Source organism: Budorcas taxicolor, chromosome 22 (genome assembly GCF_023091745.1).
Source record: "Budorcas taxicolor isolate Tak-1 chromosome 22, Takin1.1, whole genome shotgun sequence".
Lineage (NCBI taxonomy): Eukaryota > Metazoa > Chordata > Mammalia > Artiodactyla > Bovidae > Budorcas > Budorcas taxicolor.
Genome location: NC_068931.1, coordinates 54279122 through 54351210, shown reverse-complemented (window position 1 = coordinate 54351210; position 72089 = coordinate 54279122). Strand labels below are relative to the sequence as shown.

At 41.8% G+C, this 72089-nt stretch overlaps 1 protein-coding gene across 1 annotated transcript; it reads right to left on the bottom strand.

The window, feature by feature from the left end:
- Positions 1-47091: 47091 nt before the first annotated feature.
- Positions 47092-60932, bottom strand: LOC128067266 (uncharacterized). The gene is made up of 9 exons (XM_052660219.1): positions 60849-60932; positions 57986-58207; positions 56984-57190; positions 55503-55733; positions 54163-54316; positions 52061-52170; positions 51386-51499; positions 49980-50126; positions 47092-47226 (listed from the first exon to the last, which is right to left on the bottom strand). The coding sequence occupies exons 1-9, from the start codon at positions 60930-60932 to the stop codon at positions 47092-47094; spliced, it is 1404 nt and encodes a 467-aa protein (XP_052516179.1).
- Between the last annotated feature and the right edge of the window lie 11157 nt (positions 60933-72089).

Sequence of the window (72089 nt, the reverse complement as noted above, 5' to 3'; positions counted from 1 at the left end):
CCACTTCTCTTCTCTACCCAACTCTGAATCTCTGTGTGTTCCAGATGGTGGAGAACACTTAGGGAACTGTTTACTGGCTGGATCTGTCTCTCTCCTTTTCATTTCCTTCTTTTACCCTCCTGGCCATCTCTGTCTCCTTCCTCCCTCTCCTCTTCTCTGTATAACTCCGTGAACATCTCTGAGCGGTCCAGAGAGTAGAGCACACATAAGGAAGTGATTACTGGCTAGCTTGCTTTCTCCTCTTCTGATCCCACCTCATCTCATTCCAGTCACCTCTAACTTCCCCCTCCCTCTTCTCTTCTTCATGTAATTCAGTGAACCTCTCTGGGTGTCCCTCAATGTGGAGAAACTTTTCATTTCTAACCTAGATGTTTTATCATTGGTGCTGTATAGATGGAGAAGTCTTGAGGCTACAGTAAAAATTAAACTGAAAACCAGAAGCAGGAGGCTTAAGTCCAAATCCTGAGAACATCAGAGAACTCCTGACTCCAGGGAACATTAATCGATAGGAGCTCATCAAATGCCTTCATACCCACACTGAAACCAAGCACCACCCAAGGGCCAACAAGTTCCAGAGCAAGACATACTATGCAAATTCTCCAGCAACACAGAAACAGACCCCTGAGCTTCAATATACAGGCAGCTCAAGTTACTCCAAAACCATTGACATCTCATAACTCATTATTGGACACTTCATTGCACTCCAGAGAGAAGAAATCCAGCTCCAGCCACCAGAACTCTGACACAAGCTTCCCTAACCAAGAAACCTTGACAAGCCACTTATACAATCCCATCCACAGTGAGGAAACTCCATAATAAAGAGAACTCCACAAACTGCCAGAATACAGAAAGGCCACCCCAAACGCAGTAATATAACCAAGATGAAGAGACAGAGAAATACCTAGCAGGTAAAGGAACAGGATAAATGCCCACCAAACCAAACAAAAGAGGAAGAGATAGGGAATCTACCTGATAAAGAATTCCAAATAATGATAGTGAAAATGATCCAAAATTTTGAAATCAAAATGGAATCACAGATAAATAGTCTGGAGACAAGGATTGAGAATGGTTTAACAAGGACCTAGAAGAAATAAAAAAGAGTCAATATATAGCAATAAATGAGATCAGAAACACTCTGGAGGCAACAAATAGTAGAATATCGGAGGCAGAAGATAGGATTAGTGAAACAGAAGATAGAATGGTAGAAACAAATGAATCAGAGAGGAAAAAAGAAAAATGAATTAAAAGAAATGAGGACAATCTCAGAGACCTCCAGGACAATATGAAACACTCCAACATTCGAATTATAGGAGTCCCAGAAGAAGAAGACAAAAAGAAAGACCATGAGAAAATACTTGAGGAGATAATGGATGAAAACTTCCCTAAAATGGGGAAGGAAATAATCACCCAAGTCCAAGAAACCCAGAGAGTCCCAAACAGGATAAACCCAAGGCGAAACACCCCAAGACACATATTAATCAAATTAACAAAGCTCAAACACAAAGAACAAATATTAAAAGCAGCAAGGGGAAAACAACAAATAACACACAAGGGGATTCCCATGAGGATAACAGCTGATCTTTCAATAGAAACTCTTCAGGCCAGGAGGGAATGGCAAGACATACTTAAAGTGATGAAATAAAATAACCTACAGCCCAGATTACTGTACCCAGCAAGGATCTCATTCAAATATGAAGGAGAAATCAAAAGCTTTACAGACAAGCAAAAGCTGACAGAATTCAGCACCACCAAACCAGCTCTCCAATGATTGCTAAAAGATATTCTCTAGACAGGAAACACAAAAAGAGTGTATAAACCCAAAACCAAAACAATAAAGTAAATGGCAACGGGATCATACTTATCAATAATTACCTTAAACATAAATAGGTTGAATGCCCCAACCAAAAGACAAAGACTGGCTGAATGGATACAAAAACAAGACCCCTATATGTGTTGTCTACAAGAGACCCACCTCAAAACAAGGGACATGTACGACTGAAAGTGAAGGGCTGGAAAAAGATATTCCATGCAAATAGAGACCAAAAGAAAGCAGGAGCAGCTATACTCATATCAGATAAAATAGACTTTAAAACAAAGGCTGAGAAAAGAGACAAAGAAGGCCACTACATAATGATCAAAGGATCAATCCATGAAGAAGATATAACAATTATAAATATATATGCACCCAACATAGGAGCACCGCAATATGTAAGACAAATGCTAACAAGTATGAAAGGGGAAATTAACAATAACACAATAATCATGGGAGACTTTAATACCCCACTCACACCTATGGACAGATCAACTAAACAGAAAATTAACAAAGAAATAAAGTTTAAATGATACAACATACCAGATGGACCTAATTGATATCTATAGGACATTTCACCCTAAAACAATGAATTTCACCTTTTTCTCAAGTGCTCATGGAACCTTCTACAGGATAGATCACATCCTGGGCCATAAATCTAACCTTTATAAATTCAAAAAAATTGAAATAATTCCAAGCATCTTTTCTGACCATAATGCATTAAGATTAGATCTCAATTACAGGAGAAAAACTATTAAAAATTCCAACATATGGAGGCTGAACAACACACTTCTGAATAACCAACAAATCACAAAAGAAATCAAAATATGTACAGAAACGAATGAAAATGAAAACACAACAACCCAAAACCTGTGGGACACTATAAAAGCCGTGTTAAGGGGAAAGTTCATAGCAATACAGGCATACCTCAAGAAACAAGAAAAAAGTCAAATAAATAACCTAACTCTACACCTAAAGCAACTAGAAAAGGAAGAAATGGAGAACCCCAGGGTTAGTAGAAGGAAATAAATCTCAAAAATTAGGGCAGAAATAAATGCAAAAGACACAAAAGAGACCATAGCAAAAATCAACAAAGCTAAAAGCTGGTTCTTTGAAAGGGTAAATAAAATTGACAAACCATTAGCCAGACTCATCAAGAAGCAAAAAGAGAAAAATCAAATCAATAAAATTAGAAATGAAAATGGAGAGATCACAACGGACAACACAGAAATACAAAGGATCATAAGAGACTACTATCAGCAATTATATGCCAACAAAATGGACAACATGGAAGAAATGGACAAATTCTTAGAAAAGTACAACTTTCCAAAACTGAATCAGGAAGAAATAGAAAATCTTAACAGACCCATCACAAGCATGGAAATTGAAACTGTTATCAGAAATCTTCCAGCAAACAAAAGCCCAGGTCCAGACGGATTCACAGCTGAATTCTACCAAAAAATTTGAGAAGAGCTAACACCTATCCTACTCAAACCCTTCCAGAAATTTGCAGAGGAAGGTAAACTTCCAAACTCATTCTATGAGGCCACCATCACCCTAATACCAAAACCTGACAAAGATGCCACAAGGAAAGAAAACTACAGGCCGATATCACTGATGAACATAGATGCAAAATCCTTAACAAAATTCTAGCAATCAGAATCCAACAACACATTAAAAAGATCATACACCATGACCAAGTGGGCTTTATCCCAGGGATGCAAGGATTCTTCAATATCCGCAAATCAATCAATGTAATTCACCACATTAACAAATTGAAAAATAAAAGCCATATGATTATCTCAATAGATGCAGAGAAAGCCTTTGATAAAATTCAACATCCATTTATGATAAAAACTCTCCAGAAAGCAGGAATAGAAGGAACATACCTCAACATAATAAAAGCTATATATGACAAACCCACAGCAAACATTATCCTCAATGGTGAAAAATTGAAAGCATTTCCCCTAAAGTCAGGAACAAGACAAGGGTGCCCACTTTCACTGCTACTATTCAACATAGTTCTGGAAGTCTTGGCCACAGCAATCAGAGCAGAAAAAGAAATAAAAGGAATCCAAATTGGAAAAGAAGAAGTAAAACTCTCACTGTTTGCAGATGACATGATCCTTTACATAGAAAACCCTAAAGACTCCAACAGAAAATTATTAGAGCTAATCAATGAATATAGTAAAGTTGCAGGATATAAAATCAACACACAGAAATCCCTTGCATTCCTATACACTAATAACGAGAAAGCAGAAAAAGAAATTAAGGAAACAATTCCATTCACCATTGCAACGAAAAGAATAAAATACTTGGGAATATATCTACCTAAAGAAACTAAAGACCTATATATAGAAAACTATAAAACACTGATGAAAGAAATCAAAGAGGACACTAATAGACGGAGAAATATACCATGTTCATGGATCAGAAGAATCAATATAGTGAAAATGAGCATACTACCCAAAGCAATCTACAGATTCAATGCAATCCCTATCAAGCTACCAGCGGTATTTTTCAAAGAGCTAGAACAAATAATTTCACAATTTGTATGAAAATACAAAAAAAAAAACTCAAATAGCCAAAGCAATCTTGAGAAAGAAGAATGGAACTGGAGGAATCAACCTGCCTGACTTCAGGCTCTACTACAAAGCCACAGTCATCAAGACAGTATGGTACTGGCACAAGACAGAAATATAGATCAATGGAACAAAATAGAAAGCCCAGAGATAAATCCACACACCTATGGACACCTTATCTTTGACAAAGGAGGCAAGAATATACAATGGATTAAAGACAATGTCTTTAGCAAGTGGTGCTGGGAAAACTGGTCAACCACATGTAAAAGAATGAAACTAGAACACTTTCTAACACCATTCACAAAAATAAACTCAAAGTGGATTAAAGATCTAAATGTAAGACCAGAAACTATAAAACTCCTAGAGGAGAACATAGGCAAAACACTCTCCAACATAAATCACAGCAGAATCTTCTATGATCCACCTCCCAAAATACTGGAAATAAAAGCAAAAATAAACAAATGGAATCTAATTAAAATTAAAAGCTTCTGCACAACAAAGGAAACTGTAAGCAAGGTGACAAGACAGCCTTCGGAATGGGAGAAAATAACAGCAAATGAAGCAACTGACAAACAACTAATCTCAAAAATATACAAGCAACTTATGCAGCTCAATTCCAGAAAAATAAATGACCCAATCAAAAAATGGGCCAAAGAACTAAATAGACATTTCTCCAAAGAAGACATACAGATGGCTAACAAACACATGAAAATATGCTCAACATCACTCATTATCAGAGAAATGCAAATCAAGACCACAATGAGGTACCATTTCACACCAGTCAGAATGGCTGCAGTCCAAAAGTCTACAAGCAATAATGTTGGAGAGGGTGTGGACAAAAGGGAACCCTCTTACACTGTTGGTGGGAATGCAAACTAATACAGCCACTATGGAGAACAGTGTGGAGATTCCTTAAAAAACTACAAAAAGAACTGCCTTATGACCCAGCAATCCCACTACTGGGCATACATACTGAGGAAACCAGAACTGAAAGAGACACGTGTACCCCAATGTTTATCGCAGCATTGTTTATAATAGCCAGGACATGGAAGCAACCTAGATGTCCATCAGCAGATGAATGGATAAGAAAGCTGTGGTACATATACACAATGGAGTATTACTCAGCCATTAAAAAGGATACATTTGAATCAGTTCTAATGAGGTGGATGAAACTGGAGCTGATTATACAGAGTGAAGTAAGCCAGAAAGAAAAACACCAAAACACTATACTAACACATATATATGGAAAGTAGAAAGGTGGCAATGATAACCCTGTATGCGAGACAGCAAAAGAGACACAGATGTAAAGAACAGACTTTTGGACTCAGAGGGAGAGGGAGAGGGTGGGATGATTTGGGAGAATGGCATTGAAACATGTATACTATCATGTAAGAAACAAATCGCTAGTCTATGTTCGATACAGGATACAGGATGCTTGGGGCTGGTGCACTGGGATGACCCAGAGAGATGATATGGGGAGGGTGGTGGGAGGGGGGTTCAGAGTCGCGAACTCATGTACACCTGTGGTGGATTCACATCAATGTATGGCAAAACCAATACAGTATTGTAAAGTAAAAAAAATAAAATTAAAAAAAAAAGAAAAGAAAGTAGTCCTGAGACCCAAGGCAACCACAGGTCTTACGGTAAGAGCATAGATACTGCTCTTTTGTATAAATTAACATTAGTATTTAACATTCAGTTGATTCCACACTTCTCATACTAGTATTGAAGGTGCAACATATTCACAAACTTTTTCACATCTTGTTATGTCACCAGTAAGCTTTTCTCATCGAGCTTTTCTGGAACTTTCTTGATCTTAAGACTGGGAGTCCTGATCTTCAGAAACTCCTTAGGCTCAGGCAAACAAAGATGGTTGGTCACCCAAGTCACTGTGCTGTTCAGGGATCAGTGAGCTATATAGGGTGACCATTTATTTTGAAAACACAGGCAAATATATATTTATTTGATGATATTGCATGGAAGTACATGAGGTGCTCAATGCATACATGAAAGTGCAATGCATATTTCACTACAGTAGGCAAAACAGCAGTGAAAGTAGTACATTAAATGCAGCATCTCCATCTATCCCTACATACAAAAACACACATCTGTAATGTGCTGCCTCAGGTGATCTGTATCGCTAGTGTTCACTATATAAAGCTGTGCTTTTAGCCTACCTGGGAAGGTATAAGCATGGGCTTCCTGTCTGAGATGCATGTATCCCACTCCACACAGTCACACAGTCCAGTACAGTTTGATAGACTTCCTCTCACCAGTGCCTTAAGCACTCCAGGGAACTTCCCCCAACAGGTCAATGCAGTCATTACTGGGTGTCTTGCCAGAGTCCATCATGAAGTGTTTCTAAACTTCATAGCTACACTAAAAAGCTTACCATTGGCAGGTAAAGTTTTTGTTTGTTTTTATATTAAGAGCCAACTCATTGGAAAAGACCCTGATGCTGGGAAAGATTGAAGACAGGAGGAGAAGGGGATGACAAAGGATAAGATGGTTGGATGGCATCACCAACTTGATGGACATGAGTTTGAGTAAGTTCCAGGATTTGGTGATGGAGGCCTGGCATGCTGCCATCCATGGGGTCACAAAGAGTGACCGAACAACAACAGGAGAGAACAAAGTTAAAGGTTCAAACCTGATATACATTTAATTCATGATTCTCTGCTTTGTTCAATTTTACCAATACAAAAAGCTGCAAAAATGTTAAATACCAAGGCCAAATTGTTATATTAGTGGACCTCTACAGCTTTGACAAATTGATAATCACATTATCAGTTTCTTCCAGAGCAAAAAATGTATTTAATTATGGCATCAGGAGCTCTAAATGACAAAAAGGCATGTATATGACTACATGTAGTTGTGCTATAGTTCACCATCTGAGTCAGCATCTATTTTCCAACAGGCACAATTTCCAGATTCAACTGGGGTATTATGTTATGGGCAAAATTCAGCCTTTTGGAATCTAAGCACACCTCTAAGGTAATCAACAGAAATTGTATGCAATTAACCAAAAACAGATTTGGGGCAAAAGTAAATAATAATTTCAGGGTGTTACAGGAAATAAGCCTATGGCCTGAAAAACATGTTCATCACGATTATTAAGATATTAAGATATTTTTTCTCTTCCTTATAAAAATCTATAGCTATGCCAATAACACAATGTCATTTTCTTAATGTTAACTTGCTTTTGATGCTTGATATAAGCAAAAAACAATACTTAATAACTCTTGCTATTAAAAATAGAATTCAGTCCCCATAATTACAGCCAACTTCATCAAGAAGAGAAAAAGTCAGTCAACCAAGAATCACCTTAGAAGAAAGAGCCAGCCTGGTTTGCTGTCAGTATTACTCTGCTTGCTCAACGCAGTTTACCAAAGTCATTTGAGGATTCATGTTCTGCACACTTTTAGGCTAGCAGAGGCATATATTATTGGTTTTGCTATTAATACAATGGCCACCATTTATGGGCTATTTAATGGGTCCCAGATTTTGTCTCAGGCTAGCTGCATACTGTCATAAATCTTTACAACTATGTATGGTAGGTTTCTTTTTTTTTAATTTTACAGACAGGAAAGAGGCACAGAGGGTTGATTAACTCTGCAAAGATCACCCAGCAGGAAGCAGCAGCAACTGGATGAGAGCACAATTGTGTGGGATCCTGTCCACATATCCATGTACAAAGCACGATGCTTTAAAGCATGATAACACAGAATAAATTAATATTTTCTTCTCTCAGAATTCTCTTTAGAAAATAGACAAGTTCTAAATTTTATAAAACACCAGTTTTTGTTTTATTTTTAAGTGGGGCATGAATCAGTTATCCAGGCTATTTTTCCTGTGATATTTTAAATATTCAACACTACAATAAAAAACAGAAAGTATACCTATTATTGGCATCTAGTCTGATTTTATTTTTATGACATGAAAATAAAGTGACTTTGTTTGGATGCATTCTAATCTCAGGAGTTGAAGGCTTACAGCATTCTTTCTTGTTTTGTTTTTATTATCCTCATCTCCTTCTAAAAACCACTTGAAGGTGATCAGAATGCTAAAACCCAAATAAAGCAAGACATCTAATTTTTCACCATTATAAAATGACTGGAAATAGGTGTGTTAAGTATCTAGAATAAGATGATTATTGAAGTTAAGCACTAAATTCAGCTTTGAGTTTCTATCCGTTATATACAACAAGTAAAAAAGTGAGAATATGTAATTCTCATCATTCATTAAAAAGCAACAAGTTTCCTAGAAGAGTCAAATATTTTTTTGACAATAAATCTTAGAAGAGATTGTTTTAATTACTACCATTTAGTTACTGTTCACTCTATGCTAGGCCCTGAACTTGGCAGAATACATATATTTCCTTTTAAGAAGAACAAACATTATTTCAACCCTTAATAGGCTTATGGCATAAAATAAAATATCTTTTACTAAAGTTTTGTAATTCTGAGTCATTCTTCAAATGAGTATTTTTTATCTGCCTTCCTTTAAGAAAAAAAAGAGAGAGAGACAATATTGCACTAACTATTTATTAATGCAGGAACAGTGTTTCTGGAAATTGAGACAAAAGGTTCTGATTTTTTATTTCAGAGGAGCTGGCCTAGTGCAGGAATAGACTGAAGGAAATGAGAGAAAGGAAGAAAACTCATCCTTTCTCCAGCTCTGTGAAATATCAAACACCTTAAGTTAGCGTTTGACATTTGCAAGACTACAGTCAGTTTATAAATGAATTCCTTAATATGTTCCTATCTCATGGTGCTCTTTGTTGCCAAAAAAATCTTTGATATGCAAAAAGTAGTGTTAGAATTCTGTGGTATTGCTAAAAATTCTCATGAGTAGAATCTGTCATCCTGCTTTTGTTTTAAATAAGTTGATGCATATTTTATAACTTCAAATAGGTAACATTCACTTTAGAAATTGAAAATATATACTGACTGACCTAAAATGGGAGAGTGGATTACTCAGGATGCAATTCACATCATTGCTGTAGGTAAACTTGAAATTTGCTTTTGCATTTTATACTCCCCTTCAGTTTTCTCTTTTCAGTATTTAAAAAGCCTACTTTTGGTGATTTCTTTTCCTTTGTGCTTTTTAAAATAAAGTGAAGTAATTATTAATAAGGCATTTTTACTTCTGTATTTTTTGTATTACATCATTTTTATTTTAACTCACTCAATCCTTCAAATACTTGAAGGAACTCAAACTCAAAGTTTCTGAGGACCACAAACGATTATATAGAAATAATTAGAAAATATACTATTCTAGAACACTAAATACACACATTTACAAAGTAGTGCACATACTAGACATATGTATATTATTAAAGTGATTCAGAGTGTCGAGTTTCTGGTGAGAACTAAGACATTTTTGCTTCTGGGCCTCTGGACCCCTCCTTTCCTTGGTTCTGTAAACGTTTTCCTGCTGTGTGGCTCAGTTCTGAACGTGGGCATTTTGATCTTGTATTGGAATGCTTCTTACAACAGGCAAAAACCACTTAGCTTTTCATGAATTTGCTCAAAGCTCATTTGGAGTCACTATTTGTAATTGATTTGGGGAAAAGTTTACATCCTCCAGGAATCACACTCAGATACCTCCCACTGGTTATTCAGAGCCAAGGTAGACCATTCTCTCTTTAAACAGAAAACAATGAATCCTCCCTGTGTGGGCGTCTTTTGCGGACCAGGGAAACAGTCCCTCCCAGATCTCCTGCAGGTGGGGTCTGGGCTGACAATGGGTTCTCTCTTGGCAGGAACGTGGAACCCTAACATATCTAGGTAACCCAGTTAAGTCCACTTCTCAACTGCTCTTCAGCTCAGGACACTCTCTTATAATCATTTCAAGCCCTCTTTATTGTGAGCTATCCCTTATCTGCCCACTTGAGAAGTGAGTTCTTCACTTGGCAATTAACTCCTCTTGGTGAGGCCCGTAACTGATTTCTATACACACATATGTGAGTATACACACTCACATATCCTATCAGTTCTATACCTCTGGAGAATCCTGACAAGTATAGAAGCCTTAAGTAATAGGCCAGATCACAGAACTTTTCTTTGTAGGTGACGGGAAGACTTTGAAGAATTCTGAGCCAGGTGTGGCATGACCAGGGCCAAACTGAACTGTAGGATTCTGACAGTAGAAAACAGGATCCTTTAGAAAGAAGAGACCAGAAAAGAATGGTCAGTTAGGAAGTTACTATGAGAGTTTTGAGTGGTGACATTAAAAGATAGATAGAAATTTTCAAAAATCGAGTCAACAATGTTGGCCACTCAGTCGTGTCTGCCTCTTGGTGACCTCATGGACTGTAGCCTACCAGGCTCCTCTGTCCATAGGACTCTCTAGGCAAGAATACTGGAATGGGTTGCCATTTCCTTCTCCAGGGGATGTTCCCAACCCAGGATCGAACCCGGGTCTCCTGCATTGCAGGCAGACTCTTTACCATCTGAGCCACTAGAGAAGCCTCTCAGAACTTGGTGGCTAATTAGAGGTGACATCTGAGCAAGAGGTAAGGCATAGATTTGACATGGATATTGAAAAATGGTGATGCCAGACTTCCCTGGTGGTGCTACGGATAAGAGTCTGCCTGTCAATGCAGGGTACATGGGTTCAATCCCTGGTCCAGGAAGAATCCACATGACAAGAAGCATTTAAGCCTCTATGCCAGAAGTGCTGAACCTGCGCACTGCAACTACTGAAGGCCGCCCACCCTAGCACCCGAGCTCCCCAACAAGAGACGCCACTGCAATGAGAAGCCTGCGAATCACAACAAAGAGTAGCCCCTGCTCACAGCAACTAGAGAAATGCCCACAAAACAAGGAAAACCCAAGGCAGCCAAAAATAAATAAGGGGTTACTACTTGGTGAGGACAATAGATTATCTTCCCACTGGGGCTTTTAAAAAACAGAAAACTGGTGATGTTCTTCACCTGAGTAGGAGTGCCAAGAAAAATAAGTGGTTTGTTGGGAAGCATTTATGAGTTCAGGTTGGAAATACCAAATTCAACCTGCCAGGGAGACATGAAGGACATGTGGAGAATTGAGAGTAGTCATAAAAGACAACAATGTTAAGAAAAATTATTAATAAATTGCTATAGGCTAGGCACAAGGCACAATACTTTACAAGCTTTAATCCACTATAATCCCCGCAAGCAATGTGAGACAGAAACTCTCAACTACACAAATATCCCCTTCAAACAATGGAACCAAAGCAGCTTCAGAAGGTCAAGTTGCTTAGGAGACAGTGAGTCAGAGAGGCAATTAAAAGGCCAGCGTGCTAGAGAGTTGTGAGCAAGAGGTGACAGGGTAGAAAATGAGACTAAACACACGCCAGGAGCCAGGGCAGGGAGGGGCCCCTGCAAGGTATTTGCCTTGATTCTAAAGAAGATAGATCACTGGAGAAGTCGAGGACTTAGGTTCTTAATGTCACTTAATGTTTCAGAAGAATCACTCTGTCTGCTGCGTGGAAATAGACTATAGCAGGCAAGAGAAGCAAAATGTCAAGGAACAAGGCTCTTGGGGGAAACCCAGGCCACAGAAGGTTATGTTTGGACCAGAGATTAGGAGAGATAGGTGCGACAGGGATACGTTTCAAAATGAGAGCCCCCAGGCTTTATTTAGGAACTCAGTATGGGTGACAGTGAAAGAAAGAAGTCAAGGATGATGCCAGGGTCTCTTAACTCCGCTAGTGGGTGCCTGGCAGTGTCATTTACCAGTGGGGGTGGGGGGAGGCAATAGGGAGGAGAAATTGTTAAGTTCTTTCTTAGGCATGTAAAGTTATCATGCAATTTAGTAAAAAATAACAATATCCTACGTTGTTGTTTGGTTTCTCCCTGCTAAGTTGTTTGGAACAATATCCTATATTGTTATAAAGGGTGAGTGCTGGCTAACAGAATTTGAAATACTCAAAGGTGATCTGGACAAATATTTTCCTCCTATTGTTACCCCAGTGATCATCACTTTGGGAACTGAATCACTTTTCTGTATGTATCACAAGCCTAACCTGACCCTCACTATCCCACAAACTGTGAACCAAACAGACCTGCCTAATGTGTTAAACGTCAGACCCTAAACAAAATCTTGAAGGCGTGCAACTGATGGATGAGAAACTTTTTCCTCCTGGATAGGTAGAAGCCAATGGAGGCTCTAGAATAACAGCAGGATCCAATATTTAATGGGAACTTAACCAACATTGAACAGGAACTTACTGTGCTAAGTCTTTACCTGCATTTAACTATATGATCATATTCTGGCCTTCACTCTGCGAAGAATTCAAATAAGCAACATACTATTAATACAAAGATTTATTTGTTTGCAATTTGCCAAACAGAATAAGGAAAGAAAGTTGAAACTAGGAAATACGTCTGGCTATAATAGCCCACATTTATTAATGAGGGATAGCAGTGAAAACGAAAAAAAATGGGAACAGCATAGAAGAGATACTGATTAGGATGTAAGTCCCAAGAGGGCAGGAACCTCATCTCTCCTGATCACATCTGTCTTGCTGCACTCTGAGTGGGAACAATGTCTGGAATATAGTAGCTATTGTTGAATCACTAAGTCATGTTCAACTTAATTTTGAGATGCTATGCACTGTAGCCTGATGGGCTACTCTGTCCGTGGGATTTCCCAGGCAAGAATACTGGAGTGGGAACAAAGTCTGAAACACTCTGAGCAGGAACAATGACTGGAATATAGTAGACACCCAATAAATATGTGAGAAAGAATGAAAGGAGAGAAGAAAAAAAGGGGAGGCCTTTGAAGGAAAGAAGGAGAAAGGAAAGGAGATGAAACCTTTTTTACATGTGTGTTTACAAAATAATATTACAAAGCAATAATTTTGGGAATTCTGGGAATTTTTACTGCCTGATTTCTCAAATTTTCTGAATGTCCGTCTCATTCTTCTTAAGTTCCAGTTTCTCCATTTAATCTTGCCACCTAGTATCATGTGTGTTTTTTTCAGTATTATAATCAAATAGGTGTCGGCAATTTAATGCAATTACCATTAATTGTATTAAATTGTTTGCTAATTTATTCCTCATTCCTCAGAAGTGCCCTAAGTGTCTGAAGGTATGTAAGGCTTATCGTAAAAATAAAACACCCAAACCAATTTTCCATCACAATTGTAAAATATTATTATTGTTTCTCATATAATAGCTTCACTATAGCTATCCATATTTTTAAAAGATGATTTATATAATTTTACATGTGCATTTGTTAATAAATAGGAATTAAGCATGAATAGACTTCTCTGTCTGGAGACCTAATATTTTTATTCAACAACGTTTGTGATACAAATGATTTATTTCTTAAGGATACATGTAACTAATTTGGTCCTAAAGGTGAGTATCTGGGCATGCAGATACATAGCTTTAAATTAAAATTAAAGAATGTACCAAAAAATTCTCTGGGAATTCAAAAATCTCAAAACTGTTCACAATATGCACTGAATTCAAGTGAGTTGTATTAAAATAAATCTGACATATGCTGTTTTTCCACTCTGTCTTTTCAAGACCTCATTCTGTTTCCCTCTTTGTCTCCGTTTTTTTTTTTTTTTTTCTTTTTCTCTTCTGCCACTTTTGTGTGAGTGTAGGACTCACAGTTCCAGTATCATCACTCTATAGAATCCCTGCTGCTGCTGCTAAGTCACTTCAGTCGTGTCCAACTCTGTGCAACCCCAAGGACGGCAGCCCACCAGGCTCTCCCGTCCCTGGGATTCTCCAGGCAAGAACACTGAAGTGGGTTGCCATTTCCTTCTCCAACGCATGAAAGTGAAAAGTAAAAGTGAAGTCGCTCAGTCGTATCCGACCCTCAGCGACCCTATGGAGTGCAGCCTGCCAGGCTCCTCCATCCGTGGGATTTTCCAGGCAAGAGTACTGGAGTGGGGTGCCATTGCCTTCTCCGCTGTAGAATCCCTAGCACAAAGGAAGTACCGATCTTCCTGGGATATTGTCTTCACCGATGCCGCCAACAACGAACAAACCGACTGTCACAGATACTCTCACTTGAAATAAGACAATGTTTCCCGAAAAACAGAACTTTCGGTATTACACACACTACTGGATACAAATTTCATTGTTAGCCAAAAAGTTTAGAAATCAGAGATGATTCAGCAGCAGCATAGAATACAGGTTAATACAGAATACTGCCCAGCAATCAGGCTGCCCAGGTTCACAGGCTCAGGCTCAACAGTTTCAGGTTCCTCTGTCCCTCAGCCTCCTCTCTACAGAGCAGGGATACTGGTGGTCCTGATGGAGCCTAACTCACCGGACTGTTGTGAGGCTTAAATAGGCTGATTTACACTGGTGACTTCTAGGGTTTACTATTATTCCTTTCAGAAACACTCACTTTCAAGAAATTAAAAAGCTAAGAATCCTAACTGATCCAGGATTTAACACGCGTGGAGATTCTCACTCAGAGAAGTTATATGCTTTTTCTGACTAGGATGGGGATTATTTCCTGCTATGATGATATATAAAGTTCCAGCAGGGAAAAAAATAAAATTTTTGCAAATGGAAGATCATCTGGGTTTATTGTGGCAGATTTTAGAAAGCTTGGCAAATAATTTATTTACTTTAATGTCATAATTTTTTAATACTATGCCCCAGCTCTTTTTTTTCTGTCCTGCCCCAGTTAGACTTGTTGTTTGAAGTTCTCTTTTGCTCAGTATCCGCTGATCGTTTTTTGTCCTCAACTGAACAAAAAGTCCACTGAGACCCAGAATCATCTCTGGCTCCTCTCATCTCTCTTCTAGATCCAAGCACCATATTTCAGGCCTCAAAAATCTATACTGATTGATTGCTAACAAGGCAATTTGCACAATACTTAACAATTTACAAAGCGCTCCAGCATACACTATTTCATTTCATCTTCTCTCTCCATCTCTCTCTCTCTCTCACACACACACACACTGAGAAAACTCAAATAATTTGCCAAAAGTCATAGGAACTAGTAAGTATTAAAAGTCAAACTTTGAGTTTTGGTCCTCAGAGAACGTCTATCGTTCCTCACTCCACACATTTCCCCACAAGCGACTCCCTGTCCTCAATCACCACAACCAGGACCCCTTGTGTATGCCAAGGCCCTTGGTTTTCACTATTTAGGAGTAAAATGGCTCACCCAAGGTCAAGCTTTGGAATTCAGGGCCCTGCTTCCCAGTCCAGCACTCTTTTCACAGATGAGAGAGTGCATTAGTTGGACAGGAAAAGGAAAGGACAACCACCTGAGAAATAAGTCAATGACTCCCTCTCCAGTCACACCTAAAACTTGCCCCCAAAGGACTGCAAAGCCCTAGAATTTAAAATGTGTATATTCTGTATAAGAAACTCTGACTAGGGATTTTGAACCCTGAGTTTTTATAGAAAAACAAACCCTATACACTTATGCTTTTTCCTTCTCCCTTAATATGTGAAATTAATGCAGTTCCTATTTTCGCTGGGGCTTACTCAAATGTTTGCCTTTTGTGTGAAAGATCAATATTTTCCCCTCGAATCAATTAGCCATGTATTAATTCTAGTGTAGCAGATATGAATCTCAGTCCACAAGCTCAGGTGTTCAAGAAATATTGCTGTTTTATTGCCTTTTAATCAACTTAGTACGTCACGAAGCCCACATTTCATCCCAGTCATGATGAGCACCCCCTTCACTCCCAGAAGGAGTGGCATCAGATCAGTGGGGTCACTTGGAATGCAGCCAAGGCAGGAGGCACTCGGGTGAACACCCTCCCAGCCCACAGAGCTCCTGTAAGGGCAGGAGACTTGTCCCCTCGCTATGCGTGGGCAGTAGGGATCTCCCCCTGAACTGGCAACCCTCACGTTCAGTCTCTTTTCCCCTAGGTGCCACTTTCCTGGGGTCTTCTCAACTTCTCAGCTGTTGCCCCTAAGCAACGGGTTTATTCTCCCCATGATACCTCAAACCTCTTCCTTACGAATTTGGGGAGAATCTTCAGCCTCGATTTCCCCAAGCCCTTAAAGGCTTTTATTTATCTCCCTTTTCCTCAGAGGACATTACCATTAGCTCTTTTTTTTTTTAACTAAATTTAGTTGATTTATAATATTATATTAGTTTCAGGTATACAACATAACGATTCAATATTTTTATAGATTATACTCCATTTGGCGCTACTACAAAATAATGGCGATACTTCCCTGTTCTGGCCATTAGCTAAAAAAGGAAGGAGGGAAAAAGAAAGGAAGGAAGGATTGCTTCTCCTTTCCATCCAACAAAAATCTCTGAACCAATTAAAAAGAAAAAAAATACTAGACCAGGCTATGTTCCTCAAGTAGAGAAAGAAGGAAAATAACCAGAGAAAATAATCAGCTAAAATTTCCCTAATTTATCCCATCACACTTTTTTTGCTCCTGGGTCTTTGACATAAAGAAGGGATTGATGCTAAACTATTTCACATGGAACAAGATTTAATAAGATTGGTTCCTCAAAAGTATGAAGGTGAGCTCTGTTGAAAGCACTCATTAAGCAGCATTGTGCAAATAGAGACTTCCAACAGGCCCTGCAGACGTGGTGCAAAGCTGCTAGGTGAACGCGATCTCTGTTGGGAAGGAGGCAGGTTGCAGGTGGTGCTGGCGGAAGGCTTGCTTAACAAAATCCCTGACACACCCACTGCCTTCTTCTCCCAGATCCTCTCCTGATCCTTTTCACACCTTCACATACACTCATCTCTTCTAGGGCTGTCCGAAAGGTAAACAGACACAAACTCTGGAGAATAGGTAACACATACTTTTCATTCTTCCAAAAAGATTTTCTTTAGCTAAAGGAAGAGTTGATGAATAGCCATAAAATAATATTCTGGCTGGGCAGAAGAGGGTGGGGGATGGAGAGAAAGGGGAGGGATGACGTTTGTCAAATTCTACTCTCTTTGACATCAGAAAACAGAACTACTCCAGCCTCGTTTTTCTAAGTGAAAAGAAAAAATAAAGACTCTAAAGGATTAGCCAACACTGTATTACAGGAATGCAAGTTTAAAAGTCACTTAAACGTGAAAATTTTCTGGTTTTGTAAGAAATCACTTTAACATGGAAAAAACTTTGGGTTTTGCAAAGTAGAAAATTATTGACATTGTTTTTATAGTTTTTGAAGAGGGAATGTTTCCCCTCCAACATTCCTGACTTTTTCATATTTAACTTATTTTCATTAGGTGTTAAGATTTCTGGAGGACATCCCAAGATTTGTTTGTTTTTCAAATTAATGTTTGTTTTGTTTACCATCAGACACTTCAGACCTGGGATTGAAAAATGCATTGGCCTTTGGAATTATTTGCAACTCTTCTGCACAGATTTGTTTAGTCCCCCTCCATTGATTAATCAATCATGTATCAATATTTATGTCAGTATTGATATTTTACTTATTTTATACTTTGAGTTTTAGTGCAGTATTATTTTATATGTTATTGCCCAAATTGTTCTAGCATTGTGAAAACCAAATAATATTAATAATTTTTAAAGCAGCAATAAAGAAGGCAATCCTATAAAATAGAGACTATTATTATCCCTACTCCACGAAAGAGAAACTGAGGCTCAGCGATCTTAACTAATTTATCGAAGAGTTAACCCCTAACTCCTTGATAAATTTGATAGTTAGTTAACCCCTAACTGGACTTCCCCTGGTGGCTCAGATGGTAAAGCATCTGTCTACAATGTGGCAGACCTGGGTTCGATCCCTGGGTCAGGAAGATTCCCTGGAGAAAGAAATGGCAACCCACTCCAGTACTCTTGTCTAGAAAATCCCATGGATGGAGGAGCCTGGTGCAGGCTACTGTCCATGGGGTCACAAAGAGTCGGACACAACTGAGCGACTTCACTTACTTACTTACTTAACCCCTAACTCTTTGATAAACTCTTTGATGATTTGAACCCCTAATTACAGGGATCCAAGACAAAAATAAATTTTACACACCGTTTCCTCTAGTGTCCACCAGAAAAAAACCGGAGAAAAGCCAAACTCAATGCTTCTACTGCACTTAATGAAAAATCTATTGTCCTAGGAAAGCAGACTATTATAAGACAGAAATATGATAGGAGGCAAAACATAGTCACTTAATATTATCCTCCTATCTGGATATAATCAGATCTTACCCACTATTGAAGAGCAACTAGATGCAGAAAAACACCAAGCAAATGTCTACAAAGAGCAAAAATGACTTTGGGGGGTAAAGTGAAGCCAGGCTGTTACTGTTCATCCAGGCATTACCAGCTTGCTCCAGGTCTTCAAACGTTAACAGGTCAAAAGTGACCAATTTGAATTTTCTCTCCTATTCCTCAACTTCTTCTACCTGTTCCATTTTTAAAAGCTCCCTTTAAAACTCCTGGATTGCAGAGATGAATGACTGGGCAAAACAGTAAATAGGGATTTAGGAGATTTTCCAATTCCAAGTCAAAGCTTGTCTGAGTAGGAGCTGTCCGTTACCTCCTGCTCTCAGTAGGAATTGTCCATGGTCCCCTGGTGGAAAAGCCTGGAGAGAAGGGATGGGAGAGGTGGATGTGTCCAACCTTCATTTTCTCAGCCCCTCGGTGCACACAGGACCAGCCCAGCAGCTCTGAAAGAGGGGTGCTTAACGGAGGGGAACTCTAATTCCACTCTGCCCCTGGGATTCCTGCTTGCCTCTGCACTGTTCCAAAGACCAAAGTCAATCTAAATCCTCCAGTTTAGAATTCACCTCCAAAGGCTGGAGAAGCGGAGCCCAGCCCTTCACCCCTTCCCTCCCACGTCTGCCTCCCTGACATGTGTTCTCGCTCTCATCTTGCCGGGGTCAGCCACCTTGCCTCCCACCCAGAGCGCACCTGTGTCTCACTTCACTCTGGATCCAGAGGACTCGGCATCTCAACTTTATTTCTAATTCTACCCAATCCTCAATGCTGCTCACCAGTTTGTTCTCTCTACCAGCCAAGCCTAAGTGCTCTTAGAACCATTTTACAAGAAGTCACTAACTCAGAATTGCATCCTCCAGAAAATATCCCCGTGAAAAGATGGAGAGCAGATTTCCAACAGCTGCTCTGCACTAAAACCACCTATTAAATCCTGGGGCCCAGGCCATGATTAGGACCAATTAACTCAGAAGCCCTGGAAGAGACACGCAGGCACTGACATTGCTAAACATCCCCCTGGGGTTCCCAATCAGTGACTTCTGTGTGGAGACTCAGAATCTGCTGGCAGAAGCAGAGCAAGGTAGACATTCACTTCTACTTTGTTTCTGGGGCAAAAAGCAACAAAACAAAACACCAATGATGTGAAGCAAAAAGCTACATGTGGCATTTGTAACACTCTTCTAGAACATCTGGGGTTTTCTGCTTACATGGCATAGGGGTAACTCTAGATAGAAAAACCCAGAATTTGGCAAAGGCATGGCTGCAGGTTGTCGTGTCTAACAATGATGGTGGAGGAGGTCCAAGGGTGAGAACTACTTCTTGGAAGGAGGAGCACCCAGAATCCTTTAAAGGAATGAAGGTGCACGTTAGGACCTCTCTCTCTCTGTCTCTATCTATCTGAAAGAAGGCACAGCTCAGAGCCAAGGGTGTGCCTAGACAACGTCTATTAGAGGACTGCCTCCCTTTCCAAGCCAAGGATTTTAACAGTTTGGTCTTTTCATACTTTTTCTCCTTTTTTAATCATTCCCTCTGTGGCAGAGATTGCTAACTCTCCCTCAATATTCATTCTCCTCTTCTCATAGGAATAGAACCTTTGAGTTTCAGCTGGCCATATGATAGATTAAATTAAATGATGTCTCTTAAAAAAAAACACACACTCTGGTGTTGCGGGGAGGGGGGGGATCATTACATTACCTCAAAACCAGATATCATTAATTCCTGCTTTGGGTCACAAAATATCTCCACTCCTGAAGGAACCTCTTCTTCCCCTCCCTGCAGTTCAAGCCCAAACAGAATCCCATCTTCCTCAACAGGCCTTAGCTGATCATCCTCTCCTTTCTCTGAACTCTGTAGACGTCCCATCTTGTCTATATCACTCCCTGCCACTTAATCCCACACTATTTTTCATTATAACACAAGACTTTCAAGTTTATCAGGTCTGTCTTCCATTAGAGTCTGAATACCAGAGTTCTTTTCTTGTAGTTCACACATCCTATTTAGCCCAACATGGTGTGCTCCTAAAATACTTATTAAAGGGATAAATGATACCCTTCAAATAAGTGTGCATGTGCAGCTTACAGAGAGCCAAGCAGAATAAATGTCATTCTATTCATACACTGAGTAACCAAATGGCAGAATACCTTAAACTTTAAAAATCAAATTAATGGAATTTTGACATTTGCAATCATGCACGAAGCCAACATCATGTACTTTAAATTTTGCCTTGACAGGAATAGATGTTTTCCTTGACTCACCTCGCTAACAGTAGGTAAGTTCTAGCTACAAACTCAGCTCCCTGCACAGCTGTTTCCCCTGCCATTTCAAAGCCCATTATGATCCTGTATTTTATTGGGCTTCATTGAAATAATATTCATTAATTTATTTCTCAAACACTTGTGTGCTAAATGATAACCTGGAGTATCACAAATAAATAAATCTAGGAATTTCCAATCTAGTATAGTTAGATGGTTCACCTACTAGGTGAACTTTAATATCTGTGCCTTACATCCCAAGAACAAATCCAGGAGAGGACAAAAAGCATCTGCTTCTGTTATGGGTCTAACTTCACGAGAAGGTATGAAGTGTCACTCAGCACAGGAATTGACGATAGAATGAATGTTTTGAGTGGCTGAGTCAATCTGTGTAAATCACTTAGAAAAATCCCCAGCAACACAGTAAGTATTTGACAAGTGTTAGCTACTATTAGTAGTATTATTCATATTATTTACATATAAAATCATAATATTCAATGTAATGTCAAAAAAAATTCAATCCCAGCTGTAAGTATTGACAACATTTGAAACCTAGATGAGTGTGGAGGTAAAAAGCAGAGTGTGATGAACTTGGTGCGGTTGTTCATAACTGGGAATTTATCAATTAAACTTTCAGGAGCATTAATGAGGAACTCAAAAATTAAAGTGTAATGAATTTATTATGTAAATATATTCCTTATGCATATTTTCACTGTTATCACAAAAGAGCAAAAAGGAAACAATGTTCCAATAGGACACATTTAATGAAAAATATATGGAACTCTATACATTTATGAAATATTACAAATGTAAAAGGAAATAAATGTATTCAGATTATTTATCTCAAAGTCTCAGAGGTTTTTTTAAAATAGACGAACGGTTAAGATGGTAAATTATATGTTATACATATTTCATGAGAAAAAAATTTAAGTGTACATAAAACAATGCAACATCCTCAGAAGGAACAACAACCATGCCGATACTCTGAACTTTTGTAACTTCTGGATAAACTAAGTTTATGAAAAAGTGTTAGGAGACCATCAGAAGAGGAACTAATTTTTAAGCAAAATGGGTTTAGGAGGAATGACTTGCTGACAAGTTTGAAATGAGAGGAATTTACAGGTGCACAAGCACCTTGGCTTTGAAAGGAAGCCCTACACTAAATGTATAGTTAACTCAACTCTTCTGTTCTAGAAACGGGGTACTGAAGAGATATAAAATATGATGTCATAATATGAAACCATCAGCTATTCAAAAAGCAACGTCTGCTCACTAGGAAAACGAGTGGTGCAGATCTTAAGCACCACAGGAGTCTGACATGAGGGCAATGGGACTGGTGGCAGGGGAGGCTTTTTAGAGGCAGGCTGTGAGCCACGTCCTTCAGGACGACAGAGGGGCAGGAAAGGAGGTGGAAGACGCAAGACTCTGAGGGACAGTGAGCATGCAGAGAATTAACAGATTAAAGCTCACAATGGTGTGGCTGAATTTTTCCACCCCTTTCCATTTCCTTTTCCATTTCTAGTGGCTATAATCAGGTCCATGGGGTCCTGGGAGACCTACTAGTGTCTTGAGATTTCCACCCTGCCTCAACCCCTGCCATCGACCCGGAGAAAAACAGAGGCTGAGAGAGAAAAGCAAGAGCATAAAGTGAGACTGTACACGTGGTAAACCTGCCAAGATTTACAAATGCAAACGGCGCTCATTGCTTCAATCAGTGCTTTATTATTATATTACTTTTAAAAGAATTAAAAACTGTATTACCAAAGTAGCCTCAGTGGCACGACCATACCTTAACAGCAAAGCAAGTTGGTGAGGAAGAAAAGAGGTGTTTTTTCATGTTCTGATTATTGGTGACTAAGCTGTGGCTCCAGAGCTCCTGCCTCGTGCCTGGTGATGGGTTCCCAGCTCCTCCAGGCAGTCGGCTCCAGGAGCCCTCTCCGTATCTCCCCTTCCATCGCAGCCCTGTTGGACTCTAGTTCATCTTTTTACATTTGTGTTCCCTCCCACCAGCCCCCGCCCCTCCTACTAGGTGAGGAGCTTAGGTCAGGGACCCTGTTAAAACCCAGGTTCCAGAGTCAGAATGCCCAAATTTGAATCCTGTCACTGCTATTCTCTAGCAGTGTGACCTCAGGTTAAATCACCCAACTTCTCTGGACCTCACTTTTCTGATTTATCAACGGAGATTGTGAGTCTATAAGTTAACTCATAAAAAGCACTTTAGACAGTTAGTGCATGCTTACAGTGAACATTCAAAATGTTAACTGTTTGATTGCCTCAGAGCCTAGCACAGTGTCTGGCATATAATGTGTGCTCAGGAAATACTCCTGGAAGGAAGGAAGGAAGGAAAGAAGAAAGAAAAGGAAGGAACGAGGAAGACAAGAAGGAAAAAATTTTTTACTGAGTAGAAAAAAACTTGTATTCCTCTTTGCATCTTTCCCAGAACCTAGCACTGTGATGAGTAGATCTGTGTTCAAAGAAAGGCTTCAGGGCAAAGATCCTACACAAAATGAAGAAACAAAGCCACTGACGGGCTGGAATTCCAGGTCCCCCTGAGAGGTTTTTTTTGACCAGAGATCTTATCTTCAAGATGTTCTATTCAGGCACCAACACAGTAGATACCCTTGAGAGCTCCCTGAACTTCACCTCCCACAGGGGAGGGGTGAATATAAATGGGAACGTGAAGAGCTGCACTCCAAGGCCCGAAATATGGACCTCCTACAATAGGCACAACGCTGCTGTCACACCCTTCCTGAAATTCTGGACTTGTCCTTTCATAACAATTCGCAGAAGCATTAGAATTTTGGAGCTAATCACTGGCTTGTGAAACACACCCAAGAATCAGCAATTGGCAGGTGTAAACCTGTCCAAGATTTTATGGGTGGAAAATAGGTGGTATGGATAACTTCACTTGGATTAACACCAGTGTTATCGAAAAACAACTTATTCCCCACAAGACTGCACTGGTTTTCCATCAGACATATGGACTGTATCTCACCTAAACACTCCAACATATTGAAGAGAACTTTTATAAACATAAAGATGAGATTTTAATTTTAAAGACTGAAATATCTTAAAAATTTTGGGGGCAAAAGTCAGGATTCTAGTTCTAGTTCCATTACTTTCTGAACACTGAGGCCAAGGACAAGTCAGTCAGCATCTCTGAAACGGAGCAGGAGCCCCTGCCGGGCCTACACTGGGTGGGGCACTGCTGTAACCATTTATTCATGCAATAAACTTTTATTGGGTACCTACTATGGGCTTCCCTGCTGGCTCAGATGGTAAAGAATCTGTCTGCAATGCGGGAAACCCGGGTTTGATCCCTGGGTCAGGAAGATCCCCTGAAGGAGGAAATGGCAACCCACTCCAGTATTCTTGCCTGGAGAATCCCATGGACAGAGGAGCCTGGCGGGCTACAGCCCATGGGGTCACAAAGAGTGGGACACCACCAAGATCTGAAAGCACTGAGGCTGTGTTCTCTCCCTCTAAGAAGAAACCCAGGTTTGCTCAGGGCAGGTGATCTGTCCAAAGAACTTGCACTCTGGGTTTCCCTATAGGTCAGCACTGATTCTCGTGCCCAGATAATACTCTCTTTCTCTGGCTCTTTTTCTCTGCTTTTCTGCTGGTCTTTTCCATCTCTGTAATAAAGCTGTTTAAAAGGCACAGAGACCAAGCAAGAAGAGACAGTGTCACTACATTGACAGAAACAGGATTTGACCTTCAACACAGCCTGAGCTGGGTGCTTTACAATCGGGTTTGTGTGTGTGTGTGTATTAAACCTGCCTTTGGAGAACTGAGCTCTGGCCCAGATGTCTAAAGGAAATCAATCTGTCGTAGAATTGTGCAGACAACCACAGCTCTCCGCTTTGGTAAAAGAGAAACTTCAGACTGAGGCAATTTGTAAAAACTTCTCTAATGGTGTGTGAGCGCCATCTGACGCCCAGAGGCAGGGGTGGCTTCAGTCTCTAGTTTCAGGCTCAACATACTAACCACAGAATGCGGTTATCAAAATAAGGAGCCACACTCTAAGATCCATGAATTTTCTTGTCAATTTTCTTGTCAATAATGCATAGCTAGTAGCAGCCATTATGACTGCTAAAAACCTCGGTTGTAAGTGGGATGTTGATATTTTTCTTTTTAAGTCTTTATTGAATTTGTTATAATATTGCTTCTGTTCTATGTTTTGATTTTTTGGCCATGAAGCACGTGAGATCTTAGCTCCCTGACCAAGGATGAAACCCGCTACCCTTGCACCGGAAGGTGCAGTCTTTACTACTAGACAGCCAGGGAAGTTCCCCCGTATTTTTCTTTATATCAATTTTATGCTATACTTGTGGCCTAAGTCTTATCAAGACATAGATCTATATACTTCTATGTATATTATGTCACCTCCAATTTCACTGATTGAACTAACTTGCTAAGTACCTACTACGTGAGACATCCTTTTTTAGTACTTCGAGGAAACACAAATGAATAAGGAGAAAAAAACCTTGCACCTAGGAGTTTCCCTGCTTGCAAAGGAGATAAAACATCTTGACAACTTAGGAGGAAAAAGCAATATTACAAGTGTTATGAGAGGGAATGGAAGGAAGCTCAGGGAACACTCAGACAATGATCCACTCTCTTGTAGCTGAGAGGCTGAGAGGGTCTGTGGAGGTTTTTTGAAAGGTGGATATGACATCGTTTGGGGCGAGTGCTGCTCTGTGGTAGCGGGCATTCCTCTCCTTGAGACCCTGGTGGGCTCGGCCAGGGGAGGACTGTGGCAGGTATAGATCAGCCTGCTACACTGAACCCTGGGGCGGGGGCGGTGGAGGGCCTCCTGATAACAGATACAAGGGTAAAGCAGGAGAGTGTGCCTTGGGCACAGGAAGAAAGCTCAGGTGCTACTGACCACCCGTTCCCTGCCAATCCAGATGCCTATGACCCTCAGCTCTGGACTCCTCACCCAGCAGATTGATGCCCGCCCCCCAGGTGGGCTGAGACCACTGAACGTGGGCTTTGAATTCAGGAGTGCCTCCCGAGAAAGAACAAAGGTCGGGAGCCACTGCGTGGACCATGAACTTAAACGCGCCTTCTTTTCTCTACTCTCTGGCGAGCTCACCAGTGGGGTTTTAACTGCATACAAGTACGCTAGGACCTAGAAAGGCTTTCAGGGGACACGCGGGCATGGACACTAGACCCTCAATTTCTGTGTGCTTCCCTAAAAGTGACTGCCCTGCACATGCTCCGGCCTGGAGCGGGGTCACCCCCACCTCCCCTCCCACAGTCCCAGCCCCCTCACAAAGGAGCGACTCGGCTTTCAGCCAGGCGGACTGGAGCACTGCCCCAGGTTACCAGACCACAGACAATGTGAGAAAGCACCTCCCCTGAGGGCAAAGCAGAGCGAGTGAGGCAGGAAATCCTGAAGGAGGTAAGCTTATAGATCCTAGGGACAAGTTCAAGGCCATCTCGAAGCCTTTTGTCTTCTATGGCTGTGTGCATGATCCCTCCACTCCATGACAAGAATTTAGACGTGGAGTGCTGTCAAAGGCAGAGAAGGCAATGGCACCCCACTCCAGTACTCCTGCCTGGCAAATCCCACAGATGGAGGAGTCTGGTAGGCTGCAGTCCATGGGGTCGACTGAGCGACTTCACTTTCACTTTTCACTTTCCTGCATTGGAGAAGGAAATGGCAACCCACTCCAGTGTTCTTGACTGGAAAATCCCAGGGACAGGGGAGCCTGGTGGGCTGCCGTCTATGGGGTTGCACAGAGTCGGACACAACTGAAGCGACTTAGCAGCAGCAGCAGCAGCAGCTGTCAAAGGAATGCGTCTGAATGGGACTGAGAAAGAAAACCATTGTGTGTTAGAAAGATTTGGCTGTGTGGGGTGAAAATGAGGAAGCGTTTTGTCCATTGATTACACGGCGGGCATATTTTATGACTAGATAACTCAAAGCAGTAGCTTCAAAAATATCTTTGAAGCACACATGCAATAATCTGGTAATCACATAACTACTGAGCTTATGTTTAAATATCAAGTATGTATGTGAGAGGGGAAATATAGATTTTTCACATCATTTGGAGGCCATTGTTAGGACCAAACCGAAGCTAGGACAGGCTCTAAGGGGCAGGCTAGGCCTGAGGTTTAGTCTCTAGGAAAGCTGAGGCACTGGGAACTCCCGCAGGCAGTGTAGCTCGACCAATTAGAAAAAAATCCCTGTAGCCCCTGCCCGCGCCAGGCCTGAGCCAATCCGGATAGGGATGCAAGGTTTAAAAGTCCCGCACTCGTGTATGGTTTAACTAATCAGCTATGCTGTTACAGGAACAAAGACCCGTCTGTATAAAAGCAGATGTGATTCAGAGCTCGGGGCTCTCGGCAAGACTCCGCTGTGCTGGATGAGACTTGAGCCCTAGCTCAAGCTAGCAATAAACCCCTTTATGCTTTTGCATTGCTGTGGACGTCTTATTCTCCCAGTTTTGGGGACTCGGACACTGGGCATAACAGCCATGAAATCAGAAAGAAAAGAAGGGGAAAGAAAGAAAGGAGAGAAAAAGACAAGGGCTCTGGAGGGTAGGAGCAATTCAGAATCTCTTTCCTCTCACCTCACTCCTATTTGGGATTTTTTTTTGGGGGGGTTGCTGCTCTGGGTCTTCATTGCATCACAAGGGCTCTATAGTGGGCGGGCTCAGTAGTTCTCCAATTGCGTTCAAGGGCTTAGTTACCCCCAAGGAATGTGGGGCATGAGTTTCCCAACCAGGGATTGAACCCACGTCCCCTGGGTTCAAAGGTGGGTTCTTAACCACAGACCATCATGGACGTCCCTATTTGGGTTTTATTGCTCATTTAGGAACCTTTTCTATGGTGTGTATTGTTTGTTTCTTTGTTTCAACTTGTTTAATGTCCTTTAATCAGAGACCAGTCGGACACGACTGAAGTGACTTAGCAGTGACTTAGCAGCGACTTAGCAGTAGAGACCAAATAGCCATATCTCACCCTCTCCAGCTGTCCTTCCATTTCTTTTCCTTTGATATTTCAGTATCCCAAGCACGAAATGTGTTAAAGGTATTCCTCCAGAAAGGATTCATGGCATAAGTCTGGGGAACGCAGAATAATCCCCCCTTCCTCCTAGAAGTCACAATCCACAGTAGCTCTGTCTCCCCATCTAGACTGCCAGGACCCATGTCTATGGTGTTCACCACTGTATCTAGTTCACGGAGACTGAGTAGGTGCTCAGTGAATACGATTCGAATGGATCAGGATACCAGAGACCCTTAATAAAAGGACATATATATGAAAACCTCATCAATGTTCTTTAACCCAATGTTTCCCGGATTATTTCACCCTAGAACTCGTGTGTGTCCTGCTGAAACACTTTTCCTGCAGAGACAATCCCAGCAACAGTGGCAAATGGTTGTCCTATTAGATCTATTTAGAGACAGTTTCTTCACCTGGCAACACATGTTGCCTCAGGTACAGCCTAGCTCTTGGGTACACAAGGGAACATAGGAATACTCACCACCCACATTTTGCTGGCTCTTACATTTAACTGCCATGCAAGACCATGCAAGACCTTAAACCCGTCGAGGCCCCTTTGTGTATTTCTGAGAATCCCCCAAGCCCCATCTTAAACATACTCACAGAAAAGCCTGGTCAGGTAACAGGTGGAGCCCCCCGGCCATCTCCTCTGGTGATGTAAGATACCACTGCACCCCGCGCAACCTGCCTTCTCTGGAAGGCACTGGTGTCATCCCCTCCAGGCACTGCTGCTGTCCCTAAGCGTCATAACCACGCCTGTTTCTTCTGCCAGCTACTGCCCCATTTGCCAAGCACTTCAGCCTGATAAACACCTTGTCCACTGTGCTGATGTTCTGGAACGACTGAGAAGCCAAAATTACTCTGCATTCTTTGGAATGTTCAGTGTGCCAATGCCACCTTGCATTCCATGTCCAAGTGGGGAGATCCTTGCTGGGGGTTATATTCCGTTGGCTGCCTGCCAGGGAAGTGCCTCATCCCCCAACAGAAGTAGGTTCAGATGTGGTCACCCAGAGAAGAGTTTCCCAGAGATATATCTGAACATGGATACTGCATGGGTTTGAACTATGAACCACCCACCAAGTCAACAGAGAGCACGGCGTTCAGCTCTATCCTCCCTGCAGAGCTGCTCTCTGCCTTCTCACCTCCCACTGGCCCAGCAATCAACCCTCCTCTCCTGCCCTCCAGCGGTGGAGCCTCTCCTCAAGAGAGCACCTGAGAACTTCTAATTGCTGACATCAGGGCACTTTTCATTCCAAGCTTTAGACCACTCTGTGGCGTTCACCTCTGCTGATAACACTCTCAACCCTTGAGCTGTCTCCATTCTGGTGGCTTTCCATCTACAGTTTAGCTTCATATGTATTTCCCCTCCAATCCACCCCCCACCCCCCCAAAAAACAAAACAAAAACCCTTTTTACTGTGGCCAGAGTGATTTTTCTGAGCCTTGAAACATTAAGAACATAAGTAGCACATTCATACGGAGAAGGCAATGGCAACCCACTCCAGTACTCTTGCCTGGCAAATCCCATGGATGGAGGAGCCTGGTAGGCTGCAGTCCATGGGGTTGTGAAAAGTCAGACACGACTGAGCGACTTCACTTTCACTTTTCACTTTCATGCATTGGAGAAGGAAATGGCAGCCCACTCCAGTGTTCTTGCCTGGAGAATCCCAGGGACGGAGGAGCCTGGTAGGCTGCCTTCTATGGGGTCGCAGAATGGACACGACTGAAGCGACACAGCAGCAGCATATTCATAAATTTAAATCTCTCTAAATTTCAGATCTGTATACTCAATGATCTAACATACTAGTCTATTTAAAGTTCCACAGACATTTTCAACTCAGTATGTTCAAATCTGAGCCTGTGTTCTCCCCCATCCACCAAAGCTCTTCTTTGTGTATTTCCTGTTCCTGTTCATTTATTCAGAAATTCTTCAAAATGCTCTTATACATATATTATCTAGTCTCTCCAAGAAACTCATAAGAGGTTGACTATTAATTTCCAGATATTCAGGGGAATAAAACTGGAAATTTAGAAAGGTGATGTAAAATTTTCAAAGTCCCACAACAGGTAGGACATAAAGCCAAGGTTTGTTTTTATCCAACTCCAAAGTCCGTACAATATAAATGGACTTAAAGGGCCCTAAAGCTGGGGAATCAGGGTTTCCCTGCTGGCTCAGTGGTAAACAATCTGCCTGCCAATGCAGGAGATGCAGGTTTGATCACTAGGTCGAGAAGTTCCCGTGAAGAAGGAAACGGCAACCCAGTCCAGTATTCTCGCCTGGAAAATCCATAGACAGAGGAGCCTGATGGGCACAGTCCGTGGAGAGGCAGGAGTCAGACATGACGCAGTGACTAAAACATAAACAACGATAACAGAGCTGGGGAACCTTCTCTTAATCTTTGCACCACAGCTCCCTTTACAGCATCCAACACAAAGAAGGTCTACAGTAAGTATTTGGCCCTTAAGTTACTAAATATTTCTTTATTGCCAAATATAAGCAAGCATTGCGCTGCCAGGGTTCAGCCCCGGTGGATCCAGGGTAATTCAAAGGGGAGACAGAATCGGCATCCTAGGAAAAAACTTATTTAATTACAGATATAAAGAGAGATTAGTAAAGGATGGTGTAGTAGGAAATATTAGTGGAGAAAAAGAGACTGAATTACTTGGTTTACGTGGAATACCAATAAAACTCCAAGACAAGGAGTTTGCCGAGTATCCACGCTCCAGATGAGAACTCAGCCAGAAGGGGAAAGAAAGAACGACACGGGGGAATCAGTCTTTCCAGAAACTGATCCGATTTCTTTATTTTTCAGGTTTGCTTATATACTTTTTGTTATACATAGGGATGAACACAGAGTCACACGGGGGTCAGCAGACCTGACCCTTGTCACAATCAGGTGCTTCATATAAAATTATACAAAGGTCTCAGGGGTTTTACATCATCTTATGGCTATGAGGCCTGCTGACATTTTATGGCCCTTTCTGGTCAGTCAACCAGAAAACTTATTTTCTCCAGGGCTGATTTTTTTTTTAAACCAAGCACCACCCTTCAAATAAAGTTGCATTCCTATAGGGTGAGGGTGCAGTGGGTTACAATCAAGAAAGGAATTTTCTTAGCCTAAGGTTTAACATGATTAAAGGTTAATACTTATTTCTCCTATATGCTAGTTATATTCATTATAAGGGTGAAAGGTTGTTGTTGAATCACGACGCCGGGATTCTTGGCCCCCGGAGGAGAAGAATTCAATTTGGGGCCAGAGACGAGGCTTGATTGCTCAGAGCTTTTGTGTAATAAAGTTTTATTAAAGTATAAAGGAGATAGAGAAAGCTTCTGACATAGGCATCAGAAGGGGGTAGAAAGAGTACCTGCTTGTTAGTGTTAACAATGAAGTTATATACTCTCCAGTAAATCCAAAGAACGTCTGGAGGTTGTAAAGACCTCACCAGACCTACTCCCATAATTTACATTTTAAGACAACAGAATTAGCCAGAATGTTTAATCCAGAGACTGTCCTCAGGCAAAATACATTGTTGTTATATAATCCTAAGGAATGTAGAGAAGGAAAAGAAGTTTGTCCTTTCTTCCTCCTTGAGAATTCCAGACCCCTCTCTCCTTGGGGACCCCTAGACTTCTTATCAACCTGCCTAGGAAATGACTCTCTCAAGGGCAGGGAATATGGAGATTTAGCAGCAAATATTAGCTCAACAAATGAAAACCCTTTACCAATATAATTTCTAATCAATCTACTATACTATACTAATAATTTTCTAACTTCTCAAAAGAGTCTGTATTTAGAAAGTTTTAAAGCATCTCATGCCTCGCACAGTTGGGAGGCTGTAAACAATCACATGTGGCCAGATGAACCTGCTCAGGCAGGCTAGAGAAACTTCAGAGGAGTTTGTAAGTTGAAACACTCTTGTTATGCCCAGGAAGTTTTATTAACTGGAGCTGCAAGTTAACTCCTTCTCCGAGAGAAATGGTGATGGGGGAGAGCCCCCTGTAAAGTCAGAGGTGTAGGTGAGAGCATAAAACAGACTCTGGTTTTGGGGGTAGATGCTCGGGAACAGGGGGTTTCCTGAGGCTCAATCCCGCCTTTGCCTATGCAGAAGCCTCCTTCCTCATGACCTTTGCCATGGGCGGAGTTCCTCACACTGGCTCCAGGCATTGTGCTAAGAATCAAGGGATAAAGAATAAAAGAACAAGACATGGAACCTGCTCTCAAAGAGTTATTTTCTTGTTAAAAAAAAAATAATACAGGCAAGATTCAGAAAAGGGTGACCCATCACCACTGTTCTTTAACATTACTCTGAAAGTGCTAACCAAAGTAATAAGGTGCAACAATAAAATAAAGAGGAAAACACTGGAAAGGAGAAAAAGTCACCATTACTTGCAATGATATGATTTGCATAGCTGAAAAATCCAGTTTAAAAAAAAACAATTTTAAACAATTTTCTAGAAACAGACAATTCAGTAAGGTGGTCAGTCACAAAATTAATATATTGAGATGGATAGTTTTCTTGAAAATCTGAAGTAATCATATAAAATATAATGAAAAAATCTTCCTTTTACTGTAAAATACACATACCCAAGCATCAATTTAATAAGAACTATGAGAAAGCTATATAAGGAAAATGATAAAGTTCTTCTGAAATATGTAAAATATGACAATTTTTCAAAATATTATATTTCTAGATAGCTCAATATTTTTAAGTCAATACTTTTCAAAGTTTATGTTTCATAACACTCCATTCAAAAGCCCAACATATATATTTTTGCAATATGAAACAATAAAACCAAATTCATCTGGAAGAATAAAAATATAAGAGTAGTTAAGAACTGTAGGAGAAAAGAGAGACCTATCCTTCCAGATACTGAAGCATATCATTGAGCAAATCTATTACACAAAGGACAGACAAATCAACAGAACATAATGGAGAACTTAGAGGCAGAATCAAGACAATATATTTGGGAGAAGATGAACTATTAAGTAATGCTATTAGGCCACAGGCTAACTCTTGGATAAATAAAATAGAATTCCCTACTTCATACATCAGCTACCTTTTGCTATACAACCAGGAAAACTCCGAAGCTTAGGGGCTTAAAAACAGCTTCCAATTATTTAGTTCACTTTTCTGTGGGACAGCAATTCAGGCTAGACCCAGCAGAGCAGCTCTTCTTCGAGTCTTGATGTTCATTCAACTCCTGCTGTCAGCTACTGCTCATCTGATACTTTGGCTAGGGATGAACTGGTCTAAGATAACCTCACTAACATTTCTGGAAGTTGGCTTGCTGTCAGCTGGAGTGATGGAGAGCAATAAGGCCACACGCTCACCCAGCAGGCTTGATCACCTGGTGGCCCTGGAGTGTTCCCAGAGAGCTAGGAGAAAGAAGCACCAAGGGTCTCATAAGGTCTAGCCTTGGAACCATACGCTGTCATTGCCACTGATTCTATTGGTCAAAGCAAGCAGTGGGTAAACAGATTCCACCTCTTTATGGGCAGAGCTGCACCCTGACACTGCAGAAAGGAGTGGTGCTGAGAAGGATGGAGAATTGAAGATTGTAGCCATTTTTGCAACCTATCACAACTATTAAACCTGAATAAACATAGAACATATAATGATTTCGGTGAAACAATAAAATCACAGAAAACTTAGATGAAAATACAAAAAAATATTGATGGGAAGAGAAGTGAGAGACAGTTTTTAAGCAAAACAACAAAACTAGATCCTATAAAAGAAAAGATGGATGGTTAATTCTCTAAACATTTAATATTTTCAGAAAAATGCCATAAAGAAATAAAAAGTAAACAAGGGGAGAAAAATTAAAATTCTAGGAAAGGGTTAATGCATAAAGAGTTTTCATAATTTTCCAATGTTAAAAAAAAAAAAGAATAATTCATAAAAGTAAAAACTGCAAATTATCAATAAAGATGTAAAAATACGTCCATCCTCAACAGTAATCAAAGGTATATAAACTAAACCGGTAATAACATACAATTGTTGGCCTGTATCACAGTAAAGAATCTGCCTGTCAATGCAGGAGAAGCAGGTTTGATCCTTCCCTGGATTAGAAAGATCCCCTGGAGAAGGAAATAGCAACTCACTCCAGTATTTTTGCCTGGAAATTCCATGAACGGAGCAGTCTGGAGGGCTATAGGGTCCCAAAGAGTCAGACACAATTTAATGACTTAATAAGAATCAGCAAAGATGTTTCTTTCTAATAAGACAGTGTTATCAAACACTTGGAGCAAGGCATGAACACACGGTTGATGAAAATGTGAAGAAGAATCTGGATAGTAGTTTGGCAATAGCTGGCCAAAAATTCAGGACATAATATTTGAACCCAGTTGTTCCTTTTTTCCTTTTTTAAAAAAATGAATACTTTTTTTTTTTTTAATTTAACAAATGAGGCAATTTACTAACCCAGCATCACTTGCTCGAACGCTCCTTGCCGTCGACCATCACCTGTCCGGCGGTGCCGTCGGGACCCTCCCTCCGTGAGGTGTCAGCCTGTGGGCCCCTCAGAGCGTTCCCGCCATTTTCGGCGGGCCCGGCGCTCCCGCCTGCGCAGAGGAGGCAGGACGGGTCCCTGCGCGCCGCCTACGCCTCAGTCTCCAAGCCTCCCCAGCGCCGGCCCAGGGACAGGTGTAAAACCGGTTCTCACGGTCCAGAGCAAGCGCTTGAAGCCAGCCGGCTGACAGCGCCTAGCCGTTCAGTGATGTTGGCCTCTCAGACCCTCTAAGGAAGGCTGCCGGGCACTGACGGACTCCCAAGGGCCTCTCCCAGTCACTTGGCTTCTCGCTGCCTTCGCCCCCCGACGGAACTGGGAGCAACAGCGTTTCCCACGCGTCTTCCGCGCATGGGGTCCCGCGAGGCTTCCCCGTGTTCTACCACTGGTCTCTCTCTGGACACACCGCTGTGCCTACCCACAGACAGGAATGGGCAGGGAGAGACACTTGTGGGTGGCAGGATTTTTCCTGTTTAGCTAGAATTATTTATTTTCTTTTTAACTTTTTAAAATTATATTTTAATTGAAGTATGGCAAAAGAGTCAGACACGACTGAGCGACTGAACTGATAATTGCTGTTGAATATGTGTACCACAGGGGTATAATGTAATGTGGTGTTGCAGAAAACTCCTGATAGTCCCTTGAACAGCAAGGAGATCAAAGCAGTCAATCTTAAAGGAAATCAACCCTGAATATTCATTGGAAGGACTGATGCTGAAACTGAAGCTCCAATACTTTGGCCACCTGATGCAAAGAGCCTACTCCTTAGAAAAGACCCTGATGATGGGAAAGATGGAGGACAGGAGGAGAAGGAGGCAACAGAGGATGAGATGGTTTGATGGCATCACTGACTCAATGGACATGAGTTTGAGCAAACTATAGGAGATGGTGACGGACAGGGAAACCTGCCGAGCCGCAGTCCATGGGGTCTCAAAGAGTCAGACATGACTGAGCAACTGAACAACAAATAATATGAGTCACAATTTTTAAAGGTTATATCCCATTTTTAGTTATTATGAATGTTGGCTGTATTCCCTGCAATGTACAGTATATCTTCATAGATGATTTTATACATAATAGCTTTTATCTCTTACTCTCCTCCTTTCTTCTCCCCACTAGTAATCACTAGTTGTCTATATCTGAGTCTGCTTTGTTAATATTCATTAGCTGTATTTTTTTGATTCTCTATAAAAGTGATAGTGTACAGTATTGGTTCTTCTCTGTATGACCTACTTCACTTGGCATAATGCCCTCCAAGTCCATTTATGTTGTTGCAAACCCCAAACTTTTGTTCCTTTTTATGGTTGCATAGTATTCCTTTGAATATATACCATATCTTCTTTGTACGTTCATCTGTTGATGGACTCTTAGTTTGCTTCCATATCTTGGCAATTGTAAATCAAGCTGCTATGAACATTTGGCCACCTGATGCGAAGGGCTGACTCATTGGAAAAGACCCTGATGCTGGGAAAGATTGAGGGCAGGAGGAGAAGGGGACAACAGAGGATGAGATGGCTGGATGGCATCACCGACTTGATGGACATGAGTTTGAGTGAACTCCAGGAGTTGGTAATGGACAGGGAGGCCTGGTGTGCTGCGGTTCATGGGGTTGCAAAGAGTCAGACACGACTGAGCAACTGAACTGAACTGATGAACACACTGGGGTAGTATCTTTTCAAGTTAGTGTTTTTTTTTGGGGGGGGGGACATTTCCAAGTGATACGATAGTTCCATTTTTAGTTTTTTGGGAAACTTCATACTGTTTTTCACAGTGGCTGCACCAATTTACACTCACCAACAGTGCAGAGGATTCCCTTTTTTCCACATCTTCACCAGCATTTGTTATTTGTGTTCTTTTTGGTGATAGCCATTCTGACAGATATGAGGTGATGTCTCATCGTGGTTTTTGTTTGCAGTTCCCTGATGATTTAGCAAGGATGATTATTGAGAAAGGGACATTGGAATAAAGCCCTAACGTTGTGAGGGAGTTAGCCATCTGACTAGAGCGACCCATGCAGAGGGGACCACCAATAAATCGTCTAATTCTGAAGCATGCCAAGAGTGTTTGAGGCTCAGCCTAGAGGCTGGTGTGGCGGGAGTGGAGTGATCAGGAGGAGCAAGAGTAGTGGAGTTGGAGCCATGAGCCCAGAGAAGTGACGGGGGTGAGGCAAGGAAGGGTGACCGTGAAGAGGAAGGGCATGGAGGGACTTGGGGGCAGCTTGGACAGGTGTGGCTTGGAGCAGTGGGATATGGAAGAGGGTAGGGGCCGGAGGGGGGAAGATCTTTTAACTTCTGGGTGAGATGGGGAGTGTCTTGAAGAAAGGATGACATGACCTGCCTTAGTTATGAAAAGGACCTCTCTGACCACTTCAAGAATAGACTGAAAGCAACAGTCATAGGCAGAAAGAAAGCCAAGTTAAGAAACTCAAGCTAAACAGGACAGGAAATGATAGTGGCTTAGTCCGAGGTGACAGCAGTGGAGGGAGTGAGAACCTGTCAGATATAGAGTGGACAGAGGACGTGAGACAGGAGCAAGATGACTCTGAGCATCTTGGCCTGAGTAAGCAGGACAGAGCTGCCACTGTGACATGACGTATGACAAGTGCTCAGTGGCTCAGTCATGTTGGCCTCTTTGCAGCCCCATGGACCATAGCCTGCCAGGCTCCTCTGCCCATGGACTTTTCCAGGCAAGTATACTGGAGTGGGGTGCCATTTCCTACTTTACGGGATCTTCCTGACCTAGGGATCAAAGCTGGGTCTCTTGAGTCTCCTGCATTGGCAGGCGTGTTCTTTACCACGAACGCCACTTGGGAAGCCTGGAAAAGTTGCCATTAACCAAGATGAAAAATGTTCAAATGGAATTGACTTGGGAGAGAAGACTAGAAATTCACCTTTTGTCATGTGAATTTGAGATGTTTCCTAGACAAGCAAATGGAAATGTCAGGCAGACTGTTGACAAGTCTAGGGTTGGAGAGGGAGGGTCTAAAGGAGAGATGAGTCCAGGCAGGGGGAGGGGTGACAGCAAAGATTTCCAGCACCATCACAAATCAAGCTGCTATCCAGGAACTAGGGACGTGGATTAGGCATACTTATCATTTCATCACAGCAAAGTGTGAAAAAGGAGCTTTAGACTAAAGATAGGCTAAAGTCACAATCTTTACCATAGTAGCCCATGTTTAGCCTCACATTGCCAGGAGAAGCACTAGCTTAAAGTTGCTATTGAATTTTTTCCTGAAACAGCAGGTACAGTTCTCTAAGGTTGTATTCCCAAAACAGAGAATCTAAAGAAGGTGGCAAGCATATCCTTGGGAAGGTTAAAATCTCCAAAGGAAACCAAAACTTTACAAAGTTACCTTTTAACTCCCTCCTTCATTAGCGAGGGCTGGACTTCCGGTTTCCAGAAGTTCAGTTCAGTTCAGTTGCTCAGACGTGTCTGGCTCTTGGCAACCCCATGAATCGCAGCACGCCAGGCCTCCCAGTCCATCACCAACTCCCGGAGTTCACTCAGACTCACGTCCATCGAGCCAGTGATGCCATCCAGCCATTTCATCCTCGGTCATCCCCTTCTCCTCCTGCCCCCAATCCCTCCCAGCATCAGAGTCTTTTCCAATGAGTCACCTCTTCACATGAGGTGACCAAAGTACTGGAGTTTCAGCTTTAGCATCTTTCCTTCCAAAGAACACCCAGGGCTGATCTCCTTCAGAATGGACTGGTTGGATCTCCTGGTAGTCCAAGGGACTCTCAAGAGTCTTCTCCAACACCACAGTTCAAAAGCATCAGTTCTTCGGTCCTCAGCCTTCTTCACAGTCCAACTCTTACATCCATACATGACCACTGGAAAACCATAGCCTTGACTAGACGGACCTTAGTCGGCAAAGTAATGTCTCTGCTTTTGAATATGCTATCTAGGTTGGTCATAACTTTTCTAAAACGGTTCTGTCACTACCACGCTCAAGCGCTTAGTATCTAGGAAGTCAGCTCTTCAGGCTCCAATTTCCTTACCTGGAAAGGAAAGCAACTGGACTAGGTCACTGAGTTTCAAACCTTTTACTGATTTGTTTGAAGCAGGGCAGGTGAAAGCTGGTAAGGGCTTTGAGCAGACCCCAGTTTGGCTCACCTCTGCTCTGAGTCCCAACTCTGTGCATGCTTAGGCACCACAGGAGCACAGCTTGGAATTACTCAACTAGCTGGTCCCTTCCCAGCTCTGAAGGTCTCTTTCTCTCTTACTACCTTCCTGAATATGGCTGTAGGGTGAAGTCAAGGAATAGTGAGGACCAGGAAGGCAGAGAGTGTAGCAGCACATGGGAAGGGGCATTGGTGAAGGAAGTGGGGTCACCACAAGCAAGAATTTTCCAAAACACAGTACAAGCCATGTGGCATTCCAGACAGTTGTGGTGATGTCATCGCAGGTGACAGAGTAATCTGGCCTATGACACTTAATGGATCGGGATTTTCTCTCCATTAAACAAAGGTACTTTGGGGAAAGGCTTCAGATACTAATTCGAGTTCATACTGATTTCTTACATGCCTATTGTGGATGCGTGACTGGTGTCTGGACCCCAGCCCTGTATCTAATCCATCGTTCAGATCATGATATCCTTACTAGGAACTGTCCCTAAACCCATCATACAAAATAATTCAAATTTTCCACACATATTTTATAACAAGGCCTCAAAGGGTGAGTCTCTCTATTCTATTTAACCTTCACATCTTGGGTCTGGGGAATTTTTAGTGCCCACAGATGCAGGATTCTCAACATTTCATTTTACAAATCGAAATCGTTCTCATGCCCCAAGCAGAGGCACACGGAGGGGCCTCTCCAGATGAGCTCTGCCTCTGGAGTCGCTTTTCCAATCAGGCAGCCAGGGTCAGGACTGTGAGGAGGGACTTGCCAGAAGGCTTCAGCAGCCCCTGTACCATAATCCACCCCCGGGACAGCCCTTCTTACAGTCACTGCAGAATTACAGGAGGGTCTGTATCTCCCTTAGCATCTAAAACCACAGCAACCGTTACACTCTTCCTCCCACTTCCTCCTCCATTTCTCCCTTCCTGCTAACACTGATCATAAATATAAAAAGAAATATCAGAAAACAAATGCACAATTCTCTTGTCTTTGTTATATAACCACTTTGACTGCAACCTAAGAATCTAAGTTGACTTCATTCCAGTGAATCAGTTCAGTTCAGTCGCTTAGTCATGTCTGACTCTTTGTGACCCCATGGACTGCAGCATGCCAGGCCTCCCTGTCCATCACCAACTCCCAGAGCTTGCTCAAACTCATGTCCATCAAGTCGGTGATGCCATCCAACCATCCTATCCTCTGTCATCCCCTTCTTCTCCTGCCTTCAATCTTTCCCAGCATCAGGGTCTTTTCAAATGAGTCAGTTCTTCGCATCAGGTGGCCAAAGTATTGGGGCTTCAGCTTCAGCACCATCCTCTGCCTTTGAGGTCAGAAGAATAAGTTGGAAGAGTGTTGAAATATCCTATTGATTTTCCAGATACTGCATTAGTAATTGAAGTAGACACATTCAGACAGCTATTGGCTTTACCTCTGCACAGTGCATGAAAATGAATGAACTGACACATACTTAGTAAAAAGAGGACCTTCAAAACTACAGAGCTACTATTATAAATTTCATTCTGCAAAGAGCCCTGGGGAAAAACTCTTGATAAAATCAATTGCTCAAACTTGAAAGGGTTGTTTCATCTAAGCTATATGTTTGTGAAGTTTAAATCTCTCTCTCTTGAAAACAGCTGCTGTTAAATTTATTTTTATAAAGTACTAGCTCATTTCTCATGGACAAGGAAACCAGGAGAGGGAAAACAGTTATGAACAACTTGCCAACCAAACAAGTCATCCCTTTATGAAACCTGGTAATATATTCCTCGATCACCTTTCTTTACTTCTCCCTCCCTAATTAAAGAAAAATGACTTTTGTTTGGGGGAAAGTGTCGCCATGGAATTGAACCTGACTGGTGTAGCCAGCATCGACCACATTCCTCCCACCTGATGGACTGGGGTGGAAAGAGTTGGAGTAAGGAGAGTGTTAAAGGAAAAGAAACCTCAGACAGAAAGTGCTGAGTTTTTAGCACTTCTCTCTTCTTAGATCTCAGTTCTTCCCAGATAACAACCATGTAGAAGAAAAAAAAGCAGGGACAGGCCCAGCAATCAAGGCCACCAAGAGGACCTGACTTAGAGTCACTCCGCTTATACACAGATCATGGCTCGCTACACTGAATCAAGGAGGTGACTATCTGAAGAAAAAGAAAAAAAAAAACTAAGTGAAGAGGAGGAGCAACAACATGAATGAGTTTCAAAAACATAATGTTATGGAAAATAAATCAAGTCCCCAAAAGCACATAGACTATGATCCCATGCATACAAAGTTCAAAAACTGCTTATCATATTGGGGGTGGTGACTGAAGCTGGCCCCACAAGAGGACTTGCAGGTAATATAATATTTCTTGATCAAAGTGCTAGATGAATGCACATGTTCTGTTTGCAGAAATCACCAAGCTGTACACTTGCAACTGGACATTTTGCTCCTGTATGCTTTATCTAAATAAGGAACTAAAAGTTAAAGAGCTAAGGGGTAGTAGCTAAACATATAGGCCAAAGTAGATTATATCTCGCTAGGAAAGTTTCCCAGTCAAAAGCAAATATTTTAAAAGAAAATTGAACATGTCCCATGGAAAGGAAATTCAAGATTTCCAGCCCTTAAAACCACAGCTTTCCCTTTTCTTATATGTGTTCCTGCTTCTCTGTCTGTGTATTTAAGAAAGCCTTCCCATACCCAAGCCAGGTGGGAGCTCAGAACTATATAAACTTGTAAACCCATCTCCAGTGGTTTCTTTTACAACATTAGAGAAAGTACATTTGAAAGGACAATCCATCCTAGTTGACAGAAATTTCTTCTTCTTGGCTTTTACTATCTAAAACGCCTTACAAAGAGAGACAAAATTATCTCCCAGGACAGCAATCCTCTGAGCAGTGCTGATTCTGGAGGAAAAGTTATCCAGGTACTGGAGACATTTAAAGGCTTTACATGAATCACTTGAGACCAACTTTACGAGTAACTGTTCTATTTTTATTTAATTTATTCTCGACACTTACTAACAGCTGCAGCGTACTGCATGCTTAACACCAAAACAAAAACAAATTAAAAAACACTGCCTCTTAATTGTGCAATTTCCTGAAAAGACCAAAAAAAAAAAAACCCCAAAAACCAGATACTACTCTTTCCTTTGCAAATTTTTCCTAGGTGATGATTTAAATATCTTAATATCTTCATTGACCCTACATCCAAAGTGGTCTTTTGGGATGTGGGCTAATGCCTTAACTGAAGTTCCATGAGTCCAGGCTCCCCCTCACTACAGCTGGCCCTTCCGGTACAACATCCATTTAGCCTGCACATCAAAGCCTGCTCCCTTTCATTGAGAGCTACTCCACATTCTGAACAAAGGAAGATGGAATTCAACAGGCTAACATAATAAAACAATAGGTATACTGCCAGTAGGATGAAGCTGGGCATTCCTGAATCAAGATAAGAGATGTGAAGGACACCTCCTGAGGCTACATGGGGTTTCTTGTTGATATTTAAAGAACAGAAGTCAAACACTCTTATCTGAATGTTTAAACTGCAGGGACTAGAATGAGCTGCCTTCAACAACAAAAAAAAGTAGAGGAAAAGCAATTTTATGAGAGTTATGAAAAATTTGAGGACCAAGAACTGTTATGACAGTTTCTGGAATGGGAACTCCCAAAAAGACTGAGTGTTGCCTTCTCTGGAAATACGAATGCATAATATAGACTCACCTCTTTAATTTTTTTCAATTCTGCTACTATGTACTCCTTGTGTGTGTGTGTGTGTGTGTGTGTGTGTGTGTGTGTGTGTGTTCAGTCATGTCTCTGTGACCCCATGGACTGTAGCCCACCAGGTTTCTCTGTCCATGAGATTTCCCAGGCAAGAATACTGGAGTGGTTGCCATTTCCTCCTCCAGGGGATCTTCCTAATCCAGGGATCAAACCCTTGCATCTCCTGCATTGGCAGGTGGATTCTTTACCACTGTGCCACCTGGGAAGCCCCTTAACATAGTCTAAATGAATAAACATTCTTTTGAACTCATGATAAGGGCTGGGTTCATACAGGGGTGGTGAGGGAAGAGAAATATAGAACTAAATAAGAAACATTTAAATTATAAATTTGTAGAGACCACATCTTCATGTCTCTTGTGTATCCTGGCACAATGATAAGAATACAGTAAAGGCATAATTATTGAAAATGAGTTTTAAAAGTTCATAAAAATAAGGCCTGAGTAAGATTGTATGACTCCACTTATATGAGGGACCTAAAATAGACAAATTTATAAAGACAGAAAATATAGGTTACCAGGAGCTGGGGAGGAGAGGGGAATGGGGAGCTACTGTTTAATGAGTATTATGTTCCTGCTTGGGATGATGGAGAGTTCTGGGAATGGACAGTGCTGGTGACTACGCAACAAGGCAAATATACTTAATGCCACTGAATTGTACACCTTAAAATGGTGACTTTTACATTATGTACATTTTATCAGTGTAAGTGTGTTAGTGTCTGTCACGTCTGACTCTGAGACCCCATGGACTGTAGTCTGCCAGGCTCCTCTGTCCATGGAATTCTCTAGGCAAGAACACTGCAGTGGGTCACCATGCCCTTCTCCAGGGCATCTTCCTGACCCAGGGGTCGAACCTGGGCCTCCTGCATTGCAGGCAGATTCTTTACCGTCTGAGCCACAGTGTAAAAATTGTTTAATAAAACTTTAAAATGAAAACACAAGCAGGGAATCCTTGGCTAGATAGGGACAGTGATCTCAGGGGGCTCTGGTCACCTCTTTACAGAAGCTACAGGGGGTTGGACACTGGGCACATGCCAGGCTCAGAAAAGGAGAAGTGGTGTTGGCACGGGGGCTGCTGAAGTGCAGGTGGCAGAAGCCACCTCTCCCACTTGAAGACAGTCCATTTCCTAGTGTAGAGTTCTGCTTCAGGTGGAGGAATTTTTTATATACTTGAAAACAGTAATCAAAAAACTCTACAAGGATACCATGGAGCAACTAACCCCATGAGCCGTGACGACTGCAGCCTGTGCTCCACAACAGGAGAAACTACCGCCGATGAGAAGCCTGAGCACTGCAACTAGACAGTAGCCCCTGCTCCCTGCAACCAGGGAAAGCCCACACGCAGCAACCAAGACCCAGTGCAGCCAAACATAAAATAAATAAAAATAATTAAATAAAATATTTACTAGTTGACCCTTAACAAAAAAAAACCTCCCCAGGGGAGGTGGGAAGCACCTCAAAAGACCCAGACTTTGTCTCAAATATCGTACTTACAGTCTGGGTACCCTACCCTTGTCAGGTATCACTTTGCCTCTCTGAAATTGAAGCACTGAGATCACGCGATACATGGCCTCTACCAGCTGTACTTCATTGTTTCTACGTCATCCCTTAACTTCTTTTTTCCCCGACAGTTCCAACTTAAGTACACTGAAGAAAACGCAGGTTTTCATCTCTTTAGCATCACTATTCTTTCCTGGACTCTCCAGTGTCCTACTGGTCTGTATAAAGGAACAGTGCTCCAAAGTGAATATATGAGTTTGATGAAGCTATGGTGAGTGCAGAGCATGGAAGAAATACCACTTATGGCTTTTTTTCCACTTTCTTTTCTTAGTTTTTTTTTTTTTTACAGTAATAATGCTATAACTGAAAATCGCTTGCAACCGTTGGTAAATTACGGTCATTAAGAATCAAGTTATATAGTAAAAGTAACTATTTTCCTTTTTCTAAATTGGTTGGGTGGTAAAAAGCAGCCTGATTACTCTTCAACAGGAAAGGATAAGAATATGAACAAAGAAACTTTTTATAAACGCCTCGCATTATTTATAAGCAGTAAGGAACACACAGTGGTATTTACCTAACCTTGTAGCTCCTCTAGGCAAATTAATTCACTCCATTCAGTTATTCAAAGCTGCTGTTTAAAAGTTCTAAAGATTTAAGAACTTTTTATGTACAATTCAAACCATTTCAAATGAATCAAATGTAGCTGTATTATAGACTGGGTGTATAAAGTGAGTAAGGTAGGTTCAGTTTTAAAGGAGGTTTTCAGTCAAATGTCTGGGTTTTGCCTGAATGATGTCAAATAGTCTGATTGAGCAATTCACTCTTCAATCTATTGATCTGATAATAAATAAAGTAGGTATACCAAAAAGCCTAAAAGCACTTGAGTAGTAGTGGATAAAATTACCCTAAGGAATAAAATGGTATCAAAATTAGACATCAGCTTTCCAAACAGGGAAAAAGGACTGAAATTAGAACAGCCAAGTGAAAACTAAGAATATATCCTCCCCAAGGAATCCCTGGTTGTCCAGTGGTTAGGACTTGGCACTTTCACTGCCATGACCCCAGGTCCAGTTCCTGGTCAGGGAACTAAGACCCCAGAAGCTAAGCAGTGTGGCCCAAAAGAAAAAATCCCCCAATAAAATAATATACCAACAACATCCAATTAATATGTCTTCATTAGGTCATTCATTTTTATTTTTAGTAGTTTTCTTTTTTAAATACATAGTAGGCTGGAAACCTAAGTCAGGAAACCCAGAGAGTTCCAACACCGTTTTCTTTAGACAATGATATAGCATATTTCAAGGATGCATAGAAGGAATCCAGTAATGCGCCAAATTCATAAAACTGCAAGAACAGGTTTCATTTAAAATTAAATAACAAAACAGTGGGAATTTGCTGTATGACTCACAGAACTCAAACTGGTGCTCTGTGACAACCTAGAGGTGTGGGATGGGGTGGGAGGTGGGAGGGAGGCTCAGGAGAAAGGGAATATACATACACCTATGACTGATCCATGCTGATGTATGGCAGAAACCAACACAATGTTGTAATTATCCTTCAATTAAAAATAAATTCAAAAAAAGAAAAAATTAAATGACAAAATAATATGCAGATACACAGAATCTTTATTAAATGACCACATAGTAATCAGATACACTTCCTGATTTAAGAAAAGGGATTATCACCTGGTTTATAGTATATTTTTATAAAGTCCCAAAGTAAAACAAGATTTGCAGATAAGTGTGTCTACACACACTGCCATTTCCTTTTACGATTATTTCCCCTCTCTTTGGACATCCACCTTCCACACACCTATTCCCCTATGCTCTTCCCTGCATCTTCTCAACCATGCTCCTCCTCCTGGATGCTGACGAATTCCCTACAAAGTCTCTTCAAAGCAAGACTACCACCACAAAATCCCCTGTGCTACCAAGCTCTAATCTCAGCTGGCTCTCCTGGAAAATGGCAATAAGGTAAATACAGCTTGGTAGCAAGGGATGATAGGCCTTTCATGACCTGATCATATATAATATGTAGACGACTACTCCCCCATCAAAGGGGGTTATTCCTGATTCTCTATCTTCTATACAGTCAACAGAGCTAGTTATCTAGAGAGAGAAACACACACCTAGAGAGAGAGAGAGAGAGAAAGGAACATACAAACAGATTCCTTCTTCGGCTAAGAACAAACATCCTTAAAATACCTAAAAATTTCATTATGTGTCAGGGAAATATAACTGAAAGAGGGTGCTGGCTGAAAGCATTAACAAGCGTCTATACTGACTAGAGCTGTATATAGTATAGCCCAGAACTGACAGTGGTACCCAAGCAAAACGCAGAGGTGCCAGATACCTATTAAGATAAACTGTAAAGAAAACTCAGGGCTTCCCTGGTGGCTCAGCGGTAAGGAATCTGCCTGCCAATGCAGGGAGCCACAGGTTCGATCCCTGGGTTGGGAAGATCCCCTGCAGGAGGAAATGGCAAACCACTCCAGTATTCTTGCCAGGAAAATTGGACAGAGGAACCTGGTAGGCTACAGTCCATGGGGTCACAAAGAGTTAGAACGACTTTGTGAAAAAACAACAAAGAAAAATCAAGCACTGATTAGATTTGAACAAACTCTTTTCTACTTAAGACAATGACCCCCAACTTGGGGACCACCAGCTCCTACCAGTTTCTAAGTGATGAAAAGTAGTCTTCAAATCCACATACACACCCAGCCAATAGACTAAAGAAACACTTGCTTCTCAAATATAGGGATGACTGTTCCTCAAAGGTAAATAGTCTGTGATACCATTACTAAAATTCAAATACATTCAAAGAAAATATTGAATTTATAATTAGTCTGCCATTAAGTATTTTCTCAGCTAATATACAATAAGTAAACTATTCGTGTGAGTTCCTGAAATTTTGAGCCTTATAAAAAGTATCTTCATGTCGACAAAAGCGTTGAGAGTGGCTACCCTAAGATTCTACACTAAACTCTCCAGACAAGGTTAGATGCACCTGGGTTCTTCTGGCTGCATCCATATGTATGTACATAAGTAGGCTGATCTCCATACTTCCTTCCACAGTGACGAACAGCAAAAATACAAACATGGCACTAAGTTTCACTGATGTACAAAAAAAAGAATGGATTTTCATTTGGTGTAATAAATCTGATGCAACAAAAGCAAAATAAATACATACATGCATACTAAAATCCATTAAAAAAATAGTAATTTAATTGAGCAGAGCCCCTCTGTAGACAAGCTGCAAAGTACACAGGAATGTTCGCTTAGCACAAGTTGCCTATGATCTTAGCTGAATGAGCCCGTGGGGCTGCTTCACACCTGCTTGACCAATACCATTCTGTAAGGAGCTACAAATTCATGAGCCAAGTGGACCTTCTTTAAAAACTGTAATAACATATGAAGAGAGAAAAATAGACATGAACACGTCAGCAAATCTAAGGCAGGTTGACTGCCTGGTCTTCCTTGAATTGGGGGATCTTCTCAAACTCACTTTGCTTCTTGAAGAAAAGCTGAGCCAGGATGTGGTCTGCGGTGGCCTGGAGATAATCATCCATGTCAAGGGTTTGCAACTGATAGTGGAAACCAAAAGAAGAGGTGTTAGCGCCAAAGTACAGCCACAGAGATCCTACAGCCATAAGGGCACTTTCACAATGTTAGCTGCATGGCTATGTAACACTAGGAGCTGTGAAATCCTGCAAATGGTCCCCTTGAGCTTGTCTTCTCTTGCCAGGGGGAGCTCACCTTTTCCACTCCAGGAATAAGGGAAGTGAGTGATGGCTACAGATGCCGAGGCATCTCTTTAGAAGAGACCTCCATCCCACTGGGAGCTAGTTCTCTTTAAAGAGGGAGCACGACCTTCTGTCCACCTAGAAGCAGGGATTAGTGCCCAAAGGGCCTCTCCGAGCTCCACGTGCAGAGGCACGTGATGGAGGCTCACCTGGCGGCCAGGTAAGCGCCCCTCCTTCTCCGTAGCCAGAGACAGTCGTTTGTCTCTGCCTCTGGGGCGGGGCTGTCCAGCTGGTTTGACTCTGTCCGCCCTCTCTGCATCACTACCTTCCTGTCCTTCTCTCTGCTCCCCATTCTCTGACACCACCTCCTTTCTCAGCCAGCCTCTCAATTTCTGCATGCATGTGGGTCTCTCTGTGTCGCTCACTGTGCTTCTCTGTCTGCGTGTGTCTCTGAGCTTGTATGTCTTTGAATCTCTCCGTGTGTGTTTCTCGCTAGCTCGTCAGCCTTTCCCTCTCCTGTGTGTACAGATCTGTCTGTGTGTGGGATGTGTGTGTCCATGTGTCTCTCCTCCTGTCTCTCCCTCCCTATGGGTCTCCGCCCCTCTCTGTGTCTGTGTTCGGGTGTTTCCTTCTGTCCGTATGTCTCTGCGCTGCTTCTGTCTGTCTGTGTCACTCTGCTTGTGGTTCTCTGTCTCTATTTCTGTGCATGTCTCTGTCTCTGTTTATCTCTCTATGTGTGTTTCTGGGCACATATGTCTCTTCTGTGTTCCCATCTCTCATTCTCTGTTTCCTTCTGGGTGTGTGTTTCCATCTCTCAGACTGTCTCTCATCCTCTCTCCCTCCTCTCTCTTGATGTTTTTCCCTTGTTTTCCTACTTATATTGGATTGGATTTTGCTTCGTGATTTGTTCTTATAGTAACTGTAGAGAATAAAGACCAAGGGGGTGGCGGTAGCAATGAAAGCACCAGCTAAGCTGCCAGGGAAGCCAGTGTGCACCTTGCTCTGCACCATGTCCCCATGCCTTTTTTCGTTTATAACTGGAAATTTGCATCTTGTGAAAAGTGAAAGTGAAAGTCGCTCAGTCGTGTCCGACTCCAGTGAGACCGGCTCCAAGAGTATGGGACACCAGAATCCTGTCCCACACCTTGTCCGAGCAAGTCTACAGCTGTTAATAGTTTTCCAGTGCATAACTTCCTCATAGAGCTCTCCACAAACCTCACCCCAGGTACCACCAGAAAGGTTTGGAGACTCAGAGAAGCAGACTCTGGAGTTTTCCAGTCTCCTTTGAAGAGGGGAAGTGTCATCACCCAGCAGGACAGGCTCGCCTCTTGGTACAGGTCTGGTTGATGAAACTGCAGAATCCACACCGTGCTCCCCGCTGGAGATCTTGTTGGGTCTCCACGTGGGAAGAACCATGGCCAAGAGAACCACGGCCTGTCATTTCTGGACCTGCCCCAGGGGTCCCAGACTCATAATTATCACCCTGTCTCGGCAGGGAATCTAGTCCTAAGACCTTTTTCTAAAATCTAAGTTCTACTGCTTATTCTTGTTCTTCAAACACATTATTCCATCTAATTAAGGAAAAACGGGTGAATTTTTAAAAGCAAACAACTATTTAATCTAACAAATAATTTCTCTTCATATGTGTTTTATAATACAGATCACGGTGTATCAGATTTGCTTAAAGCAGTGATGGGAGGGAATGCTACTCCCTCTCAGGAGCACTGCTGAGTCACACTTCATGCTACTTCATGTCTCCTATAGTTTCCTTCCATATACAAGAGACCTGTCCTTCCTCCCTCTTCCTTTCTCTCTCTCTTTCTCCCTTATCTCTCCACCATAAATTTCACAAGAATAAATTGGCCATACTTACTTCACCTCCTCCCTCTCTGTTAGGGAGCTGGCAAAGCTTCAAAACTCAGGCTGTGTTTCTCTATGCCATAAGGTGTGTAAGAGCTCACCTCAACACCAGTAAGCCAACCCAATCCTGGCCAACCTAACAGATATCAGGAAACCCACCTAACCACAGATGCTAATCACATTCCCAAATATCTTCATGATTAGTAACAGAAATGATTTTCTAAGTCTCTGTATGCTGCTCTTTGGGCTTCCCAGTGGCACCACTGGTGAAGAATCCACCTGCTAATGCAGGAGACTTAAGAGACACAGGTTCAATCCCTGGGTTGGGAAGATCCCCTGAAGAAGGCCATGGCAACTCACTCCAGTATTCTTGCCTGGACAACTCCATGGACAGAGGAGCCTGGAGGGCTACAGTCCATGGGGTTGCAAGGAGTCGGACACGACTGAAGCAACTGAGCACACACATGCTACTCTTTCATCTTTTTTCTCAGTTGATTGAGAATTCGGGGAATTGAGAGAGAAATGTGATGTACTGGATCCCTTTATAACCAAATGAAAAGATTATTTGACCTCCAATTCTCCTCTTCACACGTTGGTTCAGCCAGTTCATTAAAGCAGTCATCAATTCAATATCCATGTGCTGAGTCCCCTCTATGACCCAGACACACTGCTTAGCAGAGGACTCTGCACATCACTGGCACTCACCAACATCTCCAACACTGGCTTATTCTCACCTGGTCTCCAGTGCTGAAGGCAAGAATGAGAAGCAAATCTTCATCACATGTGCTCTTAATGTAATGCTGGGTTCCAGTGGGGAAAAATATCACATCTCCAATGTGAATGTCAAACTCTGTGGAACTCTGAGCATTGATAATGCCCACCTAAGCAGGGGGGAGAAAACAATGCTGAACTGAAGCAAACAAAATCATATATTCAATAAGGATAAGTATTCACAGTGAACAGATCAATAAAAGCACATAGTTATAAAGGGACTTCTTAGAGAAGGTAAACAGCAAAAAAGAGGCAATCTTTCACATTCACGCTCCTGTTTCTGAGACACAGTTCCACAAAAATTAGAAGATACTCTATTGAAGTAAAAGTCCCTCAGAATGCATTAGTGAAATCAATACTGCAGAACTTCATACAAAAAGAGCATTAACTGCCATGTTCTAATTAAGGGTATCAATGACCTTCATTCACTAATTAGGCAGAGGATTTAAATGCCAGCGTTTTACTACCCCTACACCCTCCTTTCCACTCATTTGGGAAAAGTCAGCCTCTGGGAGAGCAACATCCTAAGGGTCTACCTTTAAGAGGGCTGGAGACTGAATGCACATAAACGCACACACATGCACACAAAGCACCTCACAAAGGACATCTGATCCTTGAAAGGAAATCTGTGGAGGATTAATGACAATGCCCTTTTCCCGTTTATTAGAGCTGTCGCCTCTAAAAACGTAAAACTTTTGCTCCGGATGACAGAAAAGGTGAATTTCAGTCTGTTCTGATTCTGTCACAACTGAAGCAGATATAAGCTAGAGAAGCCCATTTTTACCTGTAGATCTTCCCAGGATCCCTACGAAAGCCCAGAGGAGCTACTGTCAAATCACTGTAATAAGATGATACTTTGTGTGGCTTTTCTTATGGTAATCATACAATTAATTGATCACCCAAACCAGGACTCTGTAGAGTCAAAAGTGGTGCTATTAATAATTTCACCAAGGGGATATATGGCCACCCAACTGGGGCTCCACACCTCCCCACCACCCCCACTCATATCACACTGAGAGACAAACAGACAATTTCATGGTCCCCAAAGCAGAGCACACTAAATGCTTGCGTTACCAGAGAATGCAAAACTCAGAAAATGTAAGCAGGTATTCCAGCCCTTCACCATTAGTGATAAACCTCTCTATCAGTTCTGAATGTTCTTAGAACCCTCCTCGTGCTAAGAGCAAACTTGGAAGTTACCTCCCAGGACATGCATGGTACCCTCTATGGAAACCATGCCCAGAAAGCCACGTGCACAAAGTCCTATTCTATTACCAACAACTGAACCAAAACAAAGAAATACCTCCTGTTTGCTTCCTTCTGCACTGAAAAGGAAAATACAGGAAAAAACTGTTCACAGAGAAATTACCTTTGCACATCCACTTATTACGTATCCCATTTCATTTGCATTAAAATGAAAGTGTGGCTGTCGTAATCCATTGTTATAAATCCTGAGTGTACTCAAAGTGAGGGCTTTTTGATGCTTGAGAAAGAAAAAGAAAAATGAATTCCAACATTTAGCCAACATTCAACTCAGCAATTTAACAATTCATATAACCATTGTAGTAACTAATATTTATAAAGCCCTCACTGAGAACAGGCAATTTTTTATATTCCTTTACAGTTATTATGTCACTTGTCCTTTATAACAATCTTGCAAGATTGCCACCAACCGTATGAGATGATATTAAAGTCTAGGTTGCCTGAGTAAACTAGGGACACACCGTGGCAGAACTGGGGTTTGAATCACGGGATTTGATGCCAGAGCGGTGCTCTTAGTCATTAAACAATACTGCCAGTTGAGCATTTAAAACACATGAAAAGAGAAATCTCACAAGCCTCCAGTCTCTTTATTAATGTAACCATCCATGCCAAGAAGTTAAGCTTCCAAATTCACAATGAGGCCTCAATCAATAGTTTGCATTGATCAAGTCAACAAGTGTTTGACTAGCTCTTTCCTTTTGCTTTGTCCAAAAAAACTGACCCAACCTAAAGCTCATATTTCATCCATTTTGATAATCATCAGAACATTTTTCTCGATTACCTGATTCAGGAATTCACTAAAAATTTTTTCACTGTGGCTCAGTTCACTACTATTTTTCCAATATTGTGCCAACTGTATTATTCCTCCAGGAAATCGATGTTCTTTTGAGCCTAAATCAGATGAAATTTAAAAAACAAAATAAGACAAAACTACTTCAAAACGGTACCACAAAAGGAGAGCCAAATGCAGTCCCAGGAACAGCCCTTCTGTAGTCACAGAAGTTTATGTGGTAGGAAGTACAAGAGCACATCCTGTGTGCTGCCAAGATATTGACCTGATACTGCCAGATGCTATCCTACCTTCCCAAGTTCTCCTGAAATTTCTAACATACAGTGACCTCTTTTAAGATGTTCAACTCAGGGGACCTGGTTGTACAACTAGCCATTCAGTTGTGTCTAACTCTTTGTGACCCTATGGACTGTAGCCTGCCAGGCACCACTGTCCATGGGGATTCTCCAGGCAAGAATACTGGAGTGGGTTGCCATTCCCTTCTCCAGAGGATCTTCCCGACCCAGGGATCTAACCCTGTCTCCTGCACTGTAGGTCAATTCTTTACTGTCTGAGCCACTAGGGAAGCCCATGGAAAACATGAGACTCATCCTAAACCTTTCTCCTCGATCAGTCAGTGAAGTCCTGTCAGTTAAATTCCCTGCTTCTCAACAATTCTTTCTGTTTTACAGAGTGAGGCCACCATCATCCCCCACCTGAAAGACTGCAAGAGTCCCTGACTCATCTCCCTGCTTCTCAGCTGGCCGCTTGCAATCATTCTCCACAATTCTGCTGGTCATCACTCCAAAAACAAAAACTAACACCAACTCAAAGAGACAGCTGCACCCTCGTTCACTGCAGCATATTTACAATAGCCAACATACGGAAACAATCTATGTGCCCAAGCTCACAGGTACAGGGAACAGAGTGGTAGCTGCAGAGGCAGGCAATGGGGCTGGTTGAAATGGGTGAAGAAAGGCAAAAGACATAAATTTCCAGTTATAAAATAAGCAGGTCATGGGGACATGATGCAGAACGAGGCACCATAGTTAACAACACTGTAAAGCATACACTGGCTTCCCTTGTGGCTCAGCTGGTAAAGATCCACCTGCAGTGTGGGAGACCTGGACTCAATCCCTGGGTTGGGAAGATCCCCTGGAGAAGCGAAAGGCTACCCACTCCAGTATTCCAGCCTAGAGAATTCCATGGACCCTATAGTCCATGGGGTTGCAAAGAGTCGGACATGACTGAGTGACTTTCACTTCACAATGCATACATTAGAGTTACTAAGATCTTGTAAGTTGTCCTAAGAAAAAAATTTGCAACTATTAATATGTACAGTGGTGATGTTACTAATAACTGGACTTATTGTGGTGATCATTTCATAATACATACAAATATTGAATCACTGTGTTGTATACCTGAGACTAACATAATGTTGTAAGTCAATTACACCTCAATAAGATAATATAAAATAAATGATAAAAATAGGTAAATTAAAAACCTCACTGTATCACTCTCCTATTTAAAACCCCTTAATTGGGACTTCTCTGGTGGTCCAACGGTTAAGAACCCACCTTGCAATACAGGCTCAATCTCTGATGGGGGAACTAAGATCCCACAAACTGCAAAGCAACTAAGCCCGAGCACCTTCACTACTAAGCCTGTGCATCACAACTGGAAAGCCCATGTGCCTCAACAAAAATCCTGCGTGCAGAGACCTTCACAGGATCTTCACTGCACAAAGATCCCATGTAGCCAAATTAATCAATTATTAATTTTAAAATAAATAAAAATAAACCACTTAATTGCTACATGGTTGGACCCCTACTCTATCATCAGGCTCTTCTCCAACAGCATTGCCCAGCCCCAACACACACCCTCTCATGCTCTGAATTTTTTTCCCACAATCTCATTTGCTTCCAGGCCTTTTCTCTCATTTCCTACTCTGTTGAGAAATGTGTTTTTTCAAAGTTCTCTTGACTATGCCTTGCTGTAAAAAAAATAAATAAAACAAAAACACATTACATCTTAATCCAATACACCTATGTAATCATACATATATAAATACTTAACCAAAAAATAAAAAGCCTTCATGAAATAACATACTATACCTTTCAAGTCATAAAAGTACCTCCACACAAAGTTATCTGGAGACTGTGAGTAATTAGCATTGACAACAAGTTCTGCCAAGTTGGGAGGAAGATTGACCCCCTGATCCTCCTTTTGCTTATGGAATGTTCTAATGAAATTAATTCCACCTTCAGGCTGAAACACATAAGAGACCGTATAAGATACCTGCAAACTAAGACTCAGCACAGCCGAATAAATAAATATTTTAAATTTTAAAAAGAAACAAAGTACTGATACATGCTACAACATGAAACAGTGGAAACAGTGGCTGACTTTATTTTTTGGGGCTCAAAAATCACGGCAGATGGTGACTGCTGCCATGAAATTAAAAGACGCTTACTCCTTGGAAGAAAAGCTATGACCAACCTAGATAGCATATTCAAAAGCAGAGACATTACTTTGCTGACTAAGGTCCATCTAGTCAAGGCTATGGTTTTTCCTGTAGTCATGTATGGATGTGAGAGTTGGACTGTGAAGAAGACTGAGCGCCAAAGAATTGATGCTTTTGAACTGTAGTGTTGGAGAAGACTCTTGAGAGTCCCTTGGACTGCAAGGAGATCCAACCAGTCCATTCTGAAGAAGATCAGCCCTGGGTGTTCTTTGGAAGGAATGATGCTAAAGCTGAAACTTCTGTACTTTGGCCACCTCATGCGAAGAGGTGACTCATTGGAAAAGGCTCTGATGCTGGGAGGGATTGGGGGCAGGAGGAGAAGGGGACGACAGAGGATGAGATGGCTGGATGGTATCACCGACTTGATGGACATGAGTTTGAGTGAACTCCGGGAGATGGTGATGGACAGGGAGGCCTGGCGTGCTGCGATTCATGGGATGGCAAAGAGTCGGACACAACTGAGTGACTGAACTGAACTCAACTGAGAGGCACTAAGATCCCACATACCACAGAGTAACTGCTGAGTAACAACATGCCACGGAGTGACTACTGAGCCCATACGCTCTGGAGCCCACGCACAACTAGAGAAGCCTGTGTACTGCAACGTCTTCGAATGCCACAACTAAGACCCGATGCAGCCAAAGAAATAAATATTAAAACAAAATATTTTTTAAAAATACTTTCCTATAGAAGCCCTTCATAGGGGAAAATAAAGAGCAATTCAACTTCGAGGCAGTTTATGTGTTAAATAGGAAGCAAGTCATGTTCTTGAGCCCATTACCCAACTGTTACTTTGTTGACTGCCACCTTAGAAACTCGAACAGCCATGCCTTCTTGGTGCCCACGGAATGCACACCCTCTCAAGATTTGTTCTCAGCAGTGGTACACACCTTTAATTGACCTGGAAGTATTCTCAGCAGTGATACAGACCTTAAGTGACCGGGAAGCAATATCCTCAGGTGTAGAAAAAAATACATCATCAACATCCAGGGTCTGAAGTTCCTCATGTGTAGAAAAGAAGAGCAAAAAAAAGCAGTCTTCACTCCCCACATTCTTTATCCAGTGCACTGTGTTTTTTGGGAAGAAGATCACTTGGCCAGCTGTAACATTGTACGTGGTAACGACAGCACCATCGTCAACCACCCCAACCCATGCCGTCCCCTGAAATGGAAATGGAAGAGCATGTCCCAACATCAATTTAGAGCAGTGCTTTCCAACCTTTTTTCATTACCTGCCTTCTAAGGTACCATGTTAGCCTGTTCTTCTAATCCCCACCCTATGAAACGTTACCATTACAGAGGTACTGGAGACCTGCATATGGCATACACATACTGCTCACGTACTACACGTACATCTATGCTGTAGACATGAAAAGAGTGATACTTTCACCCTGCTAACAACCAGTTTTTGCCCTCTTCGGGATAATACCACCCCACTGAGCATTTAGAGCTCTAAGATCATGCTAGTTTGAAAAGACTGCAAGCACATGTGTGTGTTCATAGATGGTTCCATAGACATACATGTGTACGCTTGTGTATGTTTGTGTGTTTGCAAACAGATGTGTATGTATTTACCAGGTAAGAAAAAGCCTACATATAATTTTAATAATAATAATAGTAATAACATAGTACATTTACTGTTATGTCCAAGTATTCTTCTAAGGAGGGTTTAATCTCATAGTTGAAGCTCTAATCTCTCTTCTTGTAAATTCTAAAATCGAGTGAATTGTCCAAGTATAAAAAAGGAGTTTTATTAGCAATAACAGAAATATGTCACACACAAAAATTGGCTCATCTATTAACAAGATTACCAGGGTAAGACCAAACTCTGAAAGTTCTATGAAAGCTTAATCACTCCAATTTCCCCAGTGTCTGGAACACAGAAGCCATAAATACATTTCAGAATTAATGAATTATTTGCAATTCAGGGAAGTACACTCATTTCACTTCCAGCTCTATTTCACTTTACTTCCAAAGAATTCTGGAAAGTAAAAGCCACAAAAGGGCATACCATTGGCGGATCTCAGGGACTCCAGGTTGAACATCAGCAAACTAGTTCGTTATTCCAGTCCCTGCTTTTTTCCCTAAAGGGAAGCTGTAGTCTCTTTGATCATTAGATCAGAGCTACCAGTTTTAGCTTTGGCTCAAAGGATGGAACAGTGATCTGAGCTTAACAATGTATGAAAAATGATTTTATATTGAAGAAAGAAGTTCAAAGTGATGCCACGAATAATTAAGACAAACAGTCTAATGTTCCAAGGCACTGCTAACTGGTCTAATTGGGTACACAGCCAAAGCCTGGATGTTGCCTATCATCCTATTAGTTAAGTAGGTTTCGCAACAACCTAAATAATAGCCTGAGGACACAATGCACAAATGCTCAAGCACAGAATGTGGGCAAACCAGTTATACCTGTACAAGATAGCCATGTTCGTTGGCATTGAAGTGCCAGTGAGGGGCCCGGAGGCCACTGCTTTTTATTCTCAGGGTCCCCAGGCTTATCTGTGATCTCTGGCTGTTTAAGCTGCTGCCAAAGGCCTCCTCTTCAATGCTGAGGTAGTCGTTGGCATTGTTCCTGTACCGGGCCCACTGGATTGTGCCACCAGGGTACTCAAACACCTGGAAAGTCGTAGGCAAACCATCAGCATGGAGGCCATCTCCTGAGGAAAGTGAGGCCACCACGGCCCCCAGAGTGAGAGGGCAGCACAGGGAAAAAGGAAACGGGGGTGAGTGGATATGAGGGTGAGTGGATATGGGGGTGAGTGGATATGGGGGTGAGTGGATACAGGAGGTCCCCCCAAAAAAGAAGAGAAAGAACAGGTCTACAAGGTTCCAGGAGACAACACTGCAATCAGTCCCTGTTAGAAAAACGAACACCTATCTTGACAAGAGAATACAGGGCTTTCCATCTGTCCTCCTGTACCTCCCAGAGAACCAGCTACTAAAGCAAAGTTCAGCCCGGAGCCAACATCCACCCACCTTTCCCCTTCTCCATCCCTCACTTCCCTTCATCCAAACAGCCCACAGCTACTTTTTTCCAATGAAGAGAGAACACAGCTTAGTAAACAAGCAATGGAAACTTCATTTTGAAATCATCATTTATAATAGATGATTCTTTTTCTTAATACGTGTGACCCATACCACAGAGAAGGCAATGGCACCCCACTCCAATACTCTTGCCTGGAAAATCCCATGGACAGAGGAGCCTGGTAGGCTGCAGTCCATGGGGTTGCTAAGAGTCAGACACGACTGAGCGACTTCACTTTCACTTTTCACTTTCATGCATTGGAGAAGGAAATGGCAACCCACTCCAGTCTTCTTGCCTGCAGAATCCCAGGGACAGGGGAGCCTAGTGGGCTGCCATCTATGGGGTCGCACAGAGTCAGACACAACTGAAGTGACTTAGCAGCATACCTTGGATTTAGGTAAATGATAAAGAAACTTAAATTTTGGATCAACAGCCTTTGGCACCACGGGAATTGCTGTTTGCAGAGATTGGGCTCCGGGTTCTGAATGAGGCTGAGGGTTGTTGACATAAACCAAGGAGACAATCAGGACTCCGATCACCGTGGTAATGGTGCAAGCCAAAAGACACACCAGGAAAATGCTCATCAGTGACCACTGCCTCGTCTTTTCCTAGAAGAAATTAGAAATTATTCTCCACTCTTGAGGCATCAGAAACATTGCCAACTATCTGTTTGGTTTATTTCCTCTTTTATTAAAAAAAAAAAAAAGCACATTTGTGGGATAAACGAACTGAGTAAAATGAGAGATGTGTAAATCAATACACACACACACACACACACACACACACACTCACAGCATGGTCAGGCCCCATAAGATGGCTGCTCTCCTGCTCTCTGTACAGCCCTTCCCCACTCTGCCTCACCCTTACCTGATGAACACAACTTCCTCCCCTCCTAAGGGGAAACGAATCAGTAACCACGTGCATGATCGGCCTGACCCCCACTAATGATTGTTCCAGCCCTCGGACCACATCGGCTCCGGTATGTTCAGTCATCACGGAGGAACAGTGGCCCTTGCAATGGTTGCTAACCCAGAGCTGTGGGGAGATGCATTCCAACAGTCTCCCTGCAACCCAGGAGCCCTTCTAACATCAGGCCCCTTATAATTGATAGCCCCCCTCCTCCCCTGTGCAGGGAAAATCGAGCCTGTGTCCTGCCTGCCCTCAGCAGTACCCGGTGGGTGTCCTTCTAGGCCCTTGGCCTCTGACCTGTAAGACGCCCTGTCCAGTGCACCACTGATGTGTCTGCTGCTGGCTCAGGTTCTCTCTTCAGTCTAGCAGCTGGGCAAGTGCAAGGACTGTAGGACATTCACACATGGCCCATACCTCAGATAACACCCAAATGAACAAGAATAAAAATAAACATTTGAGGACTGGGGCACACAATAAATTAAGGAAATTAAGTACCCAACTAAGTACTTCCAAATCAGTCAATTAGCCCCTATTTACCAGTTTCTTCACCTGAAAATCAATGAGATTATAAGGAGCTATTTTCTAAGAATGTTTTGGTTCCAGAATGTACAAATGCATTTATGTGTACAGGTACATGCATGGGAATAAGTAACATATCAGTAATCAATGGGCCTGACCTGACAAGTCTCTGTCTCCCCCTCCCTCCCTCATTTAAATAGCTTCAGTAAATTCCCTTTAGTAATAATACATACTATTATGCGTATTACCTATATGACCTAAGTCATCACTCAACTCTAAGTCACAGTATTTCCATGTATTTCTATGTTACTACTTCCTGGTTTCATATCACAAATATATGCTATACACTTATTTCTGAGTTACAATCCACATTACTGAAAGCTGCCAAGAAAATACTCACCCCAACCTTTGAACCAACTTGCCCTTACTCCTCTGACCACTAAAATGATGACTATCCTCAATGACAGCAAGGAGTCCTTTTCCACTGCTCTCTGAGTTCCTGGTCTTGCTCTCTGATCAAGTATGTTTTTGATCACTAATAATTCTAACATAGATAGTCTTACTTTGAAAGTGAAAGTGAAGTCGCTCAGTCGTGTCCAACTCTTTGGGACCCCATGGACTGTAGCCTACCAGGCTCCTCCATCCATGGGATTCTCCAGACAAGAAAACTGGAGTGGGCTGCCATTTCCTTCTCCAGGGAATCTTCCCGACCCAGGTATCAAACCCGGGTCTCCCGCATTGGAGGCAGACGCTTTAACCTCTGAGCCACCAGGGAAGCCTTATTAACACTTATAAATAGTCAAAAGAACACAAATAACAAATGTTGGCAAGGATGTGGGAAAAAGGGAACCCTGTACACTGTTGGTAGGAATGTAAACTCTGCAGTCACTGTGGAGAACAATATGGAGGTTTCTCAAAAAACTAATGATGGAACCGCTATATGACCTGGAGATTTCACTCCCAAGTATATATTTAAAACAAAAACACTAATTCAAAGGGATACATGCACCTCAATATTCACAGCAGCATTATTTACAATCTCCAAGATATTGAAGCAACCTAAGTGTCCATTAACAGATGGCTGGATAAAGAAGATGCAGTATATATATGATAGAATACTACTCAGTCATAAAAAAGGAAAAAATTCCTTGCCATTTGTAGCAGCATGGATGGACTGGGAGGCCATTGTGCTAAGTGAAATAAGTCAGACAAAGAAAGACAAATACTGAATGATATCACTTATATGTGGAATCTAAAAAAATATAACAAACTAGTGAATATAACAAAAAAAGAAGCATACTCACCATATAAAGAGCAAATTAATGATTACCAGTGGGTAGGCAGGGGAAGAATAATGGATTGGGGACTAAGAGTACAAACTGTTGAGTGTAAGACAGGCAACAAGGATGTATTATTATACAACACAGAGAATATTGCCAATATTTTGTAATACTTGAATGTAATTTTTTTAATGTGTAAAACATTTTTTTAATGTTTTAAATTATTTAATGATATGTTTGGTATAGCATCATCATTTACCAACATATTCAGTTTAACATTGTATAAGGGTATTATATTGAACAATAAATAACTCACTAATGCCAGGAACAACAATTCATAGAAAGCTGGGCCACTAAACAGCTACAGGAGTTAATAGTTTACGAGAGAAAAGGCAGGTCAGATTTTCAGAATAGGACACGCTAGCTTTCTTTAGAAGGTCACTTGAAGAAAACTGGTCTAAGGAGGGGCTCTTTCCTGAGATCTGCATAAAGGTTTTGAGGCAAGTAATCTCAAGATGTAAATCCCCATTTACATTCTTACCATTCTGGAGAAGGTGTTCATCTTCCCCTCAGACACAACCTTTTGCTCTGCATCTTCATTCATTTCAAATGCTAAGTTGTCCATTGGCTAAGAGGGCAAGCAATCCACTGAAAAAAACAGGCGAGGGATGCAACTTTAGCAAAGGCAGAAACCCCTGAGAAGAATGATCATTCTTAAATAAGGAAGTGCTTATATAAAGCTGAAAGTCAAGTTTAAAAAAAAAAAAAAAAACCATAGAAAGAATTGCCAAATTAGAGACCAATAAACATTTCTAGTTCACCACTCTTTGCTCACTGATGACACATACAACAGATAATAACAGAAGCTACTAACGTTTATTTCCTCCCTTCCACTAAGTACCGAGCACAGTACTAAGTGCTTTCCACACATCATGGGATTTAATTCTTACAGCAATCCTGTCAGGTATTCCGGTGATTCTTCCCATTTTGTAAATTAGAAACCTAGGCACCAAGAGGTGTGATACCTGCCCCAAATCACACACCTAGTTTTAGAGTAGGAGCAAAGATACCCTTTATCAAAAGATTCTCCCATAACATCAGGTTCTCTGCAGAGTTTGATGTGGGTACAAATGTTCTTTCACCCATATCAGTCCTGCCAGACAAGAATAGTGGAGTGTGTTGCCATTTCCTCCTCCAGTGGAGCTTCCAAACCCAAGCACTGAACCCATGTCTCTTGTGTCTGCTGCACTGGCAGGTGGACTCTTTACCACTGGTGCCATCCAGGAATCCCTGTCTCTTGACAGTGTGATTGATTGTTCCATGTGGTTTGTTTATTGGATAATGCTGTTAAAAGTTAAATCTTTAAAACTTGTTTTACATCATCTTTCCTGAGTAAGCTAAAAATCTACTACTATAACCCACAAAACAATCAACCATCTGAAACCAGTAGGTGGTGTTTTGGGGGTTCTAAGGAGCTCTGGTCTTTCATGTCTCAGCGCAGAAAGAATTCAGCGAGGGGCAAAGTGACTAGAGAAAGTCTGTGAGCAGCAACCAAGGCCCAGAACAGCCAAAAATAAATATTTTTAAAGGATAAGTTATTTATTAGAATAGGACATTTGTGAGGCTTACACACAGCTGGGTGAGAAGGTGCCACCCTAGGAACTTGGTGGCCTACATTCTTTTCATCAAAGGGAAAGTGGGCAGGGGGAATAGGCTGCCTCCTCCCTCATTCTCGAGTGGACATCATGCTTCCATCATCAGCTCCTTCTCCAGGCTGGGCACAGGAGTTTTCTTGTCCCTACATGGTCAAGCCAGGACTGTCGGGGCTCCATGGAAAAATTATTTCAGGTCTCAGTACAATGAACGTCTTTCAAGTGTCACCTTTCCGTAAATTATTGAATTTTAAGTGTGCAGAGAGCATATCGTAGGGGTCATTTACTTACTGAGCTCACTGAGCAGAATGTGGGTCTCATGCCACCATTATTTTATTGTTTTGAGGCATATCTTGTGCTTCTGTGGCATGGTTTGTTGCTAAGCAAGCCTGCTTCGTTTTGTGGTTAAGCAAACCTACTTTCTTGAGTAACCATTAACTTACAGGGGTCTCCCATACTTTCTTCTTTATCTACCATTCTCTAGAGGAATTAACTAATTATCTACTTTGTCCCCTATTCCTTCAATAAACAGGACTGAATGCCTACTCTATTTCAGGCTGTATACCACTCTACACATTAACAAGGCTTTTATTAGCATGTAATCTAGTAGGAAAAACAAAAAGGAAAGCAAATAATTTTCCCCAACAATATGCTGAGTTATGATAGAAGTATGCACAAGATCTTGGGAGGACAGAATTAGAGTAACTCTGTCTGAGACAGAAAGAAAAGACAGGGCCAATCTGAAAACATAATTTTGAGCTAAGACTTCGAGTCCTGGCACAATTCCACTTGTTAGGCATTCTTACTTGCATTCTATTTTATATGTCTGGCTGCCAGGAATTAGCTTATTAAGAGAGCATGTAGTAAAAATATAGACCCTATCTGGGTCAGGCGGCTCTGACTCTGACAAGGCTGAAGGTTAACCTGTGCTCAAATGATGGGAAGTGACTTTGTGACTTTCCTACCATATCTCGTCAAATCTAAGACTTGTCAGTGACTCATATCAATTTAGCCTTTTCCCGTAAAGACCTGGAATTTAAATGTATGGCATTTGATTTTTGAGATAATAAAATGTTCAAAATAATTTATCTGTGGAGCTAGCAAGGTGATTTTCTCATTGTGCAATTACAGTACCATAACACATATTTTCCTGTTCAATTTTCCTGGTGCATTTGTCGGACAGAAAATTCTACATTTTAACATCTCTGAAAAGGGGATGTGCTTTACCATGAGTGGTCAATAAGATTCAATGGAAATACCGTTGGTGCGGCCTCACCAGTATATACTATATGAGTATCAGTCCCTAACCAGGGCACAATTCTATAGTGTATGTTTCAGAGTAAAAATTCTGGAGCCAGACCATCAAGGTTTGAATCCTAATTCTGCTACTTAGTAGCTGTGTGACCCAGGGCGAGTTATTTAACCTACTGTGCCTCAAGCTCTTCATTTTTGTTGTTGTTTGTTATTTAGTCGCTAAGTTGTATCTGACTCTTTTGCGACCTCATGGACTGCATAACCTACCAGGCTCCTCTATCCACAGATTTCCCAGGCAACAATACTGGAGTGGGTTGCCATTTCCTTCTCCAGGGGATCTTCCCAAGCCAGCGGTCAAACCCATGTTTCCTGCACTGGCAGGCGGATTCTTTACCACTGAGCCACTTGGGAAGTCCTCTTCATCTTTACAATGGAGATAAAGTTGGCTTAAAGCTCAACATTCAGAAAACGAAGATCATGGCATCTGGTCCCATCACTTCATGGGAAATAGATGGGGAAACAGTGGAAACAGTGTCAGACTTTATTTTTCTGGGCTCCAAAATCACTGCAGATGGTGACTGCAGCCATGAAATTAAAAGACGCTTACTCCTTGGAAGAAAAGTTATGACCAACCTAGATAGCATATTCAAAAGCAGAAACATTACTTTGCTGACTAAGGTCCGTCTAGTCAAGGCCATGGTTTTTCCTGTGGTCATGTACGGATGTGAGAGTTGGTGCTCAGAAGGCTGAGCACCGAAGAATTGATGCTTTTGAACTGTGGTGTTGGAGAAGACTCTTGAGAGTCCCTTGGACTGCAAGGAGATCCAACCAGTCCATTCTGAAGGAGATCAACTCCGGGATTTCTTTGGAAGGAATGATGCTAAAGCTGAAGCTCCAGTACTTTGGCCACCTCATGCGAAGAGTTAACTCATTGGAAAAGACTTTGATGCTGGGAGGGATTGGGGGCAGGAGGAGAAGGGGACGACCCAGGATGAGATGGCTGGATGGCACCACTGACTCAATGGACGTGAATCTGAGTGAACTCCAGGAGTTGGTGATGGACAGGGAGGCCTGGCGTGCTGAGATTCATGGGGTCACAAAGAGTCAGACACAACTGAGCAACTGAACTGAACTGAACTGAACATAAAGGTTTGAAAAGATTGAGCAAGTTAATGTAAGTAAAGTGTTTCATACAGAGCCTGCACATAATAAATGCCCAATGAATCCTTTTTCATAGGCACAAGTTGACTCACTACTTTAATAATTTGCTTATTTTAAAATGGCAGAAGGACATCTGAATTCAAAAATCACCTATTGCCCCTCCTAGTAAGTCAAAGTGCTACATCTTCATCCACTACCTTGAATGATTTATAGAACTGTCCTTATTCTACAAATTAGAAAATCACAGTAAAAAACCTGCTAACATTAAGATAACAGAATTGTAACTAAAACCTGGGTTTTCTTATTGCCAATACAATGAGCCTTCTATCTAGACCAGCTGGATACAGTGATGCATTGGGGTGGGGGGCGGGGGGTGGGGGCAGAGCCGCTAGAAGGGAAAGAGTCTACCTCTCTGATTCACTATGTAGAAGAAACCCACCTGCCAACCAAGAACACTCATCTCAAACTCTTGCATAAAAAAATGATAAATTTCTGACATATTGCAACATTCTACATTTGGGCAATCTATTTTTTTTATCACATACTGAAACAAACTTGTATCCCTATAAAGTTATATCTCTAGTCCTAGTTCCACTAAAGTATGCTGCCAGGTTTATTCTTTGAATGTTTATCTCTATCACAAGGGCTAGGAGCATGCTAAAAGTACATTTGCAAGTGCAAAGAACTGACTCATCAGAAGAGACCCTGATGCTGGGAAAGACTGAAGGCAGGAGAAGAAGGGGATGACAGAGGATGAGATGGTTGGATGGCATCACCAACTCGATGGACATGAGTTAGAGTAAGCTCTGGGAGTTGGTGATGGGACAGGGAGGCCTGGCGTGCTGCAGTCCATGCAGACCGTGCTGGTCTCAAAGAGTCAGACACAACTGAGCAACTGAACTGAATAACTGCTGATTGCAGTATCTATCAAATGAATACATATTAAGATATAACTCTTCATTAGATGACTGGAGTTTATTTTCCTGGAACACAGTCAATCAAAAAATACTGTTTGTCCTTGAAAACCTGAGTCAACTAGGTTCTTCCTTTTTGCCATGTTGGTGGAGGAGAAAAGGAGGCGCTTCTATGTTCCAGTAAGAACATTTCCCCAGCTTCCCCCATCTCCAAGTTATCTGAATTATATAACAATTCAGGTGGAGAAAGCTGATAAGACAAAGTTGGGCAATCAGTTTTGATTACTTCCTTTGAAATGTCTTTGAAATGTCCAAATAGGCAAAGGAGTACGTCAGGCTGTATATTGTCACCTGCTTATCTAACTTCTATGCAGAGTACATCATGAGAAACGCTGGACTGGAAGAAACACAAGCTGGAATCAAGATTGCTGGGAGAAATAGCAATCACCTCAGATATGCAGATGACACCACCCTTATGGCAGAAAGTGAAGAGGAACTAAAAAGCCTCTTGATGAAAGTGAAAGAGGAGAGTGAAAAAGTTGGCTTAAAGCTCAACATTCAGAAAACGAAGATCATGGCATCTGGTCCCATCACTTCATGGCAAATAGATGGGGAAACAGTAGAAACAGTGTCAGACTTTATTTTTCTGGGCTCCAAAATCACTGCAGATGGTGACTGCAGCCATGAAATTAAAAGACGCTTACTCCTTGGAAGAAAAGTTATGACCAACCTAGATAATATATTCAAAAGCAGAGACATTACTTTGCCGACTAAGGTCCGTCTAGTCAATGCTATGGTTTTTCCTGTGGTCATGTATGGATGTGAGAGTTGGACTGTGAAGAAGGCTGAGAGCCAAAGAATTGATGCTTTTGAACTGTGGTGTTGGAGAAGACTCTTGAGAGTCCCTTGGACTGCAAGGAGATCCAACCAATCCATTCTGAAGGAGATCAACCCTGGGATTTCTTTGGGAGGAATGATGCTAAAGCTGAAGCTCCAGTACTTTGGCCACCTCATGCGAAGAGTTGACTCATTGGAAAAGACTCTGATGCTGGGAGAGATTGGGGGCAGGAGGAGAAGGGGACGACCCAGGATGAGATGGCTGAATGGCATCACGGATTGATGGACGTGAGTCTGAGTGAACTCCCAGAGATGGTGATGGACAGGGAGGCCTGACGTGCTGCAATTCATGGGGTCGCAAAGAGTCGGACACGACTGAGCGACTGAACTGAACTGAACAAGATGGATCAATGCTCTTACTATGCAAATGTTTCTTATCTATTGCTCAGCTTTCAGATATCCAGACACTGGAGAGAGTTACCAGCGTCACAGAAGATATAGACCCTCGCCTCAAAGACAACAGAGTAATGATTCACACCAGCTAACAAATGCACCAGGAAAATCAAACAACAAGAAAATGATGTTGTATAGTATCCTGATAACAAGGTGAGGCTTCCCAGGTAGTGCAGCAGTAAAGAATCCGCCTGCCAGTGCAGGAGATGCAAGAGACAGGTTCAATTCCCTGGATCAGAAAGATCCCCTGGGGGAGGACATGGCTACCCGCTCCAGTATCCTTGCCTGGGAAATCCCATGGACAGAGGAGCCTAGAGGGTCGCAAAGAGTTGGACACAACTTAGTGACTGAGCATGCACACACGCACGCACAATAACAAGACAGGGACGTCACCTCACTAGCCCCACAGATAAAACATTTTAAATATTTTGTCACCTCAAAATCAATGCCATACGTGTAAATTTCAGCTATTTGTGGGAAAAGGCTCAATACATGTTCCCATTGCTCCCACTGCTACCCATTACAGAACGTTCTCAAGAAGAACTATAGGTGTTTGGTGGGTATGGGCCCCTAAAATAAGTGTCAGCAAAGGGCAGGAGCTGGGCAGGAGCTCTGAACTTGTACAGAAAATGAAAACATTCTATTCATGCAGCTCTACATGACGATCTGATCCTGGCCTAGCTCCTTAACCTTGCTAAGTCAGTTTTCCTCATGTGCATAAAATTAAGCCTGGATTAAATAACCCTTAATACCGTCTAGCTCTACCCACTTGAATTGGAGGTAAAATTATCTTGATAAATAATATTCCTAGATTCCCAACACTCCCATGTTTTCAAGATTCTACTGACATAATTCAAGATATTCAACAGTTCAGCTTTTGTTTGTTCCCCCAAAATAAGTGCTTTATCTGTAATTTTTACAAAGTCTGTAAACATTATCTGTAAAAACTGATAATAATGTTGGATAATGTCAATCCAACATTAAAAGAGAAGGCCACTGAGTGTTGACATGGACAACAAAATCAGCTGAGTCCAGCCCTAGAATCTGTTACAGCTCACATGAATTCATGTAACAAATACTGACTGAATGCTCACGATGCCCAGGCAATGTTTTAAGTGCCTGAGATAGATAAGCACACCAGACAGTAATTCCCTGCCCGATGTGCAGCTTACATTCTATTAGAGGAGTCAGGACAAATAAACCAATAAACAAAAAGAGGTGACATACATACTGTACTAGAAAGTGATAAGGACTACGAGAACAGACTAAGCAGGAGCAGGTAGGAGGGTGTGGGGGTAAGAGGGAACAAGTTTAACAGAGTGATGAGAACAGGTTTTGTCTGGAGTTGGGTAAAATTTCCTAGAAAATGGAGTTTTACGCTAGTCTCAGCTTCATCATGGACAAGCCACGTGCCCATGGATAAGAAATACAAATTCTTTGTGTCTTTCTTACTCTTCAGGTAAATGGGTAGGGTCATAAGACCTTTCCAACAATACACTTCAGAAGTTAATGACAAAAATTCAATGACCTATAGAAGAAAATGTTTTGGAAAACTTTTACACTCACCATAAAACTAAAGGGATTTGCAGTTACCTGTCTTCCCCCTTCAGAGAGAAATAAATATACATCTAGGTTTCTCACTTCCCTTGCAGTGCTTCCACATCACTTTTCCTTCAAATTTCACCTGTCCTATCTGCTTTCTGTCTACTCCAGAGAGATGTGTTACAATCAATCCTTCAAATAAACTGGAGAGAGATTTTAGGTGATCCTTCTGACAGATGATCTCTAAGCCAGGTTAATTTGCAGACATGTCATACATTTCATTTGGTGCCACACACCTGGAATGGTCTCTGCCTCTGACACAGTCTCCTGAACTTGTGTACCACAGACAGAATTTTTTTATTAGACAAAAGCCAAAAACCCGCAGTATTAAGAATGAAGCAAATTACTGTGTACAAGGATCAGTCCATGGACACCCTCGGCCAGAAACCATTACAGCAAACTAACAGATCAACCGATAATGCATCAAGCACTTGTCTTATACAAACAGTGTGCTGAGGGGCTGAGAAGAATGCCGGAAAACATGCACCACGATTCCTGATAGCTGTACACCTGGAACGAACACAACACTGTCCATCAACTACATGCCAACAAAAGTTAAATAAATAAAGTAAAAAGACAGAAACTGAAATTTTTCGTTTTCATAACAGCTGACCCGGGGAAAAAAGAAACATACCCCAAAAACGTGTGCTTCATTCTAAAGACCTGCCAACTAGTGATTCAAGTACCTACTGTGAGACCATGGGTAAGGAAGGCAACATCTCTGAGGCAACCCTACACTCACTCAAGGAGCTTGTTTTAAACAACAGCAGTCCACATTTGCTGAAAAGCAGTGACACTATGATTGCCAATCACTACAGTGGTGCCAGGGTCCAGCCCCTGCAGGATCCAGGGGAAACGAAGGAGAAACAGCGTCGGCTTTGGCGAATGATTTAGAGACAGAGATAAAGAAAGAATGTTGCAGATAAGAAAATAGAGGAGAGAAAGAGGCTGATGTTCCTTGGTTTACACAGGAAATCAATACAGTCTCGAAACAAGAGACTTGCACCGTCTCCGTAAGGCCACAGGTGCCCTCCCGGTCTCCCGAGGGAGTGAAGACGCAGGGCGCCTTCCCGTTCAGGTCTTAGAAACCCAGGCAAATAAGTAGACACAGCAGACCTCTGGGTTCCAGATGGGAACTAGCCTGAAAGAGAGAGAAATTAAAAAAGAGAGAGAGAGACACGGGGTGACCAAGCTTCTTCGGTGAGCGAGGCCCAATTACTTTTATTTTCAAAAGGGACTTTTATACCTCAACTTGTATATAGAGGGAAATGAAAAATGCAAAGTCATACAGAGTCAGCCCAAACATTCCAGCAGTTTTGCCCTTATTGAAACCAGGATTCTTTTCTGCAAACCTTTCCCACCAATGATGTTGTGTACATTATCTTCTGGCCTTGGAGGCCTGTGAACATTTTATGACCCTCTTTTTATAAAGGCTGCTCAACCAGAAAACTTATTTTCCCTCAAAGTGTTTTTTCTTTATATTTCTAATCTATGTCAGCCTCAGAAAATGCTAAACAGAGTTACATTTCTCACAGAGTAAAGGTGCAGTGAGTTACAAGAAAGAACCAATTAGCTCAAAGATCTGATGTGGTTAATTTCAAGGCTACACTTGTTTTTCTTACATTCCAACTATGTTAACTAATGCACTCCCAGGTGCACAGTGGATAAGGCATATGGGAACTTGGCAGCAAGCATTGGCTCAACAGCGAAATCTTACACCAGCACTATTCTAATAGCTTTTAACTCTTTGAAAGGCTCTATGTTTTAGGCTTCCCGTGCCTCTCACAGTTGAGGGGCTGTAAACAATCACACGCCTAGTTGTAAAAGTCCGGGGAAACCTGTCAGGCAAGTTAGAGAGCCATCAGATGGGTTTGAGCTGAGACACTCCTTTTATATGCAGGAGACTATTAGCTGGAGCGCTAAGTTAACTCTTTCCAGAGAAAGGTGGTCGGGGATAGCCCCCCTGTAATGTCAGAAGAATAGGTGGAAAACATAATGCAGTAAGGCAGGCAGACTCTGGTTTTGGGGGTAGATGCTCGAGAAAGTCCAGGGGGACCCCTGAGGCCTGATCCCACCTTTGCATGTCAGGCCCCTTCCTCATGACCTTTGCCACAGGCAGGGTTCCTCATGCTGGCTCCCAGCACAGTGGCACATCCGCAAGTCTTTTGCATCCTTAGTCTAACACAGTCTGTAAACTTTGATCCTTTTTTAATTCACAAAGATTTGGAACAAAATGTAATAAACTATTTCTTTAAAAACTATGAGGGGATTTCCCTAGCAGTCCAGGGCTATAGCATCTGCCTGCCAATGCAGGAGGCATGGGTTTGACCCCTGATCTGGGAAGATCCACATGCCACAGAGCAACTAAGCCTGTTCACTGAAACTACTGTGTCTGTTCATGTCTGTGCTCTAGAGCCCTGGAGCCGTAACTGCTGAAGCCCCCACACCCTGGAGTCCGTGCTCCACAACAAGGGAAGTCACCACAGTGAGAAGCTTGCACACCACCCCTGGAGTAGCCAATGCTTGCCCTAACTACAGAAAAGTCTATGAAGCTATGAGGACCCAGCACAGCCAAAAATAAACAAATAAAAAAGTTTTTAAAAACCAAGAAATTAAGAGTCTTCAGTAGCTACAATTTTATTTCCTGTCTGTGTGGGCCTTCTAATGTCTCCAAATACAGCAAGTTCTTCGGACCTTACATCCACCTGCCAAGCACTTTTTCCTTTCTCCCATCTATCTAAACTCTACTACCCCAACTGGGTTAAGCACTCCTATATGCTCTCAGAACACCTGTGAGTTGACAGTCTCATTTCAGTTATATGTAAAATTATTTGTAGCATGAATAGCTCCACTGCCAGATTACAGATTACAAAGAGCAGAGGCATCATCATTAAAGTTGAACACTAGGTGTGACACTTAGTAGGCTTCAATGAATAAATGCTCAACTCTTACATGATCTTTACATTCAACATAGTCACACCTCTTTCCCCCAAACCGTCACCAACTAGTGACTAGGCTTTATCTGTCATCCCTTTATCTTTACCCTTCTACAATGTTGTTAAATAGGATAACATCTAAAGGATCAATGAAATCATATTACAGCACTGTTTTTTAAAAAAACAGAGTATAGGAATGCATGTGTTCCAAGTTGCTTCAGTCATGTCCAACTCTTTGGAATCCTATGGACCGTAGCCTACCAGGCTCCTCTGTCCATGGGAGTCTCCAGGCAAGAATACTGGAGTGGGTTGCCATCCCTCCTCCAGGGGATCTTCCTGACCCAGGGATCGAATTCACACCTCTTATTATGTCTCCTGCACTGGCAGGCAGGTTCTTTACCACTTAGCGCCACCTGGGAAGCCCACAGTACAGAAATATGAGGAGCTAAAGAAGAAGTACAAATGTGAATTCACGTAAACGGTTCCGGCTCTTCACTATCAAAAACAGCCCAACAATACCTTCAGTCGCTGTTCTTTTGCTCTCCATCCACTCTCTTTTGCTTCTCAAGTGTCCAGACTTTGATCTCTAATGGTTCCTTGGGAGGAGGTTATAAATATGTCATATGGCAGGAAAAAATCAGGAAGGTCTTGAATATCCAGCTGTTTCCAGAAAGCAGTGATGCTATCAAGAATGTCAACATGAAGGAGGCTTTCAAGGGACCTCACAGGCCAGACTGTGATAACTGGAACTTCAATAATAGTCTATTGGGGTTAATTAGATTGTATTACACCTATAGAAGGTTCTAAGGTCATAATGATGCTCAAAAGATAAAAGGTAATATAAAATGTTGATAATAATAATAGAATATATTTCTATATTGTAATAAGAGTGCTAAGTTGCTTCAGTCATGTCTGACTTTTTGTGACCCGGTGGACTGTAGCCACCAGGCTCCTCTGTCCATGGAATTCTCCA

Coding starts and splice junctions, on each gene's coding strand:
- LOC128067266 (XM_052660219.1), bottom strand. CDS start 60,932: ATGGACAACTTAGCATTTGAAATGAATGAAGATGCAGAGCAAAAGGTT. Junction 51,500..52,060: donor TTAGTGAATTCCTGAATCAG/GTAATCGAGAAA, acceptor TTCTTTCTCAAG/CATCAAAAAGCCCTCACTTT. Junction 50,127..51,385: donor TAATAAGTGGATGTGCAAAG/GTAATTTCTCTG, acceptor CCCCCTGCTTAG/GTGGGCATTATCAATGCTCA.